The sequence below is a fragment of the Rhipicephalus microplus genome, chromosome 3, assembly GCF_043290135.1.
Source record: "Rhipicephalus microplus isolate Deutch F79 chromosome 3, USDA_Rmic, whole genome shotgun sequence".
Taxonomy (NCBI): Eukaryota; Metazoa; Arthropoda; class Arachnida; order Ixodida; family Ixodidae; genus Rhipicephalus; species Rhipicephalus microplus.
This window is the reverse complement of record NC_134702.1, coordinates 131940450-132012538: the sequence shown is the minus strand read 5'-3', so window position 1 is coordinate 132012538 and position 72089 is coordinate 131940450. Positions and strand designations below refer to the sequence as shown.

The 72089-nt window shown below is 47.4% G+C and overlaps 1 protein-coding gene and 1 pseudogene across 2 annotated transcripts in view; both read right to left on the bottom strand.

Moving 5' to 3' along the window:
* LOC142803359 (uncharacterized) overlaps positions 1-4225 on the bottom strand; it is a 7901-nt gene extending 3676 nt beyond the window's left edge. For both annotated transcript variants that reach the window (XM_075888474.1, XM_075888473.1), the window contains exon 1: positions 3887-4225. Coding sequence is in view for 1 of the 2 variants with exons in the window: in XM_075888473.1 (XP_075744588.1) it covers positions 3887-4033 (147 nt within the window). In the remaining variant the exon portion in view is untranslated. The remainder of the gene's footprint in view (positions 1-3886) is intronic.
* A 15568-nt stretch (positions 4226-19793) lies between these two features.
* On the bottom strand, positions 19794-57331 carry LOC142802961 (uncharacterized; annotated as a pseudogene).
* Positions 57332-72089: the final 14758 nt, after the last annotated feature.

Here is a 72089-nt window from a genome sequence, read left to right as displayed (position 1 = left end):
TGACCACCTGGGGTTCTTTAACGTGCACCCAAATCTGAGCACACGGGCCTCGACATTTCCGCCTCCATCGGAAATGCAGCCGCCGCAGCCGGGATTTGAACCCACGACCTGCGGGTCAGCAGCCGAGTACCTTAGCCACTAGACCACGGCAGCGGGGATGGTGCGCATGAAAAAAAAAAAAAGGCCTTTGTACAACGACGAATTCATAGTTTGCCTTCACGGACCTTCTGTTAGGCTGCACCACATACAGATTTTTTGTGGCTTTCAAAAGAGATTTGAAAAAAATAATAATAACCGTGTTTACTCTCGTCATGAGCGCACTCACTAAGTCACCGTCATTTCAGTCGCCAAAATTTTGAATTTTTTTTCCTCCACATATTAAACACACACCTTACGTTCATCCGCTGAAGTCCCACGGGCTCCCCCCCCCCCCCCCCACCTTGCCGCCTTCGCTCGCTGCCACGTGCCATTTTATTTTTGTTTCTATTTGTTCACAGAACGTCCCCTGTCTTTTTTAATTATCTCTTGTAAAGTATGTGGCATTATCTTGTTCCCGAGGTGCCACAGGTGCTCTGCTATGTAGATGCACCATTAAACTAGTATTTTTGATCAACTGTGCATTTCTGATGTTTACCTTGCAAGTACGTAAAACTGGCATGCTTCTTGATCTACGATACACATGTGGCTTGTCTCACTTTGAAGGAAAAGTTAGCATACAATGGTGTAAATGCTTAGAATTTAAAATATTGAGGCAGCAGCACATCGGAGATGATCTTATGGTAAAGAAACAAGTGCTGCCTTATTACTGGCAAGTTGTCACTTATATGTACAAATAAATTTTGCAAGCTAAAAAAAGTACAAAAGCACAGCGAGGCTATGATGTGGTTCAACAGGTGGATTCGCTTCATTTATCACGCCATATGATGAAGCTTCCTTTGGTAAAACTGCTCAGATAAGAAAAAAAGTTTGCTGTCCAATACAGCAACTATACAAAGTGTGCACGTGCATCTCGCAGCGCCTTTTCGTCACTTCCGAAATGCGCCACCAACATGCCCGGGCACCAACCGAATCTATCGCCTACAACTGCCATGTTGTCTCCTCGTGCTTGCACCCGTTTAGTTTTGCCTCACGATGCAAGTTTGAGAAATTATGAGCTGCTAGTGAGGCAAGTTGATTTAGTAGTCCACGCAGAGGGAGCAGAGCTTAGGGTGTTTCTTCGCTGAAAGTTATAACCTGAAATTGAGAACGCACATTCCGATTTTCCTAAAAGTACCAGCGTATTTGGCTGGTGCAGATTAACAAAAGCTACTTGAAGAAACTTTGCAATATTTGCATCTTCAGGTGCAACTTCATTACGGGTAAGTGCCATAGCCAAGTATTTACCTGCAAACAGATATAGCTTACCAAGATACTGTACATACAAACTTGTCCGCAGTTAAAATCATGATGGCGAGGAAGGCGGTTAAAATTGTGATGGCGATCACGGAGATTTGGTATTGCATTGAAACAAACTATAAAGAATGGGAAACAATATTAGTTCACTTTGAAGTATAGCCGATTGGTTCAAGTTGGGCGTCAGGATTTTTTTTTTTTAGTCTATTAATTCTATACACGGTCTCTATCATGTTCAGTGACTCCACTGTACATTAGCGTACAACAAAAGCAAAATACAAAGTGAAAAGTGTGTTAAAGCATACGCGAAAAATAAAGTGATGACTGGCATTACCGCGGCACACACCACGCAAAGTCGCTATCTGCCTTGTATAATATTTTCCTCGACTATTTCCACAAATTGCAATCAAAGAGGCTCAAGCTCATCATCAGCACTGTTTAAAACGCTGGGGGGGGGGTGGGGTGGGGGGGCATTGCTACTTTGGTGGCGTAGGCCGTGACAATATAATCATAATATTATATCTTGTAAACTTGCCTAGCTCTGCACGACTAGTTTTCGATGGGAGCAGCTGCGCTTCGCACATCCACTCTTAAAATTGCGACTCGAGAGATTTTGAGCTTTCACTTGTTTTTGGACCAGGCAATTTGTAGTGAAAGCAAGATAATAGGCCCTCATAGGTTGTGGCGGGCAGCCGGTGTACGCCGTGGCTGGTATATGTGTCGCACATCTTGATTATCTGGTCTTGTATCGAGTGAACGAGCGAGGCCTTCCTAATCAAATGAGCTCGTTAAAGTAAGACAACAAAAAACCACAATGCTTCCACATCGTTCACAGCAACAGATGACGAGCCCCCAACAAACCACACTGCAGCACGTGAACTGCCGTAGGTACCCAGGGAGTTACCCGGGCATGGCGGGAGAGGGCGACAAGGGCAGAAGTGACATCACAGGAACACTATGTATAAAGGGGACATTTAAAGACTTTTTTCCCATTTTTAAACTTCGTGCACTGTTCTGTCACAATTTATAGCTCAGAATAGTTGTATTTTGAAAAGGGCACTAATTCATAAGGCCAATGGTTCAAGGATGGGTGCATTTAGGGGGCCCATTCTACGTTTTACTTATGCCCTTCAAGAACTTGCTTACAGGGCCAAAGTCCTGTTTCAGAAAGAACACGCTAGTGCGTGGCCAGCAGTCCGTCAAGCATTAGTGCTGGTGAGATTTGGAAATGCAGCGCATGAGCATCCTCATCTGCTACTTCTCTGCTCATGCTCTCGGGGCTTACTTGCGAGGCACGGTCCTTCGCACTTTTCATTTTCACACTGTAAATCAACTGATACCAACTCTGCCTTTCATTATTTAATAAACCAATATTTCATGGTCACGAGGACGAGCTTAAAATGTTTGCAACATCAGACCTGAACAGCATTTTGAGTCATCGAAACTTGCTAGTTGCAGCGAGCATTATGCAAAAAATATGATGTGCTTTACGGTGACAACTTGCAAAACACTGCAGCAACGATTAAAATCATGCATTTTTTGTGCTCACAGGAAATCCCTGAAGCAGGAGGCACTGGGCTAGATAAATTGCGCAGCTAAAATACGGATGCGCTTTCTAATGCTGTCATGCGTACAGGCGGAGAAATGGCAGACAAAACTGGGCGTACCCCGATTCTATGCGCATGCGTCCCATTCACAAGCCTCGCTGCCAGTTAGCACCACATGGCTCACTGTCCATGAGCTCGCTTGTTTCCTGTAACAGTGGACCATACGGTACACCTATTTAAAAACGAGGATAGAATGTATATAATGCAGCATCTGATGAAGCCATGACGTTGTGTTGCTGATGAAATCTGGAACTCTAGTTAGTACCCTTATTGTTAACCAGCCGACCGACTAGCAAAAAGATTTGCGACTGAAATGATGGCATCTACACCTGCCCTTAAAGGAACACTAAACAAAGTTTTTGCCGCCGAGATTTTCAGCCAAAGCAAAATATTGGGCCATGAAATTCATAGACAATAATAATTTCAAGCAGAAACTACGAAAACATACTGAATTTAATGAGCCTTTTACAAAATGACGCGCCTAGCTCTTAGACACGGCGTTTTCTAAAAGGTCGCGACATTTATTTTTAAAGTTTTTTTTTTGTTATTCAAGACAAATCTACGGTGCATTGTTCACAGAAAACAAAATTGCCTCGGTAAGATTTCTTTGCGAGCAGCTTACTAATTTTAAGGCAGGCGCGTTGATTCGTGAACTGAAGGATGCGAGTGATCGATCTTGCCTGCTAGTGGCTAGGCGACAAAGGCTTTACCTCATGTCCTGGTGTAGCTAAGTCACGCAAATGGAGCAGAAAATGTGCACTATCATTTATTTCACCTAAATATCACACGTATGTGACTTATTGCCGGTGACAGGTGATCAGGATGAAGTCGACAAGTTGCAAATCTGAACAAGAATTCACTCGAATGAAAAACCAACCTATACTCACGTGCACGGTGAAGTCGAACACGTCGTCCGTCAATGTTGTCGCTGATGCCCGAAGGAAAAGAGAAGAGGACAAGCGACGGGGTCGTCTCTTTCTATAAAGTCGGCGGAACAGCCAGAACGGCCAACACAAAAGGCATCGGGTTGACATTCCTCCATCTGGGCATCAGTCGCTCCACCCGGGCATGCAGCTGCTACTGGTTCTACTACTATCCTCTTCCCCGTGCCTCTTCCCGACATTGCAGTGTTGCTGCCATACTCGCGAACCTTTTTAAATTAAAGCACGCAATCATGTATTATCGTGCGCCATACTAAACTTAAGAACAGTGCGCCAGTACATGAGCTCACGAAGCGCGGTCCACGCCATCACAAGAGCAATTAGAGAAATGAAACAAAGAAAACAGAAGTGTATAAAATATTTTGTCTCAATACGATCCGCAATCCAGTTTGCTGCAGCGGCCTTTGGCTCTGTATGAACGGCCAAGCCAGTGCCAAGCCAAGCTTGCGTCCCTGATCAGCTGTTTGTTTCCATCAAGAATTCAACAATGAACTGGCAATTTGTTTAGATGATATTGCTAAAGGGCATGAAATTGAATATTTCTCTACGTACTACTGCTGTACTTTTCCTCTCTGTTTCCTGATCACAGTGATGAGATTGAGGAGGTTACAATTTAGAAAACAGCAAGTGCAGCTCAAGCATTGCTAGTATCGCTGTTTCGGTAATAAAATGTTACAAAGATTTTGCCCCGCGACCTTCTTGCCGGGTTCAAGCACCCAGTAGAAATTTACGGTGCCGCGTTTGAAAGAGTTGAATAAAATTGCAATATTACGAAAGAAAGGCTCTGAAGCAACATCGCATTTTATCAGGCCTACACCTCCCACACCTAGACGAGTAGAACTCGTCGATATTATCTTGCAAAGCTGTGTATAATATTTAAAACACATTCTTTAGCCCACGATGAATTGTTCTCTCGTGTGGCTTCTCGATTTGGTACTGTCATGTTAACTTACAAAGGCGACTTTCCATATTTAGTCTCTTTAGATGTTGCAAAAGCTTGACACGTGGTGTGTATGCCATACTGATAATTCTCCTCGTAACCTGGGTCCGCCTCTTTAAACAGCGTCGCATTTTATTGTTCGCAATTGTGTTTGTTTTATACTGTAAGCGAGCTGTGTGATTTCATCAATATTCACGAGTGTTCCCTGACTATACAAACACGTGCGTCTTATTTGGTGCGGTGCACGTTTGTATGTAGCAAAAAATGTCATTTCGTCAGCGTGTGTCTGCATACACTTGCATGCCCTGCAGTACGTGTACATAATTAATGCAGTAAGGACTGCAATGCATAGCCTTGCATGGGACATATATTTCATGCACCCTCAGAGAAATGTTGTTTGTTATGAGCCTACTGTTTATCATTACATTTTTTTTTCGTTAAAGTTTCATCTCCATATAAAGCAGCTGTATACAGGCACGAGCTTCAGCAGCTTCCTCGTTGTTCCATTTTGAATAAAAACACCAAGCCTACCCGAATCAATGATCTGTTTGCTATCATTACTGTTATGTGTTCTACGATGTGCACAAGGAGAGTAGTATACAAAAAATAGGGAGGGAATTGAATGCCCTGCCTGCATGGCTGCGCCGTTTCACAAGGTCAGGCGCTGCGCTGTGAAGCTTCCTACCGGCCTGCAGAAATTCAAGGGAGCGTAAAATAGCGTGGTTCAAGAGAACTTGTGGGGAATACTAGACACACTGGGTGTAAAAGATGGAGTCACTAATCGTTTAAAGGAAATCTATAAAACTAACAAGGTAGTTAAAAAGTGGGAAAAACAGGTATCCAAGCCCACAGTGGTGAAACGTGGACTTAGGCAGGCGTGCCCACTGTCACCCTTCTTATTCATGATGTACCTACAAGGATTAGAGGCCAAATTAGAGGCAAGGGGACTTGGCTTCAACCTCTCTTTAGTCAAACAAGGAAAACTCATTGATCAGGCACTACCAGCATTAATCTACGCAGATGATATAGTGCTAATGGCCGACAACAAGGAAGATTTGCAGAGGTTGATGGACATCTGCGGTAATGAGGGAGATAGGTTAGATTTTAGATTCAGTTAGGAAAAATCAGTAGTCATGATTTTTAATGATAACAAAGGTAGTGAGCTTAGAATACAGGAAGTCACGCTAGAGATAACAGATAAATACAAATAACTGGGCGTATGGATAAGCAATGGGACCGAGTACCTGAGGGAACACGAAATATGCGTGACGACTAAAGATAACAGGAATGCAGCAGTGATGAAAAATACGGCACTGTGGAATTACAATAGGTATAATGTTGTGAGAGGAATATGGAAAGGGGTCATGGTTCCTGGGCTGACGTTCGGCAACGCGGTCTTGTGCATGAGGTCAGAAGTTCAAGCAACATTAGAAATTAGGCAACGTGAAATATGTAGGCTTGCTTTAGGAGCTCACGAGAATACACCAAACCAGGGAGTACAAGGTGATATGGGATGGACATCATTTGATGGCAGGGAAGCTAGCAGCAAGATAAAATTTGAGAAGCGATTGAGAGAAATGGGGGAGGAGCGTTGGGCTATGAAGGTTTTCAGCTACTTGTACATGAAGAATGTCAATACAAAATGGAGGAAGCGAACCAGGAAATTGACTGGTAAATACTTAGAAAACAGCAGGTGGCCAAACCAGAAAACTATCGGTTAAAAAGGAACTGCAGGAAACGGAGACTGACATGTGGAGAATTGGCATGATTAAGAAGTCTGCACTAGAGATCTATCGAACTTTTAAGCAGCGAATTGCCAAAGAAAGAATCTATGATAATACTCAGGGTAGTTCTCTACTGTTTGAGGCCAGGACGGGAGTATTGCGAACCAAGACATATCGGGCTAAATATGAAGAGGTAGACACAATATGCAGTGCGTGCGAAGAGAAAGAAAAAACTGCCGAACACTTGACAATGCTCTGTAAAGGGCTTCACCTTATAGTTCAAGATGATGGCGCAGAGTTTTTCAAAGCACTGGTGTTTAGGGACAGGGAGGGCAAAATAGACTTTAAGCGGGTAGACTTAACTAGAAGGAGGTTATCTGATTGGTGGCTAAAGTCAAGGCACGATTGAAAATTAAACCCTTCACTTCAAAGTACCCGTCCAACTTTACTACTTAAAGGGGAAAAAAAAATCTAGTGGTTAGTTCACTAAGCATTACGGCTAGGTGACGTTAGCCGCCGCCCGATCTAAAGGGTACGGCCACATCCATCCATCTATCCAGCCAAGAATATGCTCTCTGGCTTGTTGCTCCAAGCCTAGTCAGGTAGATTTTCTGGCCTCACCGTTGAATTATTTGCTCGGGTTGTGGCTTGCAAACATTGCGGTTTTGCGCTTCGTATCATCTTGTTCCGTCATCATGTCCTCCAAGTGGAGGACATGCCGCAGTGTGAGGAGGGAGTACGACAAGGCGCTGATAGAATGAGCTATCAGTCTTACCAGGCAGGCGGTTGAGAGCGCACCGAGGCAGCTGACGCGCACCAGCACTATCCGCTTCCTGTATAATAAAGGCTAGGGAATTATAGAAACACAGAGCAGAAATCAACTCTTGTGCCTCGCTCATGCACTCACAAGGCGGAACCTGCTTCGAACACTGAGGACCGAGCTAAGCAACACCATGCGTGACGATAAATCATGGTCTCCTATTGCAATAATGATTAAGGCACGCATGCAACTTAAACCATTGTCACACAAGATGAATTCACAACACCATCGAAGTGAACCCAAGGCACGTGCTGATTATTATGTACGGTACTAGCGCTAAATTCATGCAGACGTTTAGTTGGCGCTGCAGTAGGCCTAGTTGAAGGAATGGCCACAGCTACTGCTGTGATGGAGAACGGACTCATTAACATCTTCATGTAGATTAAAACGGCTTACCCCGAAATGGCTGGGAGTGTCACGCTATCCCTAGCAGTGGCACATGCAGTTGCATATTTAACGATTACAGAAATGGCGTACCGATTTCCAAAGCACCTATCAATACTTCCGTCAAGGCGTAGCACCAAACACTTTATCGCACATTTCGGTAAACATTCCTTTTTCTCCCAATCTGGTGGCTAGGCATGACTACGCCCAAGAATAAGCATGTTATTATGTATGTCGGAGGTATTTTCATCTGATCCCTGAAAAATTATTTCCCTAAACCCATGGAAAAAAAAAACAAAATGGAATTCGCACCTGTCATCATATTGCACCCCATCACAGGAATGGGAGCAGTTTGGCCTGGCGCTCGATACTCCCTTACGCTTAATCAGAGCTCGGTCTGGCACCAGCTCCAGACAAAACCATTTATAATCTCCTGTCTGGCACATCTGTTTTACTCTGCTCTCTCTCAACCAGAGTGCACCATGTACCTGTGGTTCACCCCTGGTGGATCTTTTTCACTGTTTGTGAATTGCACACAGCCCTTACTGGTAGATCCTATTCCCAATTCTTCACTATTCTCACGGGAGGCCACTCTTTGGGCAGCTTACATCACGACATGTGCGTATCATGATGTCAGCGCCGTCTTTTTCAGAGTCGGCGCCATCTTTTCTTTCTCTTTTGCTCCTTCCCTGTCCTGTGTTTCTGGTGTTGCGCTGCAAACAAGTGAAGATGTTAAAGAACACCAGATGTTCAAAATTTGCTTCTCATTAATATATCGTGGTTTTGGGAATTCAAACCCTAGATATATTGAAAGAAGATGCATGAAAAGGGAAGGATGATATTGGAAACTGGCAGAAAAGGGATGACAGACTTCTTAAGCTATGCTGCCATTGATATTTTCAGCTGTTCACGCAATTCTCACACGTGGCTTTGATGCAGCTATGCACATATCACACAAGCATGCTGACTGTACAGTTAGTATAACTGCAACCTTCATGTACCCAGCCTTCATGTACCCTCTATGACATTTCAGAACATCTGAGTCAGTGTTAGCATCAAGTTATGTTCTTCATGCTGGGGAACCAGTGTGATGAGTTACCATTTCTACAGAATGAAGCCCTGTCTACCTGGAACAAGCTGCAAGATATATAACTAAACGGCCCTTTTCAGGGCCAGTCAATCTCTGTCCGGCTTGGATGCACCAACTGATTCCCTTTATCATCAACCCTCAATAAAACTAGCAAATGTTTGTACATGTGCAAGCAGTGTCATTCAATATCTAAGGAAATGCTTGTGAAGCAATTTCAAGGAGAATCGTTTTTCTGGTCTCATAGTGAGGCATTAGGAACACCTTAGTCACACCAAATGCCATTATTCAATGAGAGGAACAAGAGAAATATTTCACTGGGAACTATGAAGTAAACAAAAAAACAAATGTTTTCAGATACTACGAGATCATTTCATAAAAAAGCTCAGAAGTTGCTATGTGTGGCCACATTTAATCTGTGCAAGCATCGTGTGGTTATAAAATTCTGTACCAAACATAGGTTCAGCTTTCTGGAATAGACCACGCTGCACAAGCTAGCTCAGTGCATGCACTTCTGTACCCTGCCAGAGAATATTTTTACCACCAGTATGTTGTAACGTGAAGTGAAATGGTGATTGCATTCTAGGGCGCGTCCTGCAGGACCCAAATAAAGTTGTTTCACTTGATCGGTTGGTCTGCTGTAAGCAGAACATTTCCAAGAAAAATCGTATAGTTTGGAGGAGGACTTAAGCAAGGGAAGGTGTAGATAAAACACTGGATTCACTGGCATTATCCTCACCAAGTATAACATTGTTTTTCTGGTGAAGCTTTGTGTCTGAACAGCGAGCAGGGTAAGCTGGTAAAAACATGCAAAATGGGAAGCCTAGCACAGCAATCTGTGCAGTACTGCTCATTTCATGGAGCATTAATTTCACAGGCTTTGCTCATTGTTAGCGTTAAGCCTATATTATGTCCACTGCAGGGTGGAAGCCCAATCAATGTTCCCTGTCCTGTATGAGCCAATTTCATATTATGGCTGATAATTTCTCGATCTCATTGGAACTAATCACCTGCCACCCTCTGCTATATTTCATGTGTTCTAATATAAATTTATTAACATTACTGACCTGTCATCCATCTTTTTTTCTCATTCCCAACTAATGCATTCATTTTTGATAAACTCTGCTTTCTTCCCATGTCTCAATATTATGCTTGCCTTTTTTCATTTTTCTGAAACATTATCTTTGCTCAGAAGCTAGAAGTTATCAGAAAGAACATAACGACATTCTACCTCCTGAACATATGGCATCATCAATACAAAAATGTAATAAAAGTGAGAAAACATCCTATCTATATAAGAGGCCCTAAAATACTGCAGGCGGCAACAAATAAACTGGTATTTGTATAAAGGCAGTGACAAAAACTTTGACTACTGTCACTTATTCTGATTCTTGGGACATCTTTTTTAGTACATCATAACACATAATTACACATTTACACAATTTACACAGAGGAATTGCCACCACATGCATTGGGGCCACCCTTAAGAAGTCATGTGAGCACAAGGATGAGGTAAGCCTTAAAAATCAGATTAAAAGACTAAAGGATGCTGGATATCCCAACAGCACCATCACACCCGTGTGCTAAACCCTCCTGCAGAAAGTCAAGTTAAACAAAACAGGACCAAAATAAAAACAGAATGACCAAAGATTTTTGCATGCTATACCGTACGTACATAAGGTGTTTCACAATATAAAGAAAATAGCGAGCCGATATGATTTTATCTTGTTACTTGCCATCCCTTGCAAGTTTTCAAAAGTGTGTGTACTAAAAAGCAACAGGAATAGCCATTATTTTACCATTTGTCACGAGAATAGGTATACTGAATGCCAATATAATGTTATGTATGAGATACTATTGACACGTGGAAACGTAAACATAAGACAAACTGGGCAATGCCTCAATGTTTGAGCAAGACAGCATGCTTAAAATGTTAAGAATGGCTATGTTAGTCGCATGGCCATACACTGTAAAGAATGTAAGTGCAGTTCTATGTTTCATAAAACACTGTTTTTGAAAAAAGCAAGAACAAGAAATGAAAGAGAGACTGTGAAAGCATTTTCTTGTCAGGAAGGCCATGGATCAGTGCATCAGTATACCTTCACTCATCCATTCGGAGAGAGAGTATTCTTTTCTCAGTTAAGATTATATTATCATGGTCTCACATGTGTCGTTGTGCATGAGCACTGTTCTTGTACTCTGTAAAAAAGTGGGCGTAGTACCTTCAATAAAATTTAGTTGGCAGTCAGCGCTCTTTCATGTCCTTTTTGTCCCTTCCTGAACTTCTCTCACTGTTACTAGAACACAACCACGATGAATCAACTTGCCCAGATTAAGCTATTGTTGACGAAAAGTCAGAGCATGAAAATACTTCAGGGGCTCAGAACCTCCTCACTACCCGTCTAGTTACGGCCCTGGTCTATGTGTTCCGAGAGTGAAGCACTAGTGGAGCTATCTAACTACCTAACGGTGAGGAGGGTTTGTGTATACTCGAGCTTGTTTCATGACATGGTGAGAGGTGGCAGGTTGTTGAAATAATATGCTGTGTGGGAGGTCAAGATTTTGATTGAGAACGCTGAGTATGAGCCAGTGACATTAGGCGTTCAAGACTTTTTGCGATATTCACTCTAGCATAGGACCTTGGTTGGTGGTTGACGTGTGCATTTGATCACATTGTAGTCTTCCATCATAATTTTTTAGCCACTTGGCGCCGACGCTCTTGAGTTGTACCAAAGTAATTAAGCATCCAGGTACAAGTATCTTCTGTCAGTGTTTCAATGAACAGCTGAATATGAGTAATAGCTTCCATCGATACTTCTGGCATTGGTGTATGCACATTTGTTTTGAAGTTTTCTTGTAAAAAAGGCATTAAACATATGTTTTTGTGACTTTTAGTGTTGGCCAGAACTGCTGGTGTGTCCAAACGGCTCTTCAATTGGTTGTGGTGTTGTCTTGTTCAGGGCCACAGAGCTTTCAGTCTTTTTTTATATTTGCCTTCACAGGAATGCTCTTTGCATGCTTCTTCAGTACTTTGTATTATTCCTAAAGCATTGACTTCCAGATTTTGATTGTGGTGCTTTAATCTAGTGTTCAACTTCACGCTAGCTTCATTTGCACGCAAAGCAAGAACTCAGGAGTATGGTAACTTTTGCTATGGGTTTTCCCTTCTTCAGTCTACTGTATTTTTGCCTGTGTTGTCTAAGCGCTGACAGCCTCGTGCGACAGCTTTTTTTTTGTGTGCACTTATTGTGTGCCAATGACTTATTTGCCTCCTCAGCTAAAGACTTTTTGTATTATAAGAGAAAGCTCTGTCTGTATTGCTTTTGTCATTTGCTGATGGTGTATCTTCAGTATCTTTTCTCAGTGTACACTATACTTGAATGGAAGAGCAGCATGACTACCTTCAGCTGTTAGCAGGCTTTTAGCTGCTGTAATACTGATTAATGCTCCTTTCCCGGGCGTTCTATTTTGGATGGTTGGCATGTCATTGCTTCTTTTAAACTTTAAAACTGCAGGTGCACCTTTTTCTGGTTACACCTGGTATATTTTTCCAGTGGTTATATATATATATATCTATATATATATATATATATATATATATATATATATATATATATATATATATATATATATATATATATATATATATATATAATATATATTGCTAACTTGAGAAACAAGGCCTCTTTACGTTAGGTGCACATCAGGTGGGAAGAGTACTTCTATTACTTGCCAAGATTGTGGCCCAATATGGTGGGAATAATAAAGCACTGTTGATGTGTCAAATTCACCTAGCATAATTCCAAGGCACTCGATCAATATCCAAGGAAGAAAATTATGTTCTTTTGCGTGAGTTTCAGCAACTCATAGTAATTTGTATGTAAATGAATACTTCATCATTCTTGGCTGTCATGTTTTATGGAAGCACATGTGCTTCGTTAATAACAAAAAAACACGCACGCTCACGCCACTGCAGTGGCGTGAGCGTGCGTGTTTTTTTTTTGTTATTAACGATTTGCCCTATGCATTCACGTTTCTTCTTTTTTTGTGTGTCGTACTTCTCGTATCGCGCAGCCTACCGTTTTGGGCACACGTAAAAAAAGTACATAAAAAAGATGCGTTCCACGCCGAAATTCGCGTTCGCAACGAGCTGGGCACCGACAGGGTGCCCTACGACGCCCACACACTCCGCAACACCTTACCAACCGTTCGCTGCGATGTTGTTGGGAATTCGTGTGGTCGTTGCATGAATATAGCGCGTGCGTGCGTGCGCACGCGCGTCTGTGTGTTAGATCACGGCAACTGCATATGTTGTATGATTCAGTCACCATAACGCAACTGACGGCCCCCGCTCTTCCCACACGTCAAGCAGCAGCAAGTGCCGTTAACCGTACTGTGCTGTGAACGCAAAACAGATTCGAATAGGTCGCGTAGATAGCTAGCCCGACACATGATACGATAAGATTTGCGTCAGATATTCGACGTCTACATGCACGCGTAAGACAGCGGTATCCGCAGCAGCTTCGTCATACGTACGGATAGCACCGCATCGGACGTCACGTCTGACAGAGAAACTTGATCGGTAATTTTTTCTCACTTAAAAAGTCTACCTTGCACAACTTCAACCAACGATTATGCATTTCAACGAGCTGTGCATGGTTTAATGATTGATTGATTGATATGCGGGGTTTAACGTCCCAAAACCACCATATGATTATGAGAGACGCCGTAGTGGAGGGCTCCGGAAATTTCGACCACCTGGGGTTCTTTAACGTGCACCCAAATCTGAGCACACGGGCCTACAACATTTCCGCCTCCATCGGAAATGCAGCCGCCGCAGCCGGGATTCGAACCCGCGACCTGCGGGTCAGCAGCCGAGTACCTTAGCCACTAGACCACCGCGGCGGGGCATGGTTTAATGACGAAAAGATAGTTCTAATATTGTGCCCGGCACATATATTACTCTCTCTCTAACTTGAAAAATCGGCGCGTGAATTGGGGCCAGAACAGCGCCAAAAAGCAGCACACGCAGAAATTGGCTCATATTCTAATATTATAACATCGTGATGTTGACTTTTCAGCTGACGCCGGCAATAACGTTCAAACGGCGGGCCAATAATGCCGGTCTTATTGGATGGCTCCGCCCATATTGGCTGCTACTTGTACAACCTAGCCCGATGTGTCCGTTCTAATAGGCCGGCACAGCTATATGGGCGGAAAGTTCTGAAAGCTGGCCCAATATAACCAATCTAATAGACTGGCAGAGCCATCATTGGCGGAATGTTGTTAATGCTGGTCCAACATAGCCGTTCTATTCGGCTGGCAGAACCAATATTGGGGGTACGTTGTCAACGCTGGTCCAACGTCGCCGTTCTATTTGGCTGGCATAGCCAATCTTGGCGGTACGTTGTGAAAACTGGGCCGTTCATGGGCCAGGCAATGCCGATCTATCCCCAATATTGGGCCAACCTTCTGTGCTGCCTGGGCCACTAGCAGGCGATGTAATATTTAGTGTTAGCCTGGGAAGTTAAGGAGCTTGTCGCAAGCACGATATCTTGATCGCCTTGCGCAGAACGTTACCCGGATGCACCACTGGACCGTCTTTTCCCGACATGGATAAAGGCTCTTTCTTTCACCACTCAAGAGCTTTGGATGGACCAGACGTATCCGCTCTACGATGAGTCTGCAGTGAACGCTCTATACTATACTGCACACAACTTGGTTATAATAACGACGGGAATGATGCGTGGTCCTTTCCTGTACCCTTATGGTCCACTGGCACTTAACTATGGTGGCTTTGGAATGGTAAGCCCGCACTTTGTTCTTGAATACGCTACACTCGTAGTGCGTGATTACAACTGACTGTCCTGGAGTATGTGCAGGGTGTATATTGCAGGCAGTTTACAGGCAATAAACCATCTAAGAGCTCCTGGATGCCCGTTAGAGAGATGTTGAAAATATTGTTAAACATCAAAAAATGCACCCATTGAGTTAATTCAACATACATACATACATACATACATACATACATACATACATACATACATACATACATACATACATACATACATACATACATACATACATACATACATACATACATACATACATACATACATACATACATACATACATACATACATACATACATACATACATACATACATACATACATACGCACATGCATACATACATACATGTCACCTATGCGTGATAATTGTGTTAAATTCACTCTCATATGGAGAATGCCAAGCTATAAACAAGTGAATGACAGGTAGCAGCACTAAACTATGCACTTTTCTATGGGATCACGAAACCCCTTCTTCATTGATCACCCCTTCAAAAGGTGGCGCACCGAAGCAAACGTAATGCCGATTTCCGAAAAACAAGACCATTTCCCTAAGTGCCACGTTATTCATTGCGAAAACTTGTACAAAAAAGCCCGCAACATCTCCCCATTCCTTATGGCCAGGTGCCTAACTGTGACTATCGGAACTGGCTGTAAGGTTACAAAGATGGCAAGCGGGGACTTGGTGGTAGAAGTTAAAGACAAGACACAGTTTCAGAAACTAGAAAAATTAGTCGCATTTGGGGACAAGCCCGTAAACGTCTCTGCGCACCGAACGATGAACACTGTCAAAGGCGTTGTGTCAACCGATGACATAAAAGACCTAATAAACGATGAGCTTTTGGCTGGCTGGAAGGACGAAAATGTCATTCACGTACAGCGTATCGCAGTGAGAAGAGAAAACAAAGAAACTCCAACCAAGCACATAATTGTGACCTTCGGGTGCTCCCCACTACCACATGAATTAGTTACCGGCTACCTAAAACTGTCTGTGAGACCTACATTCCGAATTTGCGGCGCTGCTTCAAGTGCGAAAGATTGCCGGGGCAGCTTATCTGTGCACGGTGTGGTACCACAGGCCACTCTACAGATGATGACTGCAAGGCCGAACCCCACTGCGCGAACTGCGATGGGGAACACGCGGCGTATTCTAGATCCTGCACAGCATGGAAAAAAGAAAATTATTGCCACTAAAGCCACCCACAACATTAGTTTCCGCGGAGCAAGGCAACGCGTTTCTCCTTACTATGCAACAAAATCATTTGCTGAAGTGGTGCAACAGGGGGCAGCACCACGACGGCATCAGGCGGCCGCCCAAGCTACCCACAGCGTGCTGGAGCGACCGCCGCTTGCCCCTACTGCGGGAGCAGCCAAAGCTGCTCCGGCCTCAGTCAACACGGCCCCACCACAGGCGTCGACATGCACTGGCACGAGCCAGGGCAACGGGCAGACTGCGGAAACCCCGTCGACGTCCGTTGTAGAGGTTTTGAAGGCTTCGTTTCCTGAGCCGAAGCTTACAACGCCCATGGATAGCTCGACAGAGCGACGGTCTAACGCTTCTCATGAAGCTATGGACACAACCACCAGTCGAAGGGCGCCTGCATCGCCGAAGGAGCAGCGAGTTTCTCTCAACCACTCCAAAAAGGACAAAAGACAAATAACAGGTCCTCCAGAAAGCCCTGTAAAATAAGTTTTGTTTTCCATAACCTAAAAGGGTATAGTACCATTCTGTTTTGACTGTAGTGTCACGCACACGTCACCAAGGATTTATCGCCAACAACTCAATTCCAACCTCACTTTTCCTTTCAAGTTCATTGCCCAAAATGGCTTTTCTTCTCCATTGGGATTGTAGAGGACTCATTCACAACATAGGTGACATAAAAGATTTGTGAAGTAGTTTTTCTCCAATGGCTATGTGCTTACAGGAGACCAATCTGGGAGAAAAACACACCAACTTCCTGAGAGGCTTCACCGTAGTTTGGCGCGATCGCGTCCACGCTAGCCGGTTGTCCGGCGGCGTGGCTATTGTCGTCAAAAGTGGTATTGCAGTGAGAGAGATCACCATCAACACTCACATAGAGGCCATGGCCGTCAACATTTTAGCTCACAAAACTATCATCAAAGTATCAAATGTTACAATTATATTCCCCCACACACGCATTTTAGAACTAAATATATAGAACATATTTAGACCAACTGCCTGAACCGTTTGTTAATGCAGGGGATTTTAACGCGCACGGAATGCTTTGGGGAAGCAGTACAACTGACGCCAGAGGACAAACCCTCGAAGATTTTATTCTGAACGATGACGTATGTCTTAAATACTGGTAGCATCACCTACTACTCCCCAAGCACAGGAGCTACTAGCTGCTTAGATCTAGCGCTGTGTTCACCGTCGCTCTTTTGCTTCCTAAAGTGGAACATGATAGACAATGTTTACGGCAGTGACCATATGCCTGCTCTCATAAAATTAACACAAACCCTCCACACCACTCCATCCCGACCACTGCGTTGGAAACTACATCTGGCAGACTGGCCAATGTCCACTGAAAAAGCTGCCCTAGAAAAAGAGATGCTTGGTGGCCTAAGCATACAAGAAATGAACGAGAAAGTCACCGCCTGCATTCTCGCGGCAGCCGAACAAACTATACCACAATCCTCCGGCGTTATAAAGAACAGACTTAAACCCTGGTGGACAAAAGGATGCACACAAGCTAAAAAATGCAACACAGGTATGGGACATCTTGCGCAAATATCCTACAGGAGAGAACCTCCTAGCATTTAAAAAGGCGAGAGCAAAAGCAGGGTTATTCGCAGGCCGGCTGAAAAACTCTCGTGGAAAAGGTATATTTCATCCAATAACAGTTCCATCACATCTAAAAGAATGTGGGATCAGGTGCACAAGTCGAACAGCAACTACAGTTCATATACCATCCCCATTCTCTCAACCCCTGGCATCCAGACAACTTTAGGCGAACAGGCAGACCTACTAGCGCAGCACTTTTGTGCTATTTCGAGCTCGGCAAACTATTCGGCAACTTTCCTAAAACATAAACAATCTACAGAAAAAGAAAAGCTTCCTATTACAGGTTATCACGACAAATCATACAACTCCCCTTTAACCCTGCAGGAAATTAACAGAGTGCTTTCTCAAGGTAAAAAAACAGCACCTTGCCCAGACAAAATGCATTAACAAATGCTAACCCATTTGTTTCAGGAAGCGGTGAAGGCATTGCTGCACTTATTTAACGCTATTTGGAACACTGGCAGAATGCCAACAGAGTGAAAAAAAGCCATTATAATTCCATTTCTCAAAGCCGGAAAAAATCCTACATTACCAACAAGCTACGGGCCCATAGCACTCACAAGTTGTATAGCGAAATCCTGCGAAGGCATTATTATTATTAGGCTTACATCCTAGGAAGCGATAACTTGATAGATGTCCACCAATGTGGTTACAAGAAAGGATGTTCCACCATCGATCACCTCGTTTGCCTTGAACATACAGTACGAGAAGCTTTCTTGTACAAGCAGCACTGCTTAGCAGTATTTTTCGATCTTGAAAAGGCATATGACACAACGTGGAAGTACGGTATCTTACGAGACCTGGCAGATCTTGGAATTCGCGGAAGGATGCTCAACTGCTTGTCCGACTTCCTAAGGAACCCAACTTTTCAGGTTCGTTTAGGTACCACTCTTTCAGAAACCTTTCCTCAAGAGAACGGTGTGCCTCAGGGCTGTGTCTTAAGCACAACCCTATTTATCGTCAAAATGAACTCTGTGAGCCAGGTCATGCCATCTACTCTTATGCACTCATTATATGTGGATGATTTCCAAATAGCGTGCCGGTTATCTAACATGGCGACGTGCGAGCGACAGATTCAAATAGCATTAAACAAGATAACACAATGGGCTAACAAAAACGGCTTCCGGTTTTCTGAGGAAAAGACGGTTGCTGTAGCATTCTCCCAGAAACGAGGATTACAACCAGGCCCCGTACTCAAAATAAACGAAACAGTATTGCCAGTAAAGCAAAGCAGAAGTTTCTGGGGGTCGTATTTGATAAGAAGCTCAATTTTCTTCCACACATTAATATTCTCAAGGTGAAATCCAACAACGCCCTTAATGTCCTCAAAGTCTTGTCCCGAAAGCACTGGGGTTCCGACCGTAAGTGCATCCTGCTCATCTACCGCTCTTTAGTACGCAGCAAATCAGACTACGGTAGTATAATCTACGGTTCAGCAAGAGACTCGTACCTTAAGCGCCTAGACCCTGTCCATAACAAAAGGTTACGCCTCGCAACAGGTGCCTATCGAACCTCACCTATTTCGAGCTTATACGTCGAAAGTAACGAACCATCCTTGGAATATAGGAGAACGCAAGTAATGCTCACGTATGTCCTTAGAGTTCGTTGTTCACCTTATCACATATGCCACATTATTGTCACACACTGCAATCTACGACAACACTACGCCAACAATCCAAACGCAATTAAGCCACTAATACTAAGATTTGAAGAAAAAGTTTACGCTCTAAATGTCCCTAACAAAGCACTCTCCGTCGCCAGAAGGCCACCCAGTTTGGCCCCATGGAGTAACTTCTACAAATTCTTGAATTTTTCACTCACACATATAAAAAAAACAACCCACGTGAACAGGTACTACTCGAATGCCTTACATTACAAGAAACGTACAAGACTTACGAAAAATTTTACACTGATGGTTCGAAGATATCTGCTTATGTCGGAAGCAGCGTGGTAGGAGCAACACATGAGCAAATAACTAAACTACCACAGTTCGTATCCATCTACACCGCTGAGTGCTGTGCGTTATGGATGGCAGTACAATACATTATAAGCTCAAAACATAAAAAAGCTGTAATATTTACAGACTCGTTAAGCACGCTGAAATGTCTCGATCGTAAATCTTAGTATGAGCCATTGATAGGCGATATTTTAAACATGCTATCCCACACACCTGATGACCACACCATACGCCTCTGTTTGGTGCAGAGTCATGTCGGGATCCCAGGTAATGAAAGGGCAGACCAACTAGCTGCAACAGCAAAAGAGATTGCGAGTCAAAAACCAACATACCTGCCAGAGATAAGATTGAAGCTGTTCGCCGGGCCACCACCTTTCACTGGTAGCTGAAATGGAAATCACGACAAAACAACAAACTTCACCTAATTGAACCTGTTCTTGGTGAATGGAAGGCCTGTCTTCGTTAAGCACGTTTTATTGAAGTAGTTATATGTCGACTACGAATAGGTCATACGCACATCACACATAACTATCTATTGGCAGGCAAAGAAGCTCCAACATGCGATAAGTGTCACGAGCAACCAACTGTAATGCACATTTTAATAGCTCGCCCACACATGGAAACATTAACAGAAAAACATTTTTGTATGTTTTACAGGTTAAATATTCTCTTTCATTCAATGTTACTCTTGGGCGATGACGCCCTAATACCCATAGCTGATGTGATCAGCTTTTGAAATGAAGCACAACTTCTGAACAAGGTATAACTACACTTAACTATGCTACCGCTAGACCTAGCAAAACTTGACTGATGTGACTCGTCGCACAGCGTCTTCGGAGAGGCACTTGTTGCAGCTGGAATTTACAACGAGGCACTTGCCTCCCGGCCCTCAGGTATAAGGGCACGGGTATGGCATTAGTGCTATGTAAAAGCCCTTACGGTTTTGACATAACCTCATGCACCAACCATGCACATTGAGCTACCCGAGCATCACACACATAATCTTAGAATAGATATATACTTCACGTGTTTACGGAGCCAATCCTTCAGGCCCCTATACAGCCACGTTTTACTGCTCATCATATCCTATATGTCATCGCCGTCCAGACATTTCAGAGTCATTGTCATAGCCGTGTCCGCTGTGGGTATTCTCACGAAGAGTCTGGCGCAGCATAGCCTTGTCGCTCTTGCGCCACAAAACCCAACTTAACTAACGAACTGTACATGGAAATAGGTTCGGTTGGTCCATTCCCCCGGATAACTATTGGGCATTTCCTTTGGGCACGTCGACGAATAATATCTTCATTATGCGAGACTCAATTTATGTCCCATCTAACCTCTGCACGTCTTCAGAAACGATAGGTTTTCGATGCTTTCATTGATGCCATGTGTTAGTGTTAGAGATTTGTGGATGAAGTATGACTCCCTTTGTTCGCGTTCACGAGTCCCGCAGAAGCCTGACTGGAGGAGGGTGACTCGTATTTTATCGAATGAGTGTTGTGGTAAACTCAGATGCTTGGAAAAAGGGAGATTTGGTAGTGTGCGTGGGCTTTGTGGTTATTGAAACGTAGTCTGAACGCCATACCAGTCTGACCGATATACTGCTGGCCACAGAGATCGCAATGCAGCATATATACCACGCTCTGACTGTCACAATTCAGCGAGTCTTTAATTTTGTATGTGAAGCCTGAGGACAAAGCCTTGGTTTAAAATAATGTATATACAGAAGATGATGAAACACTAATGCTGGTTAGGAAAATAGAACACGTGCTAAGAGTTATTAGGAGGTGCCGGAAATCGAACGACGCGAACAGTGAGTTCACCGGGGGCAGCGCGGAAGTCAAGTCCGGGCAAAGGGCTGACGGTTCAACGACGCTGAGTGAGGCACTCGATGTTTGGGTAGTGCTGGGGTTGTGCTGCCAACCGCGGTCAGCAACGCTGCTCACCACCGGGGTCATTGACCTTGAATGCGCATGACTCCTGCCCCGCTGTGCACGAATGTTGGCTGAGGATCACTGTGGTAGACGCGTGGCTCACCTAGGGGGAACGTCCTGGAGACGTTTCAACAATGCCAGGCCCGATGTGGTCGGAAAGCTGGTTAGGCCCCATGTGCGTGAATGGCTGGTTCGGCCACAGGTGCTTGGATGGCTAGTTTGGCCACAGGTGCTTGAACGGCTGGTTTTGCCCCAAGTGGGAGTCTGGTGCTACTTCGAGTCTGAAACCTGGCGGGTCTCTGCTCCCGCATCTTGCTTCTTTGATCGCCAGCCACGTCTGTCTATCTTCTTTCCCTTCTTTCTCGGTCTCGTCCCACCGTGCCTCGCACCACCACGTGCCCCGATTCCCCACGTCGTCTTCCTTGATGGTCTCAGAGGCACACAGTTCAAACGCGTTTCCCGCGCTTCGCTGTTTACTTGGCCCTTCAAACACGGCCACTTATCATAGAGGCACACCTCACTAGCTGAGACCCCGGAGTGCATTTCGCACTACTGGATCAATTTCGGTGGGCAGCTAAGGTGAGTGGAGTCCTGCACATAAGTCCCCAGCTTTAGGTACCGTTCAGTCGAGTTTTCCAGTCTGACTGCAGTGTCAGAATACATAGACTAGCAGATAAAAAACAAAGCAACCTTGAGACAGCCTCGATGAAAATTGAATGTGACGTTCGCGTTCCGCGCCCTGCATCTTTCGGTGGAATGAGGCCGGAGTACAAGGGGGGAGCGAGCACGCTTTTTTTTGCGTGCCCCTAACGGCGAATGTTAAAAACCTTAAGACAGCGCAGTGTGAGAAACGCAGTGCCCTCTGGTCAGTGTGCTGTGCCTCTATATGCTCTAAGACTCCCCTTTCTCTTTTCCCTTATATAAAGTTTTACTCTCCCTCTCTCTTGAGAGGCGCCCAGTCAGCGAACGGTTGAGAGTGAGGTGCGAGTGGGTGGGAGAGTGGGATGCAGTGAGGAGAGAGCAAATGGTGAGAGAAGGAGTGGTGAAGCAATGTACCTACCCTCTCCTGCATTCTCTTGCACTACATGGTACCGTTGCTAGTGGCGAGGATAAGCGTGCGCAGCCACAGCTGTGGCAATGGGAGAGGGAGTGAGAGCGGAGAGAAAACACCTGCCGGCACGCGGTCACCACCACGGACGCCGCCAACCGATGCTTGGCTTAGCCCAACTCAGAAATGCATTGGAACCTAAAAACTTTTTGACTCATTTATCGGCAACCGAGAGGACGCCGGAAATAAAGCACGTTTGCCTGCCGAAAAATGCGCTGAAGTGTTTTGGCTTAACCCGGCCGTCGCCGACGTTACGAGGGTTAGCAGAGCTGGTCACGCTCGTGAATGTGGACGTCGCGCCTGCAACACCGAAGAGGTACGAGCCAGGAAGCGGAACGCAAGCATCGGCAGCGGAAAACCACCGACCACGACAGAGTGCGAGTCGAGCACGCCGATCACGTTCGAGGATGGAGAAGGCGCGTTTGTAACGCCTACGAGCGTCATCAACCCGTCAGCAACACCGATTAGACGAGAGCCAATGATGGTGGTAAGCATTTATTAAAAACAAAGAGGTTGCCGGGGAAGCCAGCCCCTAGTGGGTCAGCTTCCCTGCAGTACTAGGTTGAGTCCCTAGTCATTGACCTAACTGGTTATGGCCGTGGTCCTGGCACGCTGGACCATGGCTTGTTTAGCCGAATGGTCTCGGCAACCGAGCAGGGCCGCCTCCCAGTCCTTGGTTGAATTTGGGTTGGGGGGTATAGAAGGACTGAGCCAGCATGCCTATACCATGTGGTAGGTGTCAGTCACCTTCACACAGTACTGGCAGAGGCCGCAAAAACAAGAGCCAAAGTGTTTAAGCGCTGCCGGGCACAGTAGCGTGTTGGTGAATTGATGGAGAAGAATTCTCTCGTCCGCCTTGCTTAGTCCTTCAGGGTGGGGGAAAATGGCGGTTGGAGTTCCGGCAATCAGTAATTATCTCTCTATAAGTCAGGAGAGGTACGCTCGCTTCTGGATCACAGGGGTCATTGGTGGTCGATGCAGTGGCCCGAGTAAGAGTGCGCAGGCGGCAGCGTGCGCCGCCCTATGGCTGCGAGGCCCTGATGACCAGGAGTCGAGAATATTGAATGCGGAGAGGGGGAACCTACTCGCGGAGAAGATTTAGGAATTTTGGCAGGTAGGGGTGAGATCCATCCTAGTTGAAAATTTCGGCAAGCTCTTGTGGAGTCTGGTAATATAATTTGACAACTGTCGTGTGATATAGCCAGAGCTATAGTAACCTCTTCAGAGGTAGCACTGGGTGCGCGGAAGGCCAGACCATCCACCAGCCTGTCTTGGTGGACCACGGTGGCCGTATACCAACCCTCGCGGTAAGGGCCGGCAATGTCCGTGTAAAATACGTTTCGTTCAGAGCCGAATTGGCACTAGAAAGCAAGAGCCTGCACATCTCGACGGCTAGCGTGTGACTCACGTGACATATTCGTGGGGAGGGGTCAAACATGAATCGCGTATTTCCAATGTTCGTGCACTCTTACCCGCTCCTCTGTGTGGAATTTGTGACCAATGTGTAGGTGATCTATGAGTAGCCTGCCTGACGGGGTCTGCGCCAGGTGCGTGGATTGATTTGTTAGGTGAGCCTCCCGCAGCTCCCGGTAGGTGTTCACAACTCCCAAAGCAAGAAGTTTTGCATTGAAAGTAGTTATCAGGAGATCTAGGGCTCTCTTAATGATTTCGTGGAGGGTGACTTCCAAAGAATTTTCATCATGCTTTCGTAAGTGCAAGTATGGAGTCGCATACTAGATGCAACTAGTGACAAAAGCATGCGCGAAACGAAGCATAACCTTGCTTTTGAGACCTCCCCGCTTGTAGGAGACTCGGCGGACCATGCGGCCCACCTGTTCCCCAACCTTACGCAGCTTTTGAAGTGTTGTCTCGACCCTGCGGTGTTTGTGAATGTGGATTCCAAGGACATGGATCTCCCGTGTTTCATATATAGGTCCACTGTGCAGAGAAAGGTTAAAGGACGAAGTGCACTTCGCGGATGGCCGAAGGTGCACGAATTCAGACTTCTGCCGGGATCATGGGAGGCCGCAGTATGCCCCATATTCGTCCAATATATAGACTGCGGTTTACAGGCTGCCCACGCATCTTTCTGTGGCCCACAGAGTGATATCGTCGGCATAAAGCGCATGCGTTACCCCGTCGACAGCAGCCAAGCGGGCCGGGAGCTTTACCATAGCTAAGTTTAAAAGCACAGGCGACAACACAGCGCCCTGTGGTGTGCCTCCCGTGCTTAGCGGATAGGGGCCGTATTCCCGATCTTGTAAGCGAATATACGCTGCTCGGTGAGTAACAAAAGTTCGGATGTAGTTGAATCGGCGCTTGCCGCAGTTAGTGGCACTTATATGAGCTAGGATTACTTCGCGCTTCACATTATTGAAGGTTTCCTTCAGGTCAAGCGCTAGAACAATGTTGTCGTTGTGGGGGTGTTCTACGGGTTTAAGAACTTCGTGTGTAAATCAGGAATATTTCCTGCGAAGAATCCTTGAGCCTGAATCCATGCACAAAATCAGCCAAAAATGTCGTGCTCTTTCGAGAAGGAAGAGAGACGATCCCTGACCCTAGTTTTCATTAGCTTCCCCGAACAATAAGTAAAGAGAAATGGGTTTGAGATTCTCAGTGCTGATTGGTTTCCTGGCTTTGGAATAAAAGTTACTAGAGACGTTTTCCAGTCTAGAGCGAGGGATGTTTTTTCGAACCATATCTGATTTATATGATCGAGAAGCGACTGGTGCGCTGCATCGAGTACATTTTTTAGGAATTTTACGGTGATTTTGTCTCGCCCAGAGCCGTACCGCGCCTCAATTTGGCTAGAGTGGCGCGAAGGTTGTGCAACTGGAAAGGAGCATCCAGTGCTGAGCTCACCATGCCTGCATAGTGATATGCCGAGCTTCGCGTGTCCTGCTGAGTGCAAAGATATCGGTCCCGTAGTGAGAGAGCTAGTTGTGTTGTGGAGCCGGGGAAATTGTGAAAAGATCAGTGCTGTTGTTTTTGCGCTTCGCCGCAAATTTCAGCGGGATCAATTAGACTGCGTAAGAGTTTTAATGTAATGTGGCCGGACATTTGCCTGCTGACAGTGCTACAGCGATCTACCCGATTTGAGTGGGCAAGCTGGGCGGCGTACTCGGCCACCTTCTGGGTGAAATCCAGTAGCCGCATGCGGAGTTTGCGGTTGTGTTTTTGTCGGCGCGATCTCTTTGTGAGGCTGCTACGAGCCTCCCAAAGACGGAGGAGATGGTTATTTACAACTGGATGGATATCCGTGAGTTGTAGTTTGGTATCGTGCTTTACTAGTGCTTGGAACACAGAGTGAGCCCACTGAGAATAAACTTTCTCTAGGATGGGAGAGGTCGGTAAAGATTGACAGAAGGCTTCTAAGTTGGGTAGTTGAGCTTGTGCGATGGGGTGTTGTAGGGGTAGTGTAGAAAATGTAGTGTTGAGAATTCAGGTGTCACTACCGAGGGTTTGTTTACTCGGCATTGAACCAATCTGCGTCTCTGATGTTTTTAGTAAATGTTAGGTCGGGGCAGGTGTCCCGGCTGACAGAGTTACCTACTAGAGTTGGTTGCGCAGGGTCTGTGTGAAGAGTCATGCCCAGCGTGGAAGTTAGCTGCGCAAGTTTCGTTTCACGCATCTCTTCCTTCCAATAGCCCCAAAGCCTGCTAGGGGCGTTAAAGTCCCCTGCCATTAAGAGGGGGTCGTGCCCTGCGAGCTTCAGTGCCCTGCTAAAGATGTCAGCTAATGTGATACCTTTGAGTTGTGGTTGGCACCAATTATTAAGGATGTGCACAGGTCAGGTAAGTTATGCGCAGGGGAAGGACCGTGATCATAGTGTATGAGTACGGTATTAAATTTTCGAGGTCAATCTCTTGCGTAGTGAAGTTTTTATGTACAAGAAGGCAGATGAATGGGTCCCGTTGACAAGTGTTAAGACCTGAGAGGCCACGGCGTTTCTGGGCTCCTAAAAAGCAACGACAGTGCACAGGCTTTCGAAGGTTTCAAGATAGAGGCGGAAATAGGCCCGTTTGGTCAAGCCTCTACAGTTCCACAGAATCAAAGAGAGTAGCTGAGGTTTTCGGGGCGGCGATGGGGAGAAGTGATTAAGATGTGTCGCCATATTGAGATGTTGGGGTGGCTGGGAGGGACTTTACTCCTGCGTTGGCGCCCTGTGAAAGCAGGTGCTCGGAGTCCTCGGAGGGTATAGCTAAATTGCCTGTATTTGAAAGCTTAAAGGGACAGTTAACGGCCTTCAAAGGACTAGCCCTTCGGCTTCGAGGGTTTATGCCGTGAAGCCAAGTTTTAATGCTACTCGTCACCTGTTGGGTGAGAGTGTTGTGCACAGTTTCAATGACTTTTCTTATGGTGGTAACTTGTGTCATCAAAGCTGTCATAGTACTTTCAGTAGCCTGAAATCGCTCTTCAGCATTAGAAGGCTCCGAGACGGACGAAATGGTGCGCATAGGCGTTGGTTCTGGAGTGGAAACGGTAATATTGATGGTAGATGAGGCTGGGGGGGAAGGGCTGGTACATTATCTATCTCCAAAGCGAATATTTTGGCTTGAAGCTGCGCGTTTTGTGCCCGCAGAGGAGCAAGCTCTTGTTTCAGCTCGAGAATTCTTCGGGGGAGGAGAAGGAAAAGGAAGAGCAAGAAGAGAGAAGAAGCAGAAGGCGGCTCTCGCCCCGTTGCTTACCTGAGAAGCTGTTTTCTTAGTCGGCCGCATGTGGGTGGCGGCATCAGTCAAAGGTAAAAAGTCACCAGCTTGGAGCACAGGGCACCCTAGTCAGGTGTCTTGGATGATGTCTGCCGTGATGTTGATATCTTAGGTAGAGGTAGTGCTTGCTGACTGTTCCCTCCAGTAGCAGGCTTCTTGGCGGCTTGTTGGTAGCTCCCGGTTGACGTCCTTCTGGGAGGACGTCAGATGTCTTGGGCACTCACCGCTGCTTCAACGAGTCATGGCTGCCATGATTCCCACTTGGCTTTGGCAGGTGGCGAAAGAAACCTTGCTTAGCAGACCTGGGATCCGGTGAGGTGTCCCTCGCCACACACAAGGCACAATGGCTTGCATTCGTGTGGTGCCAGTCCTTCCTCAGAGGCACTCGCAACTTGACCACAATGGCCGCAGCGTTGGTCGTTTGGGTGGGGACACAGCTCCACCCGGGTGCCCATCGTCCCGCAGTGGTAGCATGCTAGCATGGTGCGTTTGTATTCGCGTACTGGTGTCACAAAGCTGTTGTAGTGCACCAAACGTGGCACGCGGCGGCCCCCAAAAGGTATAAGGGCCACAGTAGTGTTGCCAAGATTTCTGATCAAAACGACGCTTCCACCACGCCAGTGGAATTTCACTTTCAAGGAGGTGGAGGTCTCGTGCTTGTGCACCCCAATTACGCCACAGACCACTTCCCCACGGATCTCGGCGTGGCCGATCATTGGTAGGGAACCTGTGATGTTCGAGTGATAATTATCGTGAGAGAAGGTTCGTAGAGTTCATGTCTTCGGTTGACACAACGATGATATTTTGTTCGCACACGGGTCACACGCTGATAGAGTCACTCGTGGTAGAGTTCATGTATTAGGTGAGCTTGGCGCCTAGTTAACATGGTTTAACGGTAGCTTTGAGATACAGCGTCTCCCGAGGCTTCAGGACGATGTTAAAGTCTTCCGCAGCATTGTGGGGCATAGTGGTAGGACGCCACGATACTCGGGATGTCTTCTTCTTGGGCGTTGTGTTCGTGGACGTGGCCTTATTGGTAGCCGAGCCCTTTGTAGCTTTAGATTGCTGGCGACGCTTGTGGAGGGCCACCACGGCGAAAAGTGTCTCATCCCCGATATCTGTTGGTGAGACGGAGTTTCTGGGCCCTGAGGTAGAAACGTCTTTTCACTCTAACGTCGTGGGATCATATCTACGGAGAGCGGTGGCCGTCATGTGTGGCTGTGACCGTGGAGAAGTCCCGAGTCAGTCAGTGTTCGCTTCAACGCTGGGTCGGGCGAGCATAGCTACCGCGAGGTGAGGTCAACAAGTGGGCATAAAATACCCAAACATCGGCTCACCTGGATGAGAGAGGTGTCTTCTGGTGTAAAACAATGTTAAAAAGATGATAGGCTCTATCTTGATGAAGTGTAAAGCAGGATTTCCTCACGGAAAGAATGGGAGCTGATGTGACGCACGCCCGCTCTCGTTGCGCGCTCACAGCGTCTCACTCAGCCAAGGAAGTCGAGTGGAAGCGCTGACAGGGGAAGGCCAACACCGGCAAATCTCAAGTGCCAACGACTGGCACGCGTATGCACGCGCCTACGCGTCAAAAGCGTCTAGTCGCGCCTGTGGAGGAAAAGGGCGCGCGACCACTGACACGCGTCAACCGCGTTGACGCCCACGCGTCCAAGGACGATGCACAATGTCGCTTGACCTTTTGGCTTAGAACTGTCCAAGTTCAGCACAGAACGGCACGTTCCTAACTGGAGCGGGTTTTATATATTTTAGAGGATATGAGAACACGTTATAAAATTGATAGTGCTTCACCCACCACAGTTTAGACTATTTTAGAAGTAATAGACATTTCAGTGCCCAAAGTAACTACAGCGGTATGCACCAGAAATCAACATCGGTGCGTGCGCCGCTGCCGCGAATGAACATTAGCGTCTAGCATACTGTACGTCTATCATAGGCGTGTGCAGCGTTCTCCTTAAGAAGGGGGTGCTGCAAAAGTGTGTCCCAGTGCCCCTCTCCATGTAGGGGCGGATTTCGCACCCCCTCCCTATTATGTTAATATATGGAGTTGACATTGAGCACTCCCCCCCTCCTCTCTTCGGTGAATGAGGTGGCGGCTGCCCTCCTGATCAGGTTTACAAACCATCAGCTTTCTATACCTGCACTACCAAATTTATTAACAATATTGTTACACGACATTGTATATGCTGGTACCTTCAGTATATTTACACAACATATTTTATAGCACTCAACTTAATAATCAGGCCTGCAACTTCATGATCTGACATATTTAAGTCAGTCAAAAGACTACAATTGAGACCAGGGTAGGAGGCTTCCGGCTGATGTGTGTGTTCGAAATACCCTCTAATGCAACAAAGCACACCTGGTTCTTATTGATACAATAGATATTGGCTATAATATAGGAACCAAATACTGCGTAGAATGCCTTCGGACATTTTCCATAGTCGAAATGTGCTCTAATGCAACTAACTGTGCCTGACACTTCATGATGTGACAGATATCGGTCATAATATTGCAACTGACCTCTGTATGGAAGACTTCTGGACGTAGTCTTTAGTCAAAGTATTCTCTAAAGTGACAAACCACACCCAACTGTTCATGAAGTCACACATATCGGTCATAATATTAGAACTGAAACCTTAATGCAGGACTTCTGGATGTTGTCTTTAGTCAAAGTATTCTCTAAAACGACAAACGGCACCCAACTGTTCATGAAGTCACAGATATTGGTCGTAATATTAGAACTGAAACCTTAATGCAAGAATTCTGGACGTTGTTTTCAGTCAAAGCATTCTCTAAAGAGACAAACGACACCCAACCGTTTATGAATTCACAGATATTGGTCATGATATCGGCACTGGACCCTGTATGGAATACTTCTGGACGCTGTCTTTAGTCAAAGTATTTTCTAAAACGACAAACGACACCCAACTGTTCATGAAGTCACAGATATCAGTCATAATAATAGAACTGAATCCTTAATGGAAAACTTCTGGACGTTGTCTTCAGTCAAAGTATTCTCTAAAACGACAGACGACACCCAACTGTTCATGAAGTCACAAATATCGGTCGTAATATTAAAACTAAAACCTTAATGCAAGAATTCTGACGTTGTTTTTAGTCAAAGCATTCTCTAAAAAGACAAACGACACCCAACTGTTTAAGAAGTCACAGATATCGGTCATAATATTGGAACTAAACCTTGTATGGAAGACTTGTGGACGTTGTCTTTAGTCAAAGTGTTCTCTAAAACGACAAATGACACCCAACTGTTCATGAGCTCACAGATATTGGTCATATACCTGGAACTGAACCCTTCATGGAAGGCAGCCAAAATGTTCTCCAATGCAATACAACACACCCGACACATCATGATGCAACAGATATTAGTGATCAGATTGGAACCGAGCACAGCGTGGAACACTTTCGTATGGTAGATTTATTTATTTTCTAACACGGCAGCCCAATGTGAGGCTACTGCAAAAGTGGCGTACATATATACAAAATGAAACAATTTAAGCAGTAATACCACATTAAGTGTGCCAAGGTAAACAAATATCACTACCCTTGAGTGCACCCCGGTAATAAATGAGAGAAATAGGACATTATTATAATACAAGTGCCTACAAAAAGTCAGACACACTGGTATTAGGAATCAAACCAAATAGAACAATCCAGTGTTTGATAACTTTATTTGAACGTGTTAAAGAGCTCTACAAATGACTTCTAAGCTGGATGGTGATTGCGGATCAGTGCTGTGTTGAAGGCGTCAGCACTTTGCTGGTAATTTAAATATCCTTTAACATCTACAAAATGCATCTGACACTTCTTGATGTGAACCCCGCAGGGGCGCCTGTGAAAGCAGGCGTTTGGTGTGTAGCGACACCCCGGACCCGAGCTAACGGGGGAGTTTCTACTTCCTCCCACGCCTAGCCGTGCGTGGCTTTGCCGTGTCTGGGGAAAAGGGGATCCTGGGGGTTGAGCCGACGCTGGGTGAATGGACCGTTAAGGCCCCCCGGCAGAGGCAACACACCCCCTTGGCCCCGGCTTCACGTAGATGGCACCTCTGGGCTGACCCACCCAGGGGAAATCGGCAGTCGCCTTTTTCTATCTCTCTCTCCCTACATCTTCGTCTTTCTTACTTTTTTAGCTTTCCTGTCTACTTCTCTCTTCTGCGTACTTCCAATTTGCTCGGCGGCAAGGGTTAACCCTTTGCAAATAGCCTACCTTGGTCTAGGCGCATTGGGTTATGACAGTGTTGTACGGCTGACGTCTGCAAGCTTTCAGCACCTGCAAACTTGCAGCGTCCCCTTGTTGGGCTCCGTGGTGGGTGGCCGCCAACGCTGCTGAACAAAAATAAGACCGGCAGGCATGGAGCATTCCCTCAACTGTCTGATCGTGCCGGCCTAAAGCGGGTACGCACCGACGACGTAAATTTCTTTAACCAGCCAATAGAAACTTTTCCCCACTTCCACGTCATTCACTGTGAAAAAACCGGAAAGCAAGCCAGGACCGTATCCCCTTTCGTAGTTGCCAGGTGTCTTACTGAAACTCTCGGGGCTAGATACAAAGTAACTAAAATGGCTAGCGGAGACCTTCTTCTCGAAATTCGGGACAAAGCACAATTTGTAAAGCTAGACAGCCTCTCAACGTTTGGGGACGTACCGATCACCGTAACACCACACAGATCTATGAACATCACTCGCGGAGTGGTATTTGATGCAGACTTACTTGACCTCACCGAAACTGAACTTTTAGAAGGGTGGAAGAGCCAAAATGTCAATAATGTACAGAAAATTATCATCAGAAGAGATAATAAGGAAATACCAACGAAACACTTCATACTCACGTTTGCATCCAGTAAACTACCAGATTCCATTCAAACAGGGTACACGAAGACATCTATCAGGCCGTATATACCAAACCCTCGTCGTTGCTTCCAATGCCAGAGGTATGGCCATGGCTCTAAAATCTGCCGTGGTCGCCAGACTTGTGCACAATGTGGAGTCCTAGGCCACGTGTCTGAGAACTGCAAACAACCGCCACACTGTGTAAACTGTGAAGGAAACCATGCCGCATATTCACGTTCCCGCACATACTAGAAAAAAGAGAAAGAAATAATTACATTAAAGGTGAAGGAGAACATATCATTTAAGGAAGCATGGCGAAGAGTCGCTCCATTCTATGGACCTACATACGCTGATGCGGCGCGTCAGAGGGCACCGCCGCACCAGCCCTCGCCACTCCTTCGGCCCGCGCATACCGAGCCGGCGGTTGTGGCACCTGCCCCCGAGGCGGCTGTAGCCCAGGCTACACCGCCTTCTCCCAAACAGAGACCGGAGACTCTAGAGTCTTCGGGTATCAAGGCCTACCCTCACCAGGCGAGGCCCGTAATTCGAACTAACAGCCCGCATGTGCGGGCATCCAGTGCCTCCGAAGAGGCAATGGATACGTCGGTACCCCTGGTGCCGAAAGAGCGGCGTGGCTCCTTGGAGCGCGCCAAGAAAACGAAAAGCAAATAACAGGGCCCGGTGACGGCTCTGTTAAGTGAACTCAAATTCCCCGTCTAAACAGCCACTCGCTTTTCGTACACACAGCACTATTTTACATTCACCATGAACACTCAAATTATACAATGGAACGTCAGGAGCCTTCTCAGAAACCTTGACGACATCCAAGAACTCTTACACGAACACTTACCAAAAGTGCTGTGTGTACAAGAAACACACCTTAATTCAAAACACACAAATTTTCTTCGTAAATACGTTATTTTTCGAAAGGACCATGATGATGTCATGACATCATCCGGAGGTGTTGCCTTCATAGTAAATCAAGGAATTGCATGCACACACTTACAACACCAAACATGCCTTGAGGCAGTGGCTGTTTGAGCGGTTCTTTTGGATAAACTGATCAAAATCTGCACTATTTACATTCCTCCTAGCTATCAGCTGCAAAAACGTGATTTACACTCTTTAATTGATGAACTTCCGAAGCCCTATGTTCTCCTTAGAGACTTCAATGCCCATAGCAGGCTATGGGGAGACTCTCGTTGCGACGCGCGAGGTCGACTGATTGAACAGTTCGTTCTCTCGTCGAGCGCATGTCTCCTAAACAGAAAAGAACCAACCTATAATAATTATGCACATAACACCTACTCCTCCATAGACCTAAGCATAGTATCTCCATCTCTTGTGCCTCTACTTCAGTGGAAAGTTGTCAGTGATCTGTACGGAAGTGACCACTTCCCCGTAGTTTTGAGCACAACTACAGCAACTGAGTGTCCACCCCGTGTTACCAAGTGACTCATAAACAGAGCCGACTGGGAACAGTTTTATACCATCGCTCAACTAGGTTGGAATGACATATGTACTTTGAACATTGATGTTGCTGTCGACTACTTCACAGCATTTTTGATTGATGCTGCAACAAAATGCATCCCACAAACAAATGGACACCCTAGAAAACGGCGTGTGCCATGGTGGAACTCTGAATGCCGAAACGCGCGCAAACAGCAAAACAGAGCTTGGAGGTTGCTTCGGAACTCCCCGACAGCCGAAAATCTTGACATCTTCAAAAAAATAAAGTCTCAAGGCAGGAGAACGCGTCGGCAGGCCAGAAGAGAAAGCTGGCAGAAGTTTTTGTCAGGGATCAATTCATACACACAGGAGGCTAAAGTCTGGAACATGGTCGGTAGGATAGCAGGAAAACAAGTACACACACTTCCACTCGTAAACACTCAGGGTGATACCTTGGAAGATCAGGCAAACTTCCTTGGTGCACACTTCGAACAGGTGTCCAGCTCATCTCACTATACTGACACTTCCCAAAAATACAGAACAAGAATAGAAAAGCAGAAACTCGAACACAAATGCCTTAGACCCGAAGCATATAACCGAGCTTTCAGTCTAGCTGAGCTGCGAACGTCTCTAAACTCATGCAGTACTTCTGCCCCAGGTTCTGACCGTGTGGTGTATGAAATGTTAAAAAACCTACCAATCGAAACACGAAAAACCTTACTTTGTTTGTACAGTGCTATCTGCTTTTCTGGCACTATCCCTACCTCCTGGAAAGAGGCTAATATTATTCCCATTTTAAAATAGGGCAAGGACTCTTCTTTACCTTGGAGTTATAGGCCTATTGCACTTACAAGCTGATTGTGCAAAGTATTCGAAAAAATGATGAACTGCCGACTTGTACATATCCTTGAAACAAACAATTTGCTCGACCCATTTCAGTGCGGGTTTTGAGAAAGTAGATCCACCACAGACCACCTTGTTCGTATCGAGGCACAGATCAAAGGCGCCTTCGTCCATATACAATATTTTCTCTCTGTGTTCCTCGATATCGAAAAGGCGTATGATACAACATGGCGTTTCGGAATTCTAAGAGACCTGTCTGACCTTGGTGTGCACGGAAGAATGTTTCATATAATCGAAAGTTACCTGTCAAACCGGACATTCCGTGTCCGTCTGGGCAGTGTGCTCTCCCAAACATTTGTCCAGGAAACAGGCGTGCCACAAGGTGGTGTGCTTAGTTGCACACTTTTTATTATCAAAATGAATTCCTTGCACTTGTCCATTCCCCGCAATATGTTTTATTGTACATATGTCGACGACGTTCAGCTTGGCTTCAAGTCATGCAACTTGGCCATGTGTGAGCGGCAGGTTCAGCTGGGTTTAAATAAGGTCCCCAAATGGGCAGATGAAAACGAATTTCGACTTAACCCACAAAAAAGCACGTGTGTCTTGTTCTCTCAAAAGAGAGGCATGCACTCGGAACCTGACATTCGACTGAACGGGCAACGTCTGTCCGTCAAAGCCGAGCATCAATTTTTAGGCTTAATCTTGGACAACAAGTTGACCTTCGTACCGCATATCAAGTATTTAAAAACAAAATGTATAAAAGCCATGAATCTTATAAAAGTGTTGTCACGTGCTACGTGGGGTAGTGATAGGCAATGCCTCATGAACCTCTATAAAAGCCTCATTCACACCCGCTTAGATTATGGGGCCGTTGTGTATCAGTCTGCTACTCAAAGTGCCTTGAAGATACTGGACCCCGCGCACCATTTGGGCATCCGCCTTTCTACGGGTGCTTTTCGCACCAGCCCCGTAGAAAGCCTTTATGTTGAGTCAAATGAATGGTCGCTTCATCTGCAGAAAACTTACATGTCCTTTGTTTATTTCCTTAAGGTGAAAGCAGACAAGAAGCACCCCTCATACTCTACAATTAATGATTTGTCGAGCTCAACTCTGTTTCAAAACAGGCCTTTGATGAGCTAGCCCTTCTCAGTTCACCTGAAGTGTCTAGTTGAAGAAACTGAAGTGTCCCTTGAACACAGTTTAATGGCTCCTGTAGCATACCCGCCACCGTGGAAGTGGCAGACTATAGACTGCGATGTGTATTTCCTAGAAGTTACAAAACATGCACCTATTGCCCATATCCGAACACACTTTCTGGAACTTCAACACAAATACACACGTCCTGAGTTCTTCACAGATGCCTCCAAGACTAACTCCTCTGTGTCCTACGCTGCTGTCAGCGCATCCTTTTCGGATGCTGGCCCTCTACATCCACGCTCAAGTATCTTCACAGCGGAAGCTTGCGCGATACTTGTGGCAGCTAAACACATCAAACAATTACAAATACAAAAAGCAGTAATATATACAGACTCCCTAAGTGTGGTAACGGCTCTGCACAGTCTTAAATATCAAAAAAAAGCCCGGTTCTTGTCTCACTTTACTTCATTTTGTGCACACTCTACACACTCAACCAACATGTTGTAGTGTGCTGGGTGCCAGGGCACCGTGAGATCCCAGGCAACGTGAGGGCGGATCAGCTCGCTGCATCCGTCCATGAGAGCACCGCCATTACATCCATATCAATCCCGGCCCTTAATGTTAAGCCGTCTCTCAAACGAAACCTCAGGGACTACTGGCCGAGGAAGTGGGATACACACACACAAAACAAACTACACGTTATCAAGCCACACCTTGGCCATTGGCCACCAGTATCAAAATCACGTCTAACAGAGGTAACACTAACAAGACTCAGGATAGGACACACATACACGACACACACACATCTTTTGTCCGGTGGTGATCCACCATTGTGTGATAAATGTGGTGAGGCGTTAACAGTTCTTCACGTTTTAATTCAATGTAAACAGTTAGACACTATAAGGAGACAACACTTTCCATTACCCTACCGACAACATATACCTCTATACCCTGCAATGTTAGTTGGTAGGGAACCGCTTTTTAGTAATAAATCATTGTTAGCGTTTTTAAAAGAAATTCATAATTTTCATATCATATACCCGGGCATTCCGTAGCACGACCTCTCTAGAGAGGTTTTTGCTTCGGCGGTTACTCAAGAAAGCACTTGCCCCACGGCCCTTGGACGCAAGGGTATGAACGAGTGAGGCACTTGTGCTAATGCCATACATATCCACCATCGTCTTTTATTATCACCAACTTTTGTCATCTAATCACACCACACACACCTTTCACGGCATGGTCATGATTTTATTACTTGATTGTTCTTACCCGCCTTATTGCGAGGACCTTTATGGCCCTTATACAGCCGCTTATCACAATCATTGTCCATATTTTTAGTAAGATGAACTGGCCCTCTTTGGCCAACAAATGGCCCTTGCGCCAAAAAACACCATATATCATCATCATCTATTCTTGATGTGACCGACCTTGGTTTTGAAATTACAGCCAAGCACTGTGGCTTTGACAATTGATGTCTTCAATTGTCAAAATGTGCTATAATGCAATAAAGCATGCCCAAAATTTTTGATGGGACAGATACCCATCATAGGATTGCAATGGAGCACTGTACAGAAGTTTTGGCAAGTTTTCCAACAGAGCTAAAATGAGTATGCTTAAGTGCATGCATATATATATATATATATATATATATATATATATATATATATATATATATATATATATATATATATATATATATATATATATATATATATATATATATATATATATATATATATAATCCAAGTTATTGCATATAATAAAGAACTGAACAGAAAAGAAAGACCCCTTGGAAACGCATATAAATATTTAATGTTCGAAACCATCGAATAATATCTTCAGCTCATTACAGTCTGGAGGAACAGATAAATACATGCACAGCTCTGAAAGATCTCATAAGTCACATAAGGTACTTTTTTCATTTCTTCTATACAAAGTGCAATACCATACTAGTGCACCTTCATTCATTCTGTGCATACATGTGGTGATCTTCTCTTGCAATTATCGTGTCATCGTGCAGCTAATTTCAAATCGGGTGCTTCTCACAAGGTTTTCAGTTATCTGTCCAGCTGTAAACAGAACGTGCCTAATATTATAGTAAACTGTAAAACGACAGAGAAGCGCCATTGTATGCTTATAGCTATGAGTATCAGAATAAACTATAATTTAAGAATGTGTGTGTTAGAATACCTCCAAACAACGTATGCGCTGCTGAGCGTGGCAGAGAAGCAGAAGAAGCGAGAAGTGAAATAGCAGCCAATACCAGCAGCACTTAATCATGCAACTTTCTTTTTTAGAGCACCGCAGCAACACACGCTCGAGTTTCTGTCTTTACGTGAATGGAAATAAGACCGCAAACAGCTGAATGTTTCAGCGTTGGTGGCACCCGACACGAAGTCACCTCACACTGCTACCAGCCAGCACACGCTTGTTATTAGCTTGGCAACACACGAAAATGATTTGCACCGAAGCCAACGAATGTTTCAGCGTGGTACAATCCGCGAATACACTTCTATAAGTACGTACGTTTTCACATCGCCGAAATGTGTTGGCTAGAGCGAGGTTCGCTTTCAGCGATGATGAATACCGATGTTGGAAACAAACATAGTGCAGATAAAAGCTCCTTCGCATGAACTACGCGATGTTTCGGGCATCGTATATGGGGTCTATGTTGCGACGGAAACTACCGTAGAGTTTTTTCAGCCGATGTTCTTCGCATGTGCTGGTTCATACGAACTAGACGGTAGAGGCCTGCGATGGATGTAGATGACACCGATCTGAATTGCCATCGCGGTAGGCGAGGGCTCACGCTCAAACCTTCGAACCTCCGAAGTCTGTTTACACTCGTTTTTAGCACAAAGAGTCACAGATCAAAGCACAAGAACACCGACATGCTCCTTTCGCTCGGCCGACGATCACACACGGGACCGGCGCTAGCCTAGCTGGCCGGCATTCGCTGGATTTGTCGGCGTCGCTCGAACTCGGTACGAAACCGCGTCACGCTGGTAGCAATCGCAGTCGTTTCGTCATCGTTCTAGACTACGAAGCGGTCATTCAGAAAAGCTTGGAGTACTTTCCGTGCTAGCTTCCAGCACTCAGCTGTACCTTCGAAGCGGCGGCCATTAGCCATAACATTCGGAGGCATCGTAGCCTCTGGTTGGTTGGCGCGTGGCCCCTGGTTGGTCGGCGCCGCTGTACGCGTGGTGACGTAGCGTACGCGTGGCAAAAATATCAAGCCCAGCCAACGCCTCCTCTAGGAAGGTGCTTGCCGCATGAGAAAAAAAAAACAGCTGCCACACCCCTTCCCTCCTTCATTTTGAAAATAATCTTGGTCGCTAGCGTCACCTGTGGCGGGCGGTGCAACAACGCAACACTTTGCATAGCCTCCGAAACAGTGGTGCACAGTTGCAGGTCTCGAACAACTCTCGACTGACGCCCCCCTATGGGCCGCAGATGAAATACGCCTAGCTGGTACCGCCCATCGCCGTGATAATAGTGTTAAAGTCACGGACTTTAGATAGTGTCGGTCGCGAGCGCCACTGCGCGGAGCTTGTATAAAACTGAAGGCAGGCCAACTCCGCTGGGAGCGCGAGCCATTCCTCAGGCATCTTTCTAGAGGAGGCATTGGCCCAGCTTGATACCTCGTGCCTCCTCGCGTATGCCCCTGCGACGCCGACGCAGATGGTGGTGGTAGTAAAAACATTTATTTCAGAAAAAGCCTACTAGAGAGTGCCGACGTGGCCCATCGGCATGCTAGAGTGGCCAGACCCTATTCCGGGACGCCAGTGGAGCTGGAAGCTGCCCGTTCGCGCTCCACCAAGGAGCGTTGTGCAGCCAAGGTAGAGCAGCCGAGCAGGTGCTCCTCCCAAGCCTCTCTAGTTGGGATAGGAAAAGGGGGTGAGAAAGGAACGGCATTAACTGGGCACGATGCTACGACGTGATATGTGTCGGCGAGGACATGACAGGTCGAGCAGGTGCCATTGATTTCCGGCAAAAAGTGCCTGGCGACCGCCGGACTGATAAAGGTGTTAGTCTGCAGGCGGCGTAGCAGTCGTTCGTCCGCTTTCTCCAAACCGCGTACGGGGTCCGGGTAGAGGCGGCGCGAAGCCCGGTAATAAGCCAAAATTTCGCGAAAGCACGTCAGGTTGGTATTGCCAGATTCCGTCTCGGGACATGGAGGGGCAACGGCCCGGACAGGAGAAGCGCGGGCAGCGGCATTTGCCGCCTCGTTGCCGGGCAGGCCCGAGTGGCCTGGGGTCCAGACTATACGAATGGGATGAGGGTTAAAGCGTCTAGAGGCTGCCTGTAGTAGGTTAGCCGCCAGCGGGGCAATGGAACCCTGAAGGTACTGAGAACAGGCTGAGCGCGAGTCCGTCAGGTTGGTGCGTGAGGCAGGGTGAGAGGCGGCCAAAGCTATGGCAACCTCTTCAGCGTGCGTTACTGTGTCTGCTCTAAAGGAGAGGCCATCGACGTGTTTGCCCTCTGTAATCACGGCAGTCGTGAAGTGACCCGAGGGGGAGGGACCCGAGACGTCCACGTAGAAAACACCAGGACGATCGGAGTGTCACGTATGAAGGGCCGCGACGCGTGCTAGTCTACAGCCAGGATGGAGGTCGGGGTTCATGTTACGGGGTAGAGGTTCCACCCATAGCTTCTAACGCCAGAGCTCTGGTACCGGCTGCAGAGGGTCTTGGTCAGATATCGGGTTAAGGCCAAGTCTGTGTAGAAGACGGCGCCCTGAAGGCATCTGCGACAGTCGATTGATTTGGTTAACGCGATGAGCTTCGCGCATCTCTGCAAAGGTGTTGTGTACGCCCAGAGCCGCGAATCGGCTGTTGGAAGTTGCAATAGGTAGGTCCAGAGCGCGTTTGTATACTGAACGAAGAAGGACGTCCAGCTGGTGCTCGTGTCGACGACGCAGGCGAAGGTAAGGCAAGGCGTAGAGGACGCGACTGGTCACAAACGCGTGGGCCAATCGGAGGGACTGAGACCCGCGGAGGCCGCCGCGCTTGGTAGACACTCGCCGTATCATGCGGCTCACCTGCTCGCTGGTGCGTCTGAGGCCTGCTATTGTGCCCTTTGGATCCAAGGACGATGTGAGCTGAAGGCCAAGAACCCGAATATTTTGCACTGACGAGACGGGCCCGGACAGAAGAAAGATTTTAGGCGGCGGTAGCGGAGAGACTGAAAGAAGAGCCGATTTAGCTGGAGAGCACTCCAGGCCGCATGAACCAGCGTAGGTATCCACCAGAAGGGCAGCCTTTTGCATACGTTCTCCGATTTGCGCTAAGGAGCCGGTGTTGGTCCAGATTGTGATATCGTCCGCATATAGTGCGTGTTGTATTCCCTCGACCTCGCTCAGAAGAGAGGGGAGGTTCATCATCGCCAGGTTAAAAAGCAAAGGAGACAGGACAGCCCCATGAGGTGTACCCCGCGTGCCTAATAAGTACGGGCCGTGTTCGGTAGAATTAAGGCGAATGAAGGCGGTGCGATGTGATAGAAAGGCGCGAATGTAGTTGAAAGTCTTCTGCCCGCAGTTTGTGGTAGACAGTTTAGTGAGTATACTGCTGTGTTTGACGTTGTCGAACGCCCCGCGGAGATCGAGAGTGAGCACGGCTTTATCGTTATAGCGCATAGTAGTCGGCTCTATGATATCGTGTTGAAGCTGGAGCAGGACGTCCTGCGCCGACAGATGTGGGTGAAAGCCAAACATCGTGTCGGCAAAGGTCCTCCTGGCCTCCAAGTAGGCGGAAAGGCGTTCGCGAACCATGGTTTTCATGAGTTTGCCTGCGCAGGACGTAAGTGAGATGGGTCTCAGTGCCTCGATACTAACGGACTTTGCCGATTTGGGTATGAATGTCACGACCGATGTGGTCCATTCCGGTGGCAGCGGAGAGCCGTCCGATATTGAATTTATAAGGTGGAGTAGCGAGAGGTGTGCTTGGTCGGGAAGATTTGCCAGGAGCGATACTGTGATTCCGTCGCGTCCAGGGGCCGTGCCCCATCGCATTTTCGTGAGTGCAAATCGTAAATCGGAAAGCGTGTATGGGGCGTTGAAGTCGTTTTTAGGGGCGCCGGAATACGTATATGCTGGGCCCGCGGGATCAATTGTGCGGCAGATGTAGCGGTCACAAAGTTCTCGCGCGAGTTGATCCGTAATGCCCTTAAAGGCATGCAGAGCACGGTGGAGCTGGCGTTGCATTTCTCCCCTGGTGATGGAGGGATCGAAAAGGCTTCTAAAGAGTCGCCACGCACTCTTAGAGCTCACCTGGTTTGCAGCCTTCGAACAGGTGTCTGCCCAGTTAGCATCGGAAAGTTGTGCAGAGTATGCGGCCGCCTCTCAGTGAGCGCCTCAATGCGAGCGCGAAGTTTCCGATTAAGTTTGTTGCGTTTCCAGCGCCTTACGAGCCCGCGGCGAGCGTGCCAAAGATGTAGGAGGTGTGGATCGATTGCAGGAGGTGTGGATTGTAGGAGGCGTGGATCGATTGTCAAATTAGAGGTTGCAAGGGTGCGAGTGTTCGCTTGTTTCAAATGGAGGGCGTATGATGCCCATGCTGCATATTCGGTCGAGGAGAGGACGGCGGGAAATGGTTGCATTCTAAACTGAGTCCAATTGGTGAGACGGGCTTGGCCCCAGTGTTGGCGCATTTTCTGCCGTGGTGTGAACGAAATGCGGAGTAAAAAGTGATCGCTGCCTAGGGTTTCGCCTAAATTTTCCCATGTAGCATCGCGGATGTGACGGGTGAGGGAGAGGTCGGGGCATGTGTCTCGCGTGACCGAGTTCCCGGAACGTGTGGGTTGTGCCAGATCGGTAAGAAGCGTGAGGCTCAGCGAGGAAATGAGCTCCTTGAGCTCTCTGCCCCGGGCCTTCTCGTAGTGGTAACCCCAGTGAGGGCTGGGGGCATTAATGTCCCCGACAATCACCAGTGGTTGTCGGGCCGCTATACGCAGCGCCCGATGGAAGAGATGCGCAAACGAAGCCGTCGCAAGGCGAGGGGGACAGTACACGTTTAAGATATGTATTGATGGTTGGCCCCTCCGCTGAGACAGCACTGATATCATGCAGTAGTCGTAAGGAAGATCCAGATCGAGGTCAATCTGTATTGCTGTGTAAGCTTTATGCATGAGGAGGCATGTGGTGGTGCCACCTAATTGATTGATGATTGATTGATATGTGGGGTTTAACGTCCCAAAACCACCCTATGATTATGAGAGACGCCGTAGTGGAGGACTCCGGAAATTTCGACCACCTGGGGTTCTTTAACGTGCACCGAAATCTGAGCACACGGGCCTACAACATTTCCGCCTCCATCGGAAATGCAGCCGCCGCAGCCGGGATTCGAACCCGCGACCTGCGGGTCAGCAGCCGAGTATCATAGCCACTAGACCACCACGGCGGGGCGGTGGTGCCGCCTACATAGGAGCAGTATCCAGAAAGGGATGGAGCAGGGCCAGATTCTTGGAGCGCCAAGACGTCCGGCTGAGAGCCAAGTGAGCTGAGGAAAAGGGAAAGATGTGAACGCTTTCGCCTGTTCCCGAAGCCTCCAGGGTTCCACTGTATGATCTCGAATTTAGACGCAATGTTTGAATGGGACGTACGATTGGTAGCCATCGTGATTGTCTTAGGTTTTATATTTGGCCCTCCATGTGCCGCTCGGAATCCTCAGAGGCAGGGAGGGGCACAGAGGCCGGATTGTCCGACGGCGGGGTGGTGGTAGCCACCTTACGACGACGCTGTGGAGCTGCACTTTCACTGCTCACCGAGCAGGAGCGGGAACGCGATGCCTTGGGTTGAAACTGGGTGATTGCCCAGGCTTGAATAGCCTGGGTAACCTCTACTACTATGCGTTGGACAGAGAAGCTAATGAGGAGATGATTAATCGAAGCTTCGACGCGCGTAAGGCGTTCCACTATGCGCGGGGCGCACTCCTCGCTAGGGAGAGTTCGGTTAGCGGGCAAGAGAACCTGAGGTGCCCCAGGAGCTTCAGGAGCTTCTGGAGTAGATGCGGCACCGGTTCCGAGTGCTGGAGTACACATGGCTGCTTGAACCGGCGGTTTAATGGAAGTGGACTTAGCGCAAGGACTAAGCTTGGACGTAGCTGGCGTAGCCACCTGGACAGCGGTGGCAATACCGGATGGATTTGCAGTACACTGTTGTTGCGGTTGAAGTCGCTTATTTAAGAGCTCGAGTTGTTTAGTTAAAAGAGAATTTTGCTTTTGAAGTGCAGCAACTTGCTGGCGAAGGGCTGCAATTTCGGGAGAAGGAGGATCGACAGAAGGGGGTGAGAGAGGCTTAGAAGCAGCATTCCCTGCCCAACTGCTCACCTGAGGTACCGCCGCTGGTGCTTCGAGCAGAGGGAATGCCTGAGTGTCGGCGTGGAGTGGTGGAGCCGACTGATGCAGGTTGGTGCCGCTGCCTGGCTGTGACGAATATGCGGTGGTTCCTCGAGGAGATGTTGAGGGCTGCTTGCGTTTCCTATGTTTTGCCGTGCAGCCACTGGTCTCAGTCTCAAGGGCGCCGTGGCAGAGGAGGCACTTGGGGTGGCAGTCATGAGTATTGAGACCTGCAGGTGCGGGGGTTCCACATTTGGCACACTGCGTTGGAGCGGGGTGAGGACACTGAGGTGGTCGATGGCCGATGGTACCGCACTTGGTGCAAACAGGGACCGTTTTCTTGTAGGCGCGGATATACGTCGCCACGCAGTGGTAGAAGAGGAAGCGGGGTAACTTCGTGCCCTCGAAAGTCACCACCGCCGCCGCGGAATCTCCGAGTTTTCGGACCGCAAGGATAGTACCTCGAGGCCAATACAGTTCGGACTTTATCTTTTCCGGGCTTTCAGCAGGGTTTACGTTGATGACGCCCTTGCACATATCCCCTGGTGCCTTGGCGTGGCCTCGAACGGGCAGCTGCTGATCCCCCACTTGCAGCTGGAAGTCCCCGAGGAGTTGCTGTGCCATAGGCAAAATGGTGGTGCTACAGACCAAGATGTTTTGTTCCCAGATTGACCACACTTGAATTTGCGTGGTAGTCCGGTCGCCGAGGTAGCTGCGGATGGCGTCGCCCGCGCGATCGGCCGGGACAAATGTGCGTAGCTCGCAGGGAACGCGAGGTTTGAGTACTACGATGTAGTCGTCGCGAGAGAGGCGAGGAGTCTGACGCGGACGCCACTCGCGTTGCTTCGCTGGCTGCGAGGAGGGAGCAGATGTAGGCACATCACCGGAGGGATGGCGCACCGGCGTTCCTTGCAAGGCTGGGGAATGGCGGCCAGCTGTGGCGTCTCGTTGTTGTTGAGACGCAGACTTCGATTTCGCTTGCTTGCGTTGCCACAGTTTCACCATGTCGTCGAGGTATTCGTCTTCTGATGGCATAGTGTTTACGGAGGATGAAATCTCCATGGACAGCATTTGGCTTGAGGTAGGATCATAGCCCGTAACCACGTTGGCGGCCACCATCGCCGGGCTGAGAGCCCTTAGCGAGGCGGCGTTGTAGCCGGGAGTGAAGGATGTCTCTCAAGTTGTCAAAACTGGACCCACCTGGACGAAGGTGTTGTCTAGGCGAAGCGGAGAACTTGGCGGTGACGATAAACCAAAGTTTCAGGGGTACCAGGGTGTATGTCCGCAGAAATAGCAGAAAATCTACGGAGGCGATGTTGAGTGCGTCCGTCACCATCGAGCGCTCGCAGCGCCCCCCGCCGACGCAGAAAGGCGCATTTGACGCTTTTGACGTGTAGACGCGAGCATACGCGTCCCAGTGATTGGAACTTTAGACGTCGTCGTCGTCGGCGTCGGCAACGTCTCGAAAGCGCCGCGCGCCCTCCTCTGGATCGCCCACTGAATCGCCGTGCCGAACGCTGCTGCTTCGCATCACATCAAGGTTCCCTTTAGGAAGATGTATGGGTGAAGGGATGAAAAAAAATATTTAGGTCTATTAGGTCGTCCCAGTGTCCTAGCCCGGAGCGGGCCACTCCCACTTTGGTAAATAAATACCGAGCCCTTCAGCCGCTTCGTGAGCCCACTGAAGTGTCCATAATTGCCCTTTTGGAAGGTGTCTTTAATTTTTTTCTCTTCGAAAACATTTATTTTTTGGTGTGCAGACAGCGTGCCATGACAATTAAACTCGCACCAGACGTTTCTGATATCATGCGCGCAATCATTATCACGCCCTAAATGATTGCGTTGTTTTCTGTTGATATTATTCACGAGAAAAAGATATCTGCGCCAGGTAGGCATGAAAGTCAAGAAACTTGCGATATAGTGAAGCTCAATCAAATCACAAATTCGGCCGTCAGCAGCTAAAGCAAGTTGCAGATGGACAGCACTTCCGGACTACCAGACCGACGCTAGGCTGTGCTGGGTGCATGTGGGAAAATCTACGCATTTCCCTGTTCGGAGTTCTTCTCATAGTGACATCAGGTATTGGGCGCGAGGACATACTGTGGCGCCACCATGTGGAGTTGCCACCCGTGACGTACATGGTTGAACTGCTCCGCTGCCTTCCCGCGCGCAGCCTGCAGCCACTTTCATGTTTCTTCTTTTATTATTCTTGTACTTCACGCAACGAAATCAGTCAAGTATTGCAGCAGCTTCTTCCATGACTGTACAAAGTGATAAATAACTGGCGGCGTTGTCTGCTATGGTCACCTAAATGAAACAACCCGGTGGCCGAGCGCACCGACTCTGTAAAAGCTGAAGACTCATTCTTTGTTAAATTGAAGCATCAAATGGGTAACAACGGTAAAAAAACTTATCTATGCTGCAAAAAAAAAATTCCGCCATATCCACGAAGTGAATGATGATGAGTGGGCGAAGCTCCGGAGGTAAACCTGGTAAACCACGAATCCTCTGTACATTTTGCCCACTCGATTTCATTACATCGCTTCCCCTAGCGTACGTCGCCGCACTAAATCGAACGATTGCCTTCAACCAATGACACGCGTCATATGTGACATCATTCCTATTTTATAAGATCTCGCGTCTTTCATCAACTACAAGTACCGCTTTCTAGTTTATAACATCTTGCATCTTTTCATCATCAGCTACAAGTACCACCATCTAGTAAACACTACAAGAACTAAACGAGAGGTGGCTACATACAGGAGACGGTACCGCCATCTAGTGAACACTGCAAGAATTAAACTAGAGGTGGCTACATGGATGGATGGATGGATGGATGGATGTGGCTGTACCCTTTAGATCGGACGGCGGCTAACGCCACCTAGCCGTAATACTTAATGAACTAACCATTACATTTTTTTTTTCCTTTAAATAATGAAGTTGAGGATTCGCACTTCGCAGTGAAGGGTTTAATTTTCACTCGTGCCTTGACTTTAGCCACCAATCAGATAACCTCCTTCTAGTTAAGTCTACCCGCTTAAAGTCTATTTTGCCCTCGCTGTCTCTAAATCCCAGTGCTTTGAAAAACTCTGCGCCATCATCCTGAACTATAGGGTGAAGCCCTTTACAGAACATTATCAAGTGTTCGGCAGTTTCTTCTTCCTCTCCACACGCACTGCATATTGTGTCGACCCCTTCGTATTTGGCCCGATATGTCTTGGTTCGCAGTACTCCCGTCCTGGCCTCAAACAGTAGAGAACTACCCCGAGTATTATCATAGATCCTTTCCTTGGCGATTTCCTGCTTAAAAGTTCGATAGATCTCTAGTGCGGACTTCTTAATCATGCCCACTCTCCACATGTCAGTCTCCGTTTCCTTCACTTTTTTCTTAACCGATAGTTCTTTTTGGTTTGGCCACCTGCTGTTTTCTAAGTATTTACCAGTCAACTTCCTGGTTCGCTTCCTCCATTTTGTATCGACATTCTTCATGTACAAGTAGCTGAAAACCTTCCTAGCCCAACGCTCTTCCCCCATTTCTCTCAATCGCTTCTCAAATTTTATCTTGCTGCTAGCCTCCCTGCCCTCAAATGATGTCCATCCCATATCACCTGGTACTCCCTGATTTGGTGTATTCCCGTGAGCTCCTAAAGCAAGCCTACCTATTCCACGTTGCTTAATTTCTAATCTTGCTGGAACTTCTGATCTCATGCACAAGACCGCATTGCTGAACGTCAGCCCAGGAACCATGACCCCTTTCCATATTCCTCTCACAACATCATACCTATTGTAATTCCACAGTGCCCTATTTTTCATGACTGCTGCATTCCTGTTACCTTTAGTCGTCACGTATATTTCGTGTTCCCTCAGATACTCGGTCCCATTGCTTATCCATACGCCCAGATATTTGTATTTATCTGTCATCTCTAGCGTGACCTCCTGTATTCTAAGCTCACTACCTTCGTTGTCATTGAAAATCATGACTGCTGATTTTTCCTTACTGAATCTAAAATCTAACCTATCTCCCTCATTACCGCAGATGTCCATCAATCTCTGCAAATCTTCCTTGTTGTTGGCCATTAGCACTATATCATCTGCGTACATTAATGCCGGTAGTGCCTGATCAATAAGTTTTCCTTGTTTGACTAAAGAGAGGTTGAAGCCAAGTCCACTTCCCTCTAATTTTGCCTCTAATCCTTGTAGGTACATCATGAACAATAAGGGTGACAGGGGGCACCCCTGCCTAAGCCCCCGTTTTACCTCTGCAGGCTTGGATACCTGTTTTTCCCACTTTATAACTACCTTGTTACCTTTATAGACAACCTTTAAAATATTAGTGACTACATGTTCCACGCCTAGTGTGTCCAGTATTCCCCACAATTCCTCTTGAACCACGCTATCGTACGCTTCCTTGATATCCAAAAATGCTAGCCACAGGGGCCTGTGTTCTTTTTCTGCTATTTCGATGCACTGCGTCAGTGAGAACAGATTGTCTTCCAACCTCCTGTGTTTCCGAAACCCATTCTGCAGTTCCCCCAGCACCACCTCATCCTCTATCCACGCCTGCAGTCTTTCCTTTATAATCTGCATCGCCAGCCTGTAGACCACTGATGTCACTGTTATAGGACGGTAGTTGTTTATGTCAGCTTTGTCCCCCTTTCCTTTATAGATCATGCTCATCCTGCTAAGTTTCCATCCATCGGGAACTTCACCATCGATTATTATTGTACTCACTGCCTCTCTCAAAGCCTGCTTAGACTTCGGACCTAATGTTTTTATCAGCCTAATTGGAATGCCATCTGGGCCTGTTGATGTACTACTAGGAACCCTTTTCTCAGCCCTTTCCCACTCTTGTTGTGAAAATGGAGCCATTGCACCACTTGATTCGTCTTTGTCTATTGTGGTGCATAAAGTACTTCTTTGTTGATATTTTTCTGTCACCCTTGTTCTTATATATTCAATAGCTTCGTCCCCTTCTAGCCTAGCACCTTGGGCTGTAGTTATAAAGTTCTGCTCTAGGCTCGTCTCATCTCTTAGGGAGTTTAGATGGTTCCAAAATTTCGCAGCTGCCTTTCTATCTTTTTTATGTACTTCTGCCAGCCACTGGGCTCCCTTCCTTCTAATCTTTTCATTGATCAGAAGGGATGCATCCCTTCTACAGCTTAGAAAGGTTGCCCATTTTCTTTCCACATCATCTGTTGGTTCACCCCGCTGCTTAGCATACAGGGGACGGTACCGCCGTCTAGTGAACACTGCAAGAACTAAACTAGAGGTGGCTACATGCAGGCTACAGGGGACGCACAGCCCACGCCCTAAGGAGCTTCGCCCCTAAAAGAAATGCGAACAGCTACGCTATTTTATTATTCGTATGTTTGCATTAAAGACGGGCCGTGGCTGACATGAAAAACGTGCGCAAAATACATTTATGTTTAGCACACATAACCCTACAAAGTACAGCACAGGCGCGTTCCCCTCTTTGTGGGAAGCAACACAGAATTCTTACAGCCGCATGCAGCCACAACCTTTTTATTTTGATTGTGGGTAAACGTGAGATTCACGCATGCCCGTGCCTCATTCAGAGTTGTAACTTATCTCTGTGGCGCACTCTTAATATTTTGCGCAGAAGTTCTACGGTGGGCACATGTTACACATTCGCTGGCCATGTAGACACACATGGGTGAAAATTATGAATGATTGGTTCAGTTCCAGAGCTTCTACAAAAGGATCAATTGGTATTATAAAAATGTAATCAGCCAGCCGTATCATTTTACGTCCTTGAGCTAGCTGCCAGGCCTTGCGCACCATGATCTAAGCGGCAATTTCATGTTTCAATAACATTGCCAGAGTCCAGCTTTTTTTTTTCGCAGTTTCCTTCATAATCTGGGTGACGTTTCACGGCAGCTCTTTGAAGACAAATCAATTTTCGAAGCTGACCAAGTTTTTGCGTGTAGATCAAAACAACATTAGAGGAAGTGACAGTGGCTATGGGCTCATTCTATACAGACGCAATCTATATGCAAGGAACCCTGTGAGCTGAAGTCACAGACGGCAGGCGCATTATAAGAATTTTTTTTTTGGAGGGGGAATTACCTGGGTTAGAACTGGGAGCCGGGCTGGCAGGGTTGGGTGACCGTTATTTTGGTGCGGTATAAACCAAGGGAATATTTCAGAAAGGGTTGAGGGCAAGGGCTTAGTGTGCCACCCCCTGGCTAGGGCACTGGCGGATGGAAACCCGCGGGGTCGTGTAGACACATGGGGACATGCCCTGGGAGAATGGTGGTGGCTCTGACAGCGGTAAAAAGTTACCTTGGCGAGAGAAGTAAGCTTTAGCATAGACTGGAGCGCAAAAGTATGATCTAAAAAAGAAGGTTTGGTTGAACGGGCTGGCAGAAGACGCAGAAGCAACTCGCCACAAAATAGACCTGAAAAGGGTAAAAGTAATGAAATCAAGGGGAAAGAAGCGAGACTTTCGGGCTATATTTTGTCTCCCTGACAATTCGGAGTCCCATTTTAAAAATATACATAATCAAACTGTCAGCGCATTTATTTTTCATTGGGAACGAGGCTGCCGTGCAATAATTGAAACGTTCTACTTTCACGTGAACATTCATGGTACGTGCTCAATTTAACCCCATGGGCTCGAAATAACAACCACAACAACTAAAGAGAGTGGTGACAGTGGCACTGCTAGCAGCCGCAGACAGAGGCATTGCGTATGCACCGCACTGTGCTACGCCGCCAGTCGGAGCAATACAACGATGTTAAAATGATGTTAAAAATTAAAAACACCACGACGTTGCCGTTAAAAGCAATGTATCCAATCACCAGCTTTCCTGCGCCAGAGCGAAGCGAGATCACGTAATCCAACCCTGCACGTCACAGGCATCGCAGCGCCCGCGGCTCTAGTAGTGGGCTTTGCGTTCAATAGTTAGCAATGACAGCATCTTCGCATTCACCAAATGTTCTTTGGCCACCACAACAGATGTAAATACCTCGCTTGAACAGTAATATATTCTAGGAATTTGATATTAGCAAGATTGGAGAGTTGCTTTTGTGCCGCTGTAGTCTCAAAGAACATTGCGTACACTCCTCAGTCTCAACCAATAATTAAACTATTTACGAGCATGCCAATATGTACATTATGTCGTATTGCAAACCGTCGTTTAAAGTGCACCTTCTATAAAGCTTCTGGCTGTCAAAAGAATGAATTTTTCTGCAAGAACTAAGCAATGAATTCGATGACAATAATATAGTAAGGTTAGCCGGTTAGCCTCTCGAAAGTATTGAAAACGCAGGTGTAAGTATTGAAGACGCGGGTGTAACCACTTCCCACAATCATTGATTGAAGTTGTTGGGAACACATGAGGTAACCCGAAAACCACTCCCCATTGAGTGGTGGAGGTGGTTTTTTATCGTGTCTTTCTTTTCAACGTAACGTAAGCGGTAAGACCACAGCTCATACACAGGGGCAAGCTGTGTGCTGATATGTGTCGAGATAGCTACGGAACTCACTTAATCGAAGTTTGCAATTTCTATCCGACTGAACAGCCCCTCCAGACAGGCCGCCGTTCATGCGCTTTGACGGCTGGCGCATTTCATCTCTGTCGGAGCATTACCAGTCTGAGCTTTCGCAAGCATTACGTCGCACGTAAAGCGCAGGGTGCGCGACGCGATTTTATCATGATTACAAATAAGCAGCGCACGACGTTTTACACAAAGAGAGACGATAGGGACACCGCTGCAGCGGTGTCCCTATCGTCTCTCTTTGTGTAAAACGTCGTGCGCTGCTTATTTGTAATCATGAACAATCACCAACTCGCCCAACTTTCGGTGTTACTGAGCGATTTTATCAACTTGGACTTGATACGGAACGTGAGGTCGATGGTACAAGTGTTACTCGACCGTCCGTACAATTGCTATGGGAATACAACGCTTTTTCTAAAGAGAAACATGCTTTGCAAACATGATGTTTAGTCAGTGCATACACCATCTCAACAGTGCGACTTGTGGCGGACAGAGAACTGACTCACGGACGCAGTGCTTACTGAACTTGACATGTTTGTCTTCGTATGCACGGACAATGAATGAATAACTTACTTAGCGCGCGCTTTCGCGGGCGTGTTAGCATTCAAAATGCGTCCTTTTTTGAAATTTACATGTCTTTAGCACTTTTAGGGAGGGTGAACCTTTCGCTGCACGAGCTCAATTTTAAACGTTGTCACTCGATCAAAGCAGGTCAGCATGCTATCAGGCCGCACGTGTTTCTGGGCACTCCTTAAGCGGTTAGGAAAGAAAAAAAAGGAGAGAAGTACCGGCCATAGCTGTCTATTTTCAAGATGACACCTCGACAGGTCAGTACAGAGATGGAGTAGTGGGAATAAAAGGGGTCGGTAAGAAAAAAATTGGCAGATCCTACGTACAGTGGGATCATAAAGTGATAATCTTTCTTTGTAGTGGCGTTTCATTAGGTTAGGCCTTGTTGTATGTTACAGGAGCCAGCTGCGAATCGTAAATTGTATCAAGTGCCTCTTTCTCGCTGTCGAATTCGTTGATTGTGCCATGCGGCGATAGTGTGACATATCACCTATGAGGCGTTTCCCTCCAATTGCAGATATTAGCCCACGAGATGACGCACGCATTCGATGTTTCAGGCATAGAAACGCTCAGAAAGGTTGAAGGACCTCAAGAACTATGGCTGTTCAACCAGTTCAAAAAGGAATACACAAAAAGGGCACTCTGCTTGAGGCATGCGCACAAATCTATCGTGAGTGAATCTCTCTCTCTTTCTCTCAATATATAAATATATATATATATATATATATATATATATATATATATATATATATATATATATATATATATATATATATATATATATATATATATATATATATATATATATATATATATATATATATATATATATATATCAATGTGTGTGTGGTGTTTTCTTAGAAAATAGAGTAGTTTCGTTTAAAAACTATAATAGCTAGGCACTTCATTTTTCGCAGCCCATTTCCAGGCCAAGGCGGTAAGATTTCACCTCTCACTAGATCACTTACGTATGATTATTTGATAAAATTATTTAAGTAACTTTGTAGTAATATTTAGGGTGGTTGTTTATGTGGCGAAGTTCTTGTACGTCACGAACTATGGCGAGCCTAACTTTAAATAATTGAATATAGCACGCGCGCTTTCACTAATCTATCATGAAATTTCCAGACCACGGTGCTAAAAAAAAAGGAACCAACGCAAAGAGTACGTTAATTTCGACCGGCTTGGCTAGTTTTACCGCACTCGGTGCGTTAGTTTAGGTTTCTCCGTCACGGCGGTCGTGAGATTCGACGATGGATTAGTAAAACCACACGTGGTATTAAAAAATGTGAGAAGACAAGGCTTGGCGTTAGTTGTGACGCAGAGAAAATTTAGCATATGGGTGATTCCAAGAGAGATTGACACGGGTTCAAAAGTTGATACTTTACATTTCATTGAGTATTTTATGTTTTATACATTTCTCGATAGGAAGCCCGAAAGTCAATTTTGTTTTGTGCATAACGATGTGACTTACGAGGGAAGAAATATTGAACTTGAACAACACGGAGCGACCAATGTCGTCACCTGTCATGCTCGAAATTTGGAGACGCTATAAAAAAACAAATATTTTTGTTGCGCGAGCGAAAATTTTTAGCTGAAATGTTTGTCTAGTGAAAAATGAAATAATTTGATTTAAGGTTTGTACACTGAAATAAAATAGTTTTTAAAGATGTCTAACTATGCGATAGTTGAATAAAAGCTATGTGTTTATCTTTTTTTTCTCCGAAAGCAATGCAAGCAGCGCCTCCAAGTTTGACGCGTTCTGTGATGTGTTCATTAAGTGGGTAAATTATTTTTGCCCTTGAACAAACATATATTTTCATATATTGCCTCAAACTTCTCATATTGGTGAAAGTGAACTCTGTTGAAATTTGAATAATAAAAAACCCTATCTTCGATTTGTCTTAAAATTTTGTAAAAGGACTCTCAAAAGCCGTGAAAAATTAATATCGAAAAAAAAAATGTTGCATTTTTTTCCCGCGAGAATATTCGTGGTAAAATTCAGGGCTTTTTGAGAATGCGCTGATATGCAGAGAAATCTAGAAATATGAACAGAAAAGCAGCAATAAGCTTCAAACGCTAGTAAATATGACTGAATTTGGAGAAAAAAAGCTGTTTTAACACTGTGAGAATTACATACCTATGAAGGCGCATTTATGCTCCTCAATACACAGCTCTAATGGAGGAAATATTCCACACTGTATCTCAGTTGTAAAACATCTCTCTATATTTGCAGATAAACTCAAGCATGAAAATGTTCCAACGCAAGTGCTGGGTCTCACTAGATATAGCATATGCGCTTGAAATACCACCTGCTCTTTTGGTATTGACTCTGTGAAACAAAGCAGCGCTCAAAAGGGCTGCATCTTTTGCAGATCACCTTTAGCAGTACTTGACGCTAACAAAACACGACCACGATCATTGAGCTCACATTTGCTTAACCAAACATGCCAAAAACGTATGCCTAGAACATATAGCAACAATTTCCTCTTGATCTTCTTGAACTTACGTAATGTTTCTAGCTCGTCTGCATTTGCACACAGCAGCTTGACATTCTTGATCTTCGCGATCATTTGCGTCACCATGTAGAATGTTGGCTTAATCAAAGCTGGGCTTGCCGCTCTCGGGTAGTAGAGTGTAGCTTGATGCTTTACTAGGACACCAACACCGTCACAAGAGTTCTTGACACGTCCTATGGCTGAAAAAAATCCACTTTGTTGATATGTGATCTTTCTGGCAGAACTCGAACAACTGGTACTTGTTTTTCAAAGTGACCACTGGCGCCACCAGAAACAAAAAAAAATGGCAGATCCCACGTACAGTGGCAATCGATGTTGTGCGAAGCACGAATGAGGAATGTTGATATACCACTTTAAAACCAGCACAACGTCACAAGGTGGAGGTAAATGATGCCTTAGATGACTTCCATGTCATGATTATCATGTTTAGATGTATTGTTTACTCTTGTATTTTATTCACGTCACGTGATACCACATTTAGTGTATGTGAAGCTAGCAAAACGGCCGTGAGCACGTTATGAGCGTGGTATGTTGTCATGTTCTTACATGACAGGCGTATCATGATTATCATGTTTAGATGTGTCGTTCACCTTCGTCATCTATTCAAGTCACGTGATACCAAATTCAGTATATGTGAAGCTAGCGAAACGGCCACGAGCACGCCATGAGCGTGGTATGTTGTCATGTTCTTACATGACAGGCGTGTCAATATTATCATGTTTGCACCAGTCATACATTTACTCATCATTTGACGTCACGTTACACCCAATTTGGTATATGCGGAGCTATAGAAACGACCGCGACCGCATCATGACGGGTGCAATATACTCCAATGTAGCGTTGACGCGCGCGCACACTAGGCACAGGGACGCTACGTTAGCAAAACGTGAGTGCTCCATAGTCTGACGCCATGTGCGACCAGCGTCCGTCGGCGCGGCCCGACCGCAACCGGCACGAAATGCGACATGCTGCGTCTCGCACCGATGCGTTACCCGGACAACACTGCGTCTCCTTCTTTTCGTTACGGAGGGACGCCGAACGCGCTGAAACACGCTTGCGTCAAAACAATGCAGCGCGGCGTGCACCTGCGAGTGTATGGCAGAACCAGCGCCTGGCGTGGCAACACGGGCGTTACGCGACGAAATGAACGCCGGCGAGCACACGCACCGCATGACGTCGAAATGTATTCGCGCCTTGACTGTGGCATGCAGTCATGTTCTTACGTGACACGCTTCTCATGATTATCATGTTTGCACCAGTCTCATAGCTTAGTCATCCATGGGCGTCACGTAATACTAAATTTGGCATATGTGGAGCTAGCGAAACGGCTGCGAGCGCATCATGATCGTGGCATGTAATTACGTTGCTACATAACAGCATGTCATGATTATCATGTTCGAATTGGTCATTTACCTATGTCTTCCGTTCGCGTCGCGTAATACCGAGTTTGGTACATGTGAAGCTAGCGAAACGGCTGCGAGCGCATCATGAGCGTGGCATGTAGTCGTTTTGTCACATGACACGCATCTTATGTTTATCATTTTTGCACCAGTCATACACCTTCGTCATCCATTCACGTACCGTAATAACAAATTTTGTATATGTGAAGCTTGCAAAACGGCCGCGAGTGCATCTTGAGCGTGGCATTAAGTCATGTTGTTACATGACACGCATGTCATGATTTTCATGTTAGGGTCTGTCGCTTGTGTTCAGCATGCAATGATGTCATACCATACCAGTTTTGTAACATGTCATGTGAACGAAATCGACGCATATGTGCTGGACCATGACATGTAAATCATGACATTCATGACATACACGTCATGGTTTTCATGTTGTGACTAATCAAGTATGTTTTTTATACAGTCATGTTATGCTATACCAAGATTGGTATTGATACCATTATAGAAACGGCCAGGAGAGCTAAAAGTCGCAGGCGGCTAGATAGATACATAGATAGCGAACTTCGGCCCAAAGTCGCCGAAGTTCGCTAAGAAATGATTCACATTTATTAACGTAGGTGTCAGGCTTAAGTTGCTCTTTCATGTAGATGGGATTATTTGTAGAGCAAAACACGCATGTGCAGCATCATGTCATGTGCCATCGCTGATGACGGCAAAACTTTGGATTGAATGCTTGCTTGTGACGGCACACGTGAATATGGACATCTGTCTTTTGTGCCAGTGATACCTCTTTCAGTAAAATGGCTGTAGAATTTTCGGCGAAATCAAAGCGAATATTTCAAGATTGTTTTTCTTGGTTCTCTTTCACCTGGATTATTGCTGATTCTATAATGTACATTATGTAATCATGGGTAATGCATTTTATGAACCACAGACTTAGTTCTCGCAGAAAAGCACTTGCCTGTGCTGTTTTTTTTTACTAGATCGCCATTGTTCGCTATTGCATAGGCTACGTCAATTTTTTCAAGGATTTCCAAATATGTAACTGTAAGAGCATCTTCTATAGGGCAATAGTCGCAATGGCCCAAAAAACAATCACTTGTTCAGGAGCTGCAAAGACATAGTTCTTTCAAGGATTCTGCTATGTAGGCACCATCGGTGACGTCTTGTAGGGCAGAAACACACTCCGTGGCATTAGCACAGTATATACAAAGACACATTTCTCGCTGTGGTGCAAGAAGAATCCACTTCGGCCTCAGAGAATGAAACTTTGAGAGCCCAATACATGTGTTCGGATTAGCTTCTCTAAAGAGACGGTAAGCCTCTCGCACTGAACGGGTCATAAACTTTTTCAAAACAAGCTCCTTTTTTCCGTCGATGAAAACAGATACCTCTTTTTTTTTTGCTAGGACTCTGCCGGTAGCAGCCATGCTTATCTTTGGAGTAGTAAACCATAGCTGCCTGGACGTCTAGTCGGTTTCGCCGTGTCGTTTTGAGTGCATTTCGTGCTAACAACATCCCGTGTTTTGCGCGCCAGCGTCGGGATTTGTATACTGTCGCGTGCCACGAGCTCGAAGAAACGTACAGGTAGACGCGACTGTAAAAGTCTCAGACACAAAGAAGGACGTCTCCGCTGCCCTATCGAAAAAAAACAGCGGTTCCGATATCCCCCGGAGCGTTTCAGCGCGCTGGATGACGCTGGAAACGATGCACAATGTGTCCCAGTGTAGTACAGCGTGCGGCGAGGCACTGGGACACACTGTACAGCGTGGCCAGTGTCTCTCAGTGCGCTGAAACGCACTGGGCCACACTGTACAGCGTAGCCTAGTGTCTTAAAGTGCGCTGGGAGGCGCCAGTCACGCTATACATTCTCTACCTACACTGATAACGTTAGCGGCACATTGGTAGAAACTAGGCGCAATCGGCGCACTTTCTGTAAGACTTCATATTGAATCCCGACATGTCGAGCATAAAATTTACCAAATATGATGGTAATATCATCTATGTGCTACGCATATATAGCTTCATTTTTCTGAGGCGATGAATGGCAGTACGCTAAAACATTCATATGTTGATCTCGCGGGTCAGAGGCGCTGCCAGGATTTTGCTGGGGGGACAAACGACAACTTTGTTCCTGCAGTGGGGCAGGGAGAACAGAACCTATGCATTGTGTTTTACCTATGGTTGCCCCTTGAGGTGGGAGGCAAAGGGGGGGGCAAGCAAGAATTTCGGGAAAAAAGGTTCTAGCCTACCTACGGATGCCCCCCTTGGCTCGGGTGCACTTTTCTTCTAGTTTAATCGAGTTTCGTCAATGTATTTCATAATCGGTATCAATTGAACTTATAATTCGCAACACAACATGACAGTAATGTCAGTCTGATAACGAAGACCGACCTACTCTAGCAGTGAGTCGTTGCGGCTCATACCGTAGAAAGCCCCACGTCTCCGGATGCAGTTATCCACAGCATTGCCCAATATTGGTGTTTTTAGCTTTCGATTCGTGTACTAGAACATGAAAATATGACCATTCACGGGTCAGTTATGATGAGAACTATAATGTAAAAATTATTTAACTCTTTCTAAATAAATATCTACGATCCCCACAGTAACCATGGTACAAGAAGTACGGCCCTAAGCCGAGTAGTCGTTTTGGCTAGAGTGAACTGCTGCGGCTGTCGTTCACGGAACGTAAACAAGGACGACAGAAAATACTTCCAAACTATTGAGGGGTGGAATCTACAGTGTTCACTGAGCAGTTAAGATAAACCCGGCGTTATACATAGGTATGACTAACCGCATAGTGAGTCACTACGATTGCCGTAACACATCTGCAGCTACGCTAACAAGCTTCGGGGCAAAACGTTCCAGATGAACGTGTTCCAAGGCAAACCGTAAAGAATGAGCTAACAATCGCAAGTTCAGCGCGAACACTTAGAGACGAAACACTGCGTATGTAAACGACAAATTCAAAATACATGATACCTGAATTACTTTTAAGATGAAGAAAAATAAACTCGTTCTCATGTTTCAGGTGTGGAGTAGTGGGCAGCATGCTTGGCTCAGATAATGTGATGTGTAAAGGTAATAGGTTAGACTCCGGCTCATTCAGTTTTTTATTTCTTTTTATTTTTTTCACTGCGTGCGTGTTCCAGCCTTAATTACGATGCGCGCTTGACCACAAATTTTAAACACAATTTAAAAGCCAGATTTCAGTCGATAATGGATGTCCCAGTATGCAGCGCCAGCGTACCTCATGCAGCGTGGCACTGTCCCAGTACCAGCGCGACACTGGACGCTGGTCCAGTAATCAGGTATGGCACTGGGCCAGCGCAACTGGTTTTTTGTGATAGGGTGGCACGGGTTCCTCGTCTTCTTCGTTCACTGGCACAGAACGGGCTCACTGTTCACTGGCACAGAACATCAGGGGGCGTTACTCCTCCTCCCAAGAGATCATCGACCCGATGCTCAAACAAAGGTGTGCACAGCAGTGGGCCGATGTAGGCAACATAAACAAAGAATAAACAAAGTTGCGCACGAGAGAAAATGCGTCCTGGGCCCGGTCATTGGAAATAAACGGCATTCACTCTTCACAGGAAGAGTTCACTGGCACATGAAGAAAATTCGCATCGACGCGTAAATTACTGTTTTAGGTGGACGACGTGTACAGTCTCTGGGCGTGGTAACCTTCGCTGGGATGACGGTGAGCCTCCGCCTGGAACCACTTCGTAGTTCACGTCGCTCACACATCTACTTCCTCAAGAGTTTCTCACTGAGACCTTCCCGCCTAGTGGGCGTCCAAACGCAAACTTCGTCACCAAGTTCATAATTAACTTTTCGATGGTGGCTGTTGTACCACCGTGCATCAGCACACTGTTGAGTTCTGATGTGCACACGGGCCAGTAGACGTGCTTACTCAGCGCGCTGAATGTACTCATGGATGTCAGGGGCCAATTGGTCGAGCTTGTCGATGTCCTTATACAGAATCATGGCGTCTAGCTTAGTTCTGACATCTGGGCCATAAACAAGCTGAAATGGAGTTAAGCGTGTAGATTCCTGCGTTGCAGTGTTGTACGCAAATGTTACGTACGGCGGGATGTAGTCCCATGTTTTGTGATGCACATCTACGTACATAGAGATCATGTCGCCTAGTGTTTTGTTTAGCCTTTCTGTTAAACTCTGAGGCTGATATGCAGTTGTCTTCCGATGGGTTGGGTAACTCAACCTGAAGATATCATCCAATAGATTCGCTGTGAATAATGTCCCTCGATCAGTGATGTCATATTGTCGCAGTACAACGCGAACAAAGCACAAGTACACCTTGAGGCAGCGAAAGCAGCGTGTTTTCAACAGCTAAGCCGCAAGATTGTCTTCTTTGTTGTTGAGTCAAGCCAGAGGCCCACTACATGGTGTCTGCTAAATCCCCACATCATCGTTGTCGTTCACACGCAGTCTCGGGTCATTTGCCTCCCTCTCAAAGAGCATCGACCCGATGCGAAGTCAATAATGCAGTTTTTTTTAAAGAAAAGTCTCACACAATCACTCGCTGACGTAAGGTTTCATGCGCACTACGTGAACGAGTTCAGGATGGGGCTGGCGACGATTGGTACTACACGAACTGTCGGGAACAACTTCGTAAGTAACCTCACTCAGTTGTCGCAGTACTCGGTAAGGCCCAAAGTATCTTCTTAAAAGCCTTTCGGAAAGTCCTCGTTTCCGTACGGGTGTCGAAACCCATACTTTGTCGTCAGTTTGATAGACGACTGTTCTGCGGTGAGCATTGTAGCGGCCTGCATCGTACTCTTGTTGCTGGCGGATCCGTAAACCTGCAAGTTGCCTAGCTTCTTCCGCGCGTTCCGTAAACGTGTTGGCGTATGGGTCGATGTCGGCACCTTCGTGCGGTAGCATCGCATCTAACATAGTTCGTACTTCTCGTCCATGAACGAGGCTGAACGGGGTCAGGCGCGTCGTTTCTTGCTTTGCCGTATTGTACGCAAACGTTATGTACGGCAAGATTTCATCCCAACTTTTGTGTTCAACGTCTACGTACATCGAAAGCATGTCTTCAATGGTTTTGTTTAGACGCTATGTCAGCCCATTCGTTTGTGGGTGGTAGGCGGTGGTCTTACGATGCGCTGTTCCACTCAGCACGAGGACGTGATCCAAAAGAGCTGCCATAAATGCGGCTCTTCTGTCTGTGATCACGACGGTTGGTGCACCATGCCTCAGTACAATGTTCTCGATGAAAAATCTTGCCACCTCTGCTGCTGTACCTCTCTGGATAGCCTTTGTCTCAGCATAACGGGTCAGATAATCCGTCGCGACGATAACCCAGCGGTTGCCTGCAGTAGAAGTAGGCAGTGGGCCCAAAATGTCCATGCCGATCTGGTAGAATGAAGCTGTTGGGACCTGTACGGGTTGCAGGAGGCCAGCTGGTTTAGTCGGTGGTGACTTGCGTCGCTGGCAGTCGAGACAGGTGCGAACGTGGTGCTTCACGGCTGTGGTTAGTCTCGGCCAGTAATACTTTTGCTATATTCTGGCCAACGTTCTCGTGTAACCCAAATGGCCAGAGCTCACCTCGTTGTGGCATGCTTTGAGTACTTCGGTACGAAGGGTTGCTGGGATGACGAGCAGATAGGCGGATCCCGTCGGCGAAAAGTTTCTTTTGTAGAGTACTCCGTCCCGTAAACAAAATGATGACAACACTCTTGCGAAAACTCTTGGCGCCTTCTGAGATCTGCCATCCAAGTAGTTAATTAGGCCAAGCAACTCAGCGTCGTCACGTTGTTGCTGCGCAATGGCGGTCGTGTCGAGGACACCGAGAAATGCCATTTCCTCCTCTTCAGGTAGGATTGCCGACTCAATGGGTGAACGGGACAGACAGTCGGCGTCCATATGTCGCTTGCCTGACTTGTGTACGACTACAATATCGAATTCTTGCAGCCTGAGACTCCAACGCGCTAATCGCCCGGTAGGGTCTTTTAGACTTGTTAACCAGCACAATGAGTGGTGGTCGCTAATTACTTTGAAGGGGCGGCCATATAAATACGGGCGAAATTTTAAAACCGCCCATACCACGGCGAGACATTCCTTCTCAGTTGTAGAGTAATTAGCCTCGGCACGTGTTAACGTTCTGCTTGCGTAAGCGATTACCTTTTCTGTGCCCTCTTGCTGCTGCACAAGCACAGCTCCCAGACCAACATTGCTCGCGTCTGTGTGAAGCATCGTCGGGGCTTCTTCATCGAAGTGGGCAAGCACTGGGGGCGTTTGAAGACGTTGACGCAGGTCATTAAAGGCAGCCTCCTGTTCTTCGTTCCACTCAAAGGCAACGTCGTCTCTTGTGAGACGAGTTAGTCGCGATGCGATGCGGGCAAAGTCTGCGATAAATCGGCGATAATAGGCACAAAGGCCCAGGAAGCGTCTGACAGCCTTCTTATTGGAGGGTACTGGGAACCGTGCGACAGGGGCAATTTTTCCAGGATCGGGTCGGATGCCTGCGTTACTGACGACGTGACCGAGAAACTGAAGTTCGTGGAAACAGAAATGACACTTTTCCGGTTTCAATGTTAGGCCCGCAGACCGTATGGCACGTAAAACAACTTCCAGCCTTTGGAGATGCTCGTCAAAAGTCGTTGAAAATACTACAACGTCGTCCAGATAGACTAGGCACGTCTTCCACTTCAATCCCGAAAGTACCGTGTCCATAAGCCTTTGAAATGTCGCGGGCGCGGAGCACAAACGGAAAGGCAAGACTTTAAATTCGTATAAACCATCTGGCGTCACAAAAGCGGTTTTCTCTCGGTCTCTTGGGTCTACCTCGATCTGCCAGTATCCACTCCTCAAGTCCATGGAAGAAAAGTAGCGAGCGTGCCGAAGTCTGTTAAGGGGGTCATCAATACGTGGGAGCGGGTACACATCCTTTTTGGTCACCCGATTCAGCTTCCTGTAATCCACGCAAAAACGCAGCGTACCGTCCTTTTTCTTTACTAGCACTACAGGCGATGCCCAGGGGCTCTGTGACGGTTAAATTACATCATCTTCAAGCATTTTCGCGACTTGTTGTTGTATGGCTTCGCGTTCCTTTAAAGCTACACGATAAGGGTTCTGGTGAATAGGTCTCGCCGTGTCCTCGGTGATTATTCGATGCTTTGTCAAAGGTGTTCGACCAACTCGTGAGGTCGATGAAAAGCAGTCGTGGAATTCGGCTAGTAGCTGAAGAAGTCTCTGTCGGTTATCCTCTCACAGAGTGGGACTAACATCGAGAACGGGTTCTGGTTTTTTGATTAGGCACTTCGTCTAATACCGATAAACATAAACTGCCTCACATGTCTACGATATTGTCGTAAGAAGCGATAGCTGTGCCCTTCGGAAGGTGCCGGCGCTCACTACTGAAGTTGGTCAAAAGTAAATTCGTGCGCCCACCAGTGAGGCGGACGATACCTCGTGCGACCGAAATGCCATGGCTAAATAGCAGCGAGCCAATTTGGTCGGCAATGCCTTCGCCATCAAACGCTTCGTGCCCTTCCACCGAAACAAGAGTGCATGACCGTGTGGGACGACCACATCATCATCAATTATACGTAAAGTGTTACGTATTGCGTCTGAACAGTCAACCAAACCAGGGCTGTTGCGGAACGTAATTGAACGGTCCGGGATGTTGATGACGGCACCATATTCTCTTAAGAAGTCCATCCCTATGATCAGGTCCTTGCAATATGAGGTGAGGAGGACAAACGTCGCCACGAAAGAAGAGCCGCCGATGTCGAGTCTCGCTGTACACCTTCCGACAGGCATCAACAGCTGGCCGCCTGCTGTCCTCAGGTGAGGTCCCGTCCACGTAGTCTTCACTTTCTTTAGGCGCACGGCAAGGTTTTCACTTATGATAGAAAAGTCGGCACCGGTGTCAACTAAGGCTGTTACTTGCTGTCCGTCTACAAAAATGGTAAGATCTGTGGTCACAGTTTCGTCAACGTTACAACTAGTCGGCTTTTCGGCGTCCTGTGGTAAGAGTAACGGGGGCCTTTTTTCGTCGCCTTGGCGGCCTGCAACCTCACCCCCGGAGGTCGCCGCCTTCAGTTTCCCCGGCGTGGACTTGGTGACTTCCTTCCGCTGGCGTCGGCTGTAGAGCGGTGGCGCCCCTATTGGAAAAATTGCCATGGTGGATACTGGAAAACATGGTGGGCGTAGTGGAAATAATAGTGGGCATGGTGGAAATAATAGTGGGCATGGTGGAAATTATGATGGCTATGGTGGGACGTAGTGGAAAATATGGTGGTTATGCCGGGACATACTGGGTGGTATGGTGTACAGATGATGGGTAAAGTGGAAATGCTGGTGGAAAGCAGAGGCTAGATAGTGGGCAATAATGGGACACTCTGCCCACCATTGCGATAATGCTGGGAAGCCCTAAGCATATGGTGGGTGGTGCTTATTATGGTGGGCTACATGGTGTACCAAGCTGAGAAACTTTTCCCACCATCGCGATAATGCTGGGAAGCACTAAGCAGATGATGGGTGCTGCTTGTTATGGTGGGCCACATGGTGTACCAAGCTGAGAAGCTCTGCCCACCATCGCGATAATGCTGGGAAGCAGTAAGCAGATGATGGGTGGGCTTATAATGGCGGGCAAATTATATAGTGTACCAAGCTGGGATCTGTACACTACATGTTCTACCATCATGATTTCCACCGAAGGTTAGGCCTACTGACCGAGCCCGTACAATTGTGTTATCCGTGCTTCCGGGTTTCAGAATACACAATTACGACGATTAGGTATGACAATACGGCGCAGCCATATGGCATCAATTAACATAAATGAAGCATTTTTCATTGTGTATGCTGTTCGCTCAAGAAGCAACAAACATCGATGCGACGCAATTAAAGCACTCCCAGAGAACGTAATTTAGTGTCTTCTCACCGACAGCCGCCGGTCGCACTCGCCGGCACTTCTCTAGCTTTTGTACGAGAACTCAGACGTGGCAATTCGTGTGCTTGGTGAACCATTATGATAGCGTAATGTTTCCGGTACACTGCATTCGTTTTGGCCAAGCCGTTATGTAGTTGTTGCTTTAGCGAAAGAGCAACAGCATTGCGCTGGCGCGACCGCCCTCTACATTGCGCGAAAAGCATCCAAATACTCACTCAAATAAATTAGGCGGGCGTATCTATGAAATGAGCCTAGAAGCGTCATAAAGCGTGAGCAGATGTCGCCCTTTAGAACGAGCGCGAAACGGATATTAAACTTGGCAGACCCCACCGGTAAACTGTTGGTGCTCCCCAGTCCACTTGGTTTTTTTTTCCTTTAGGTTGTGAATTGTAAAAAAAATAGCACTAGTGCCAATAACATAGTGGCAATCGTTACAGGGCGCAGTTGCTTGTGTTTAATAAATGTGCGATTTTTAGTAGCAGGTGTAGATCTTGTCTATGTTGTGTACACGACAAACATAACTTAAGTTGAACCTTAAGTTTGTACGCCAACTAAGTATTTAACACGCAACCTTCGTCATGTTGGTGTGGCGCAGTGGTTAGCGTCTTCGAATGGGATTCCGCAGGTTGCACGTTCGATCCTCCATGGTAGCTAGTTTTTTTTTTACGGGACGGGTGTTTTTTTATACCGTTTTTATAGAATTCTTTTTTATTTTTTGTGGCAGCTCGTCACGGTGGTTCTGACGTCATTTTGCGCTCAAGTGTTGCCGGCACTGCAGCACCCACCATACCCACCATGCGCCATGGTGGGTGTTTCCCACCATTCACCCACTACATTAATCCACTATAATGGTGGGTGGTGGTTTCCACCATGCCCACCATTCGTTTTTTTCCGATCGGGGCGACGAAGGCGAATATGCCGGAGACGGAGAACGTGGTCGACGTCCCAAACCTGGCTGGTAATTAGGCTCACTATCGTCATCGTTGGCACGGCGGTTGTCAAAATGGAACCGAGACAAGGAAGGTCGTTGAGAATCAGTGTCCCGGCGTGGTGGGTAGTCGTCGTTGGGGCGTCGATCGTCAGACCATTGCCGAAGAGGTCGAAACATGTCGATGCGGTGCCAGCAATGACGAGAAATGTGGCCGACACCTCCGCAGGTAAAACAAACTGGACGTCTATCCACGGTGCGCCAGACGTCTGTTTTACGAAGCTGTGGGCGCCGCAACGGCTCATAATGTTGTATATGCCGTGTCTCGTTGGGAGACGGCTCTTCGTACGGCAGCCTTTCGTACGGTGGCACGACGGAAGGGCGCCGCGGTGTCTGTTCTTGCGATGGCGACCAAGAAACGGCTGTCGATGGCTGGCGGTACGACGGCGGAACGGGCCGCGGGCGGCAAAGCGCGGCTGCGTAGCTCATATGGGTCGCTGATCGTGAGTAGGATCAGCTGCCGAAAACGCTTGGCGCATTTTTTCGCGGACGACTTCATCGACACACACCGTGGGTGGTTCCGTGACCAGAGTCCGCAGCTTCAGCAGCTCTTCGCGAACAATCTCTCGTATTAAATCGCTGTGATTATCAGATGTCGTAGCGGCGAGTTGATTGTGGGTGCTGCTGGACAAGCGATCGTATTGTCACGGGGTCGTGACGCGGCCAAAGACAGAAAACTTCGTGTTGGGATTTAACTGTTTATTTGGCGAACCTGTGCCCGGTAAAGGGAAAGTCTAATTACAGCAGCAGTCTTGCACAGATAGCAGTCTCGAACTGATAGCGGTGAACGCAGCGTCGGCCTTCGATCAACAACTGACAAGCGGCGAAGCGCGTCGGCATTTATACCCTTGCCGTCGAATGTTCTAGCGTTATCGCTGGCGGTGGCGTAGGTTCCAGAACAATCTGTACCGTTCGCACAGCGGGCGTGATCTTATCGAAATGATCTACTACAGTCCGGAACCTTCTCGAAACCTGCAGGCGCGGTTTGCGCCGAGAATCGTGTGGTGTTTCGGAACGATAACAAAAACTTGTGAAATGGAACGTGGCATTGCCCCCCTCTGAAAAAAGGCATTGTCCCGATGCTTTAACTAAAGATGAAGGTACAATAATAATGCAAGAAAGTACAATGAATAAATTACAACACAACAATAATACAAAAAAACACTGTTTCAGTTTGTTAACGTGCATGAAACGGCTTGAGGCGCGCGACATGGACGACTTCAGGTCGCGATCGGCGTCGTTGAGAGTTCGTGATGCCGTCGGGGACAACCTCGTAATCAAGTGGGCCGAGACGTCGAACCACCTTGTACGGTCCGAAGTACCGTCGCAGAAGCTTTTCACTTAGTCCACGTCGGCGTATCGGTGTCCACACCCAAACACGTTCACCGGGCTGGTATTCCACGAAGCGTCGTCGAAGGTTGTAACGGTGGCTGTCGGTCGTCTGTTGATTCTTGATACGAAGACGCGCAAGTTGTCGGGCTTCTTCGGCGCGTTGAAGGTACTCGCTCACATCGAGGTTTTCTTCGTCGGTGACGTTGGGTAACATGGCATCGAGCGTCGTTGCCGGGCTCCTTCCGTAGACCAATTTGTATGGAGATATCTGCGTCGTCTCCTGCACCGCCGTGTTGTATGCGAAGGTCACATACGGAAGAATGGTGTCCCACGTCTTGTGTTCGACATCGACGTACATTGACAGCATGTCGGCAATCGTCTTGTTAAGCCACTCGGTGAGGCCGTTGGTCTGTGGGTGGTACGCTGTCGTGCGGCGGTGGTTTGTTTGGCTGTATGCCAAGATCGCTTGAGTTAAGTCGGCAGTGAATGCCATTCCTCTGTCGGTGATAAGGACCTCCGGGGCGCCGTGACGTAGGACGATATTTTCGACGAAGAACTTAGCTACCTCTGATGCACTGCCTTTTGGCAGGGCTTTTGTCTCGGCGCAGCGGGTGAGGTAGTCGGTAGCTACCACGATCCACTTGTTTCCGAAAGCCGACGTCGGGAACGGCCCTAGTAGGTCCATACCAATCTGCTGGAAAGGTCGGCAAGGTGGATCAATTGGCTGCAGAAGTCCCGCTGGCCTTGTCGGCGGTGTCTTGCGTCGCTGACAGTCCCGGCATGTCCTCACATAACGAGTGACGTTGGTGGTAAGACGTGGCCAGTAGTACCTTTCTTGTATCCTCGTGAGCGTGCGGGAAACACCGAGGTGCCCTGCCGTCAGATCGTCGTGCAGGGCCTGCAGGAGTTCTGGTCGCAGAGCTGAAGGCACCACAAGGAGGTACTTAGCTCGAAGCGGTGAAAAGTTTTTCTTTTGTAGAAGACCGTTTCGTAGAAAGAACGACGCAAGTGCGCGCTTGAATACGTTCGGGATTTCGGTGGTCCTGCCTTCGAGGTATTCTATTAGGGCTTTAGGTTCCGGGTCGGCCCTCTGTCGTTCAGCGAAGTCGTCGGTAGTTATCGTTCCCAAGAAGTAGTCGTTATCCGAGTCGTCGGGTAGCGGTTGGTCAACAGGCGCACGAGAGGGACAGTCAGCGTCGGAGTGTTTTTTGCCGGACTTGTAAATGACAGTAATGTCATATTCTTGAAGTCTCAGGCTCCATCGTGCGAGGCGACCTGAAGGGTCCTTCAAGATGGCTAGCCAACACAAGGCGTGGTGGTCGCTCACAACTTTGAAGGGCCTGCCGTAGAGGTAGGGGCAAAATTTCGACGTAGCCCAGATGATGGCGACACACTCCTTTTCTGTTGTGGAATAATTTGCTTCTGCTTTGGATAGCGATTGGCTGGCGTAACTAATAACCCTTTCAAGTCCGTGAACCCTCTGCACAAGAACGGCGCCAAGACTTACGCTGCTTGCGTCAGTATGTATTTCTGTCTCGGCGAATTCGTCGAAATGGGCAAGTAACGGAGGCCTCTGGAGGCGATGTTTAAGCTCCTGGAAAGCGTGTTCCTGTGGCGTTACCCACTTGAACTCCGAGTCGGGCTTGGTAAGGTTAGTGAGAGGATCGGCGATGCGGGCGAAGTTTTTCATGAACCGCCTATAACAGGCGCACAGGCCCAGAAATCGGCGCACGGCCTTCTTGTCAGTGGGCGGCGGGAAATCGGCGATGGCAGCTGTTTTCCGTGGATCGGGACGAACTCCAGACTTGCTGATAACGTGCCCCAGAAACAAGAGCTCCTCATACGCAAATCTGCACTTTTCTGGCTTCAGTGTGAGTCCGGACGTCTTGATGGCTTGAAGTACAGCTTCAAGGCGCCGAAGATGCTCGTAGAAACTCGAGGAAAACACGACGACGTCGTCCAAGTACACAAGGCAAGTCTGCCACTTCAATCCTGCCAGTACTGTATCCATAACGCGTTGAAAAGTTGCAGGTGCTGAGCAAAGGCCGAAGGGCATCACCTTAAACTCGAAGAGGCCGTCCGGTGTTATAAACGCCGTCTTCTCTCGGCCTCTTTCGTCGACTTCGATTTGCCAATAGCCAGTCTTGAGGTCCATTGACGAGAAGTACTTGGCGTTAAGGAGCCGATCAAGGGCGTCGTCTATTCGTGGGAGAGGATACACGTCCTTTCTTGTGATTTTGTTCAGGCGGCGATAATCGACGCAGAAACGTAGGGTCCCATCCTTTTTCTTCACTAACACCAAGGGGGATGCCCACGGACTCTTGGACGACTGGATAATGTCATCTCGCAGCATTTCAACAACTTGTCTCTTCATTGCCTCACGTTATCGCGTCGAAACCCTGTACGGACTCTGACGGAGTGGTCTGGAATTTTCTTCGGTTATGATTCGATGTTTGGTGATTGGGGTCTGCCGAATTTTCGATGACGACGAAAAGCAATCTTCGTATTGCAGGAGCAGGGCCTTGAGCTGTTTTTGCTTATCGTTCGGAAGTCTGGGATTGACGTCGAATGGGAGCGGCTTGGTTCCTCTGAGCAGGTTCCGCAGAATCGGCGAGGGCGAAAGCACTGGTGGCTTCGACAATTTCTTCGATGTATGCGACCGTTGTTTCTTTGTTCACATGTTTGTACTCATTGCTGAAAATTCGTGAGCATAACCGTTGCTTTGCCTCCCCGCAGCTCTGCAATTCCTCTTGCGACGCAAATATTTCGGGTGACCAACAGATGCTGACTGCCTTCAACGACGCCTTCCAAGTCAGGTGATTTAGGAGCGCCGACTGAAATAATGACGCTTGAGCGAGGCGGAATGGTGACTTGTTCTTCCAGCACATTCAAGGCATGGTGTCCTGACGGCGTGCGTGGCGGTAGTGCTTCTTCTGTGGATAACGTTATCGACCTTGTTTTTAGGTTGATGACAGCACCATGGAGGCATAAGAAGTCCATGCCAAGGATGACATCTCTCGAGCAACGCTGTAGGACTACGAAGTCTGTAGGATAAATACGGCCGTTAATGGCGACTCTCGCTGTGCAGATTCCTGCAGGCGTTACGAGATGACCTCCGGCTGTGCGGATTTCAGGGCCTTTCGAAGCTGTCCTAACTTTCTTTAACTTCGCGGCGAACGACCCACTGATGACAGAATAGTCGGCTCCAGTATCGACGAGAGCAGTCACACTGTGGCCGTCGATAAGAACGTCGAGGTCGCTAGTTCGCTGTCTCGCATTACAGTTAGGGCGTGGCGTCGGGTCACGGCTGCGTCGGCTTGTTCCGCTGCTTCCATGTTGCGTCGTCCGGCCACCTTCGGTAAGTGAGCTTTTGCCTTCAGGGCTTTGCCTGGTTGGGGTTGTGTTCAAAAAGCTCCGTCACGTCGGCGTCGTCGTCGGAGGATCTTCGGTAGTTTGTCGCACAGCAACCGCACCTCCATCGGTTGCTGCCCTTAGTTTCCCGGATACGGGCTAGGAGACCGGCCCCGCGTTGGGCCAGAGTACTGCCGGGGGTGCGGTGACATGCGGCGGCTGGGCGAAGGCGAACGGGAAGGACTTCGTGGTGTCCATTGAGTTCCTGCCAGGTAGTCGGCGATGTCACGTGGCCGATCTCCTGGCTGCGGACGCGGTGCATTGACGGCGAAGCCACGCAGTCCCATCTGTCGGTACTGGCAACGACGGTATGTGTGCCCGGCCTCACCGCAGTGGTAGCAGAGCGGGCGGTTGTCAGGTGCACGCCAAACGTCCGTTTTCCTCGGCGCAGTGCGCTGGCCCGCTGGGGAACGGTAGGACGTCGGCTGGGGTGGTGGCGGCGGGGGCGTCTGGTGACGGAAGTGTGACGGGGCGGCGTTTTGGCGTGGACGGGGAGGAGCGTTGTGGCGCACTGCAGCGGCGTAGCTCATAGTTTCTGGCTCGGGCGGCGGTGTTTCGGGAATTCGAAGCGATTGCCGGACTTCTTCTCGCACAATGTCGGCGATCGAATACACTTGAGGCTGCGCCGAAGGCAACAGTTTGCGCAGCTCTTCCCGCACGATCGCTCGGATCGTTTCACGCAGGTCTTCGGAGTCATTGGCTTGAGCAGCAGCGCATTCTGGAGCCATGCGACGATTATACTGTCTGGTGCGCATGTCCAGCGTTTTTTCGATGGTGGTCGCTTCGGATACAAATTCTTGGACGGTGTTTGGTGGATTCCTCATTAGTCCCGCGAAAAGCTCCTGTTTGACCCCTCGCATGAGGAAACGAACTTTCTTTTCCTCAGGCATGTCTGGGTCAGCGTGACGGAATAGGCGGGTCATCTCCTCTGTGAAAATTCCAACCTTTTCATTTGGTAGCTGAACCCGGGTCTCGAGTAGAGCAGCGGCCCTCTCTTTGCGAGCGACGCTTGCGAACGTTTGAAGAAATGCGCCGCAGAAGACTTCCCACGTTCGGAGCGTGGACTCCCGATTCTCTAGCCAGGTCCTTGCGGTGTCTTCTAGGTAGAAGTACACACGACGGAGCTTTTCTTTGTTGTCCCAGTGGTTGAGGGCAGCCACACGGTCGTATGTTTCTAGCCAGGTTTCCAGGTCTTCAAACGATGAGCCATGGAACGTTGGTGGTTCCCTGGGTTGATGAATGACGATCGCGGGCTGGGACGCTCCGGTTGTCATTGTCGCTGCAGTCGAGGTCATGGTCTTGGTCTTCCGCGCCTTGTCTTGTAGCAGGCCGTACTCCGGTGCGAGACCTTGCTGTCGGCGGCTCGTTCGCTGCTCTTGGTTGGCGTCGGTGTCTTCTCCGCGAAGGGGGCTGAATTCACGGCTTGACGGGGGCGTCCGGTACACGAACGAAGCAGCACCTCCGCCAGATGTCACGGGGTCGTGACGTGGCCAAAGACAGAAAACTTCGTGTTGGGATTTAACTGTTTATTTGG